The 72,089-nt window shown below is 39.5% G+C and overlaps 1 non-coding gene and 2 pseudogenes across 1 annotated transcript; all 3 read right to left on the bottom strand.

Moving 5' to 3' along the window:
• Positions 1–15,492: 15,492 nt before the first annotated feature.
• On the bottom strand, positions 15,493–15,989 carry LOC101612888 (annotated as a pseudogene).
• A 28,773-nt stretch (positions 15,990–44,762) lies between these two features.
• Positions 44,763–45,476, bottom strand: LOC101612589 (annotated as a pseudogene).
• A 22,066-nt stretch (positions 45,477–67,542) lies between these two features.
• LOC123463747 lies at positions 67,543–67,646 on the bottom strand. Its single transcript, XR_006639134.1, has one exon. It is a non-coding gene; the product is annotated as a U6 spliceosomal RNA (small nuclear RNA).
• Positions 67,647–72,089: the final 4,443 nt, after the last annotated feature.

The raw sequence follows: 72,089 nt of genomic DNA, 5'->3' as shown, positions 1-72,089 counted from the left end.
TTCAATTATCTCAGCAGATCTTTTGTTCATGGTTTACTCTCTGTAGCCTCATGTGCCTTAAATATGTAAAGTCTACTTTTGTTAATATCAGACTTTTTCAGATATCAGAATGTTAGAATATTGTAAGTTGGTTTATACAAAGTCCATGCTGTTTAGCTATCAATAAGCACACATCACCATGCCTGACTAAAACTGTAATTTTAAGATGGTTTTTGTCTTGTTCATGCTGGTTTTGCTAGATTATAACTACTGAGTTTATAATCTAAGTCTTATAAAAAGTGAAATTGTGATTTTGTTCTTAGAAAAACTGAAAAAGCTCCCCATGTCCTAGAAAAATCCACCATATACAAACTATGTTAATATAGTTTGTCTAAGTTTCATGTAACAGTCATAAATATTTCTTTAATTAAGCCTTAAAATTGTTCAATGGTAAAAATATACTTATTTAAGAAATTACTTTGTGTCTGTCATATTATCTCTAATGCATGCTAAAATCAGACTTCTTAACTCAACAATAACCAAGTTTTATTTTATTCTTGAGCTATGTATATTTACTCTCAGTCAAGGTTTCACATAATTAATTGTCTCATTTCTGGTATCTTAAGTTCATTGTTTCTGGAGATATTGATACTTATAACATGTTTCCTGCCCTAGAAAAATAATCTTAAGGGCTGGAGAGATGGCTTAGTGGTTAAGCGCTTGCCTGTGAAGCCTAAGGACCCCGGTTCAAGACTCGATTCCCCAGGATCCACGTTAGCCAGATGCACAAGGTGGTGCATGCATCTGGAGTCCATTTTCCGTGGCTAGAAGCCCTGGCACTCCCATTTTTTTTTTGTCTCTCTTTCTCCCCCTCTTTCTCTGTTTGTCATTCTCAAATAAATAAACAAAAAAAACCCAATAATCTTAAATTGCTGTTATTCTTCCAGTTTGGGCGGGGGGAATTCGGACTTACATTGATATACAGACTAGCCAAAGTTGTTTTCAAACACAGATGCTAAGTTTTTATACTGTCTTGTATTTTTCCTGGCATATAATTTCTAGATTAAATCAATTGCCTTAAAGTTATTGATAAAATACTGTTTTCAGGGCTACTAAAATGACCTGTCTCTGGTTATTACTGACAGATACTTAAAAGATAAAATGTTTATGCTATGTTCCAGATATAACTTACACTGTCACCTGACAACTAAACTTATATATTAATCAGAATGATTTTAAACTATTGTGTCATTCTCTAACCAGATCGGCTTTGCTAACTAGACATGTTTTGCACCCTTTTTACTAATATGTTTTACTAATCAGCTATGTAGAGTGTCTGAGTGAGTAATAACTATATATAGAAGCCAAAATCAATTGGAAACATTGGAGTCAAAAGGATAACCAATAATTTGGTTTCTGCTTCCAGGTCAAAGGCCACAGGAGATGATGGGCACTTGAACTTCTAGCCTCTGATAAGTTACCTGTTTCCTTGATCAGGGAGGATATGGAGACCCAGAAATGAATTCTAGGTCAGTGTATCTGCAACAGAAAAGTCACATTGGAGGAAAAGCAGTCCTTCAGGCTTTCCAAAAGTGGGAGGGCCACCTTGTCAGCACAGGCTTGACTTATCCTAGCATATGACAATGCTGAGAGTCATAGAACTCCTCACAGGTCCCTTAAAGTCTCTCCTAAAGCTGTTATTGACCTCCAAAACATACAGTTAATTCTGGCAGCCTACAGGGTCTTAATTACCCAATGAGAACAATATAACTACAATATAAACAATGAATTGGACTAATATGGTCCCCTGTCTGATGCTGACTTGCAATACTAGACTCTACCATTAGTTCATGCCTTCTCCCTCTGCATATCCCTGATTAACTTCATCTACCCTGACCCCAGCTCCTCCCACTTGCCTGAGCTAGAATAAGAGCTATTCCTTGGGCCCCCTGTTTCCTTAGCCCTTACCCTGTCTCATCCAGTGATAAATACATTGCCACCCCAATGGACACACTCAAATTCTCTTGTGTTCCTTCTCTTCCCCTGATCCCAAAATGCCCCACTGCCTTCTCTCTTGCCCCAAGCCCTTTATCCCTCACCTCTGAATGCTCATCCTCCCTTTACATCTGGCACTTTGATGTCATAGCTGTTAACAAGAGTAATAATCCCCTTTATTCTCCCTTCTATCTTCTCATGGGGTGCACAGAGCCCATCTCGCTCACCTTCTGTATAACAGGTATCTTCCAGTGACTACCCTGAACCAGTTCAATTCAGGGATGGTATGAGAAGTCTTTGCTTCACTCAGGACCAAGTCATAACAACATGCTACACTGGCACTATTGATCTCCCCACTCTGCCACCTCTAACCATCACGAAACTGCCTCTTTGTCACCTACTCTGAAGAGGGACCCATTAACTGCATTATCCAGCTTCTCCCATAAGAACTCATCATTCTTATAGTCAACATAAATAATTAACCTTCATCTCTTATCATTAACACAAGTCTGGAATGTTAGGTCAGGACAAAATAGAGTCACAGCAGGATGGTGGCAGGACATAAGGAAGTGGGTCATCCACATTCCTCATGGAAGCACCCAGCCATTATCCCTTCCTTGCCTAACAATGCCCCCAGATATAGGTTTCCTGGCCCCTTATCTCTGGTCACCTGGTCACTGTTCTGGTCTCACACCTTAGCTATGTGAAATGGCTATGTGAAATGTTTTACTTAATAGATAGATATTCCAGTCAAATTGCATTATAACTAATTATGTCTATGCCTGAACATTAGTGCTGCTATCAGTTTTGGTCAAAGAAGCTTCTTATTGTAGTTACAATGGTAATTCCATATTCATAATTGGTCAAAGTCCTGAGAATAAGTGACTGTTGAATGATAAGCTATAAATGGGACATATATGTTACCTCCTCCAATGTTCAGGGAACAGTGGTGGAAGACAGTTCAGAGGAAGGTGTGAAGTATTGTAGAATGCTGCTTTCTAGGTGCAATATGTCTGTTGCATTCTTAAACTCACAGCAGCTATGATCACCTATACAAGATATACATATTCTCTCATGGAGGTGTGCATGAGACTCCAGTCCACCCTGAAGACATGTAATCAGTTAACACTTGCTGTGGGGGCATGTATTCTTTAGTGCCATAGCCACTAGTAAGGTGCTCATGTTTTTGTAAGTAAGCCCTCACTCATGCTCCTACAAGCCACAGTAATGAAAGTCATTGGAACACACACACACACACACACACACTGTGAAAGTGGAAAGGTGAGTAATAGGGAAAAGGAAGGGTCTCAGTGGCAGGGAGGCAAAACAGGGTAATGAGGTGAATATAATAAAAGGCATTATGTACATGTGTGGAAAACACAAAAATACATAGCAGCTTTAAACAACCACCATTAATTTTGCTGTATAATTGTGTCATACTGGTTCTAGATAGTTGGATTTTTAATGCTATGTTTAACTCATTTTTCTTAAGTCCCCTGTTAACACTGTTGCAGTTGGGTAGTTAGGATGTTTTTAGTGAGATAGCTTTTCTCTGCCATATGTACTATTACCTGACTCAGGTCTGCCCAGGCTTTGTCATATGACCACTGGCTAAAATTTTTTTTTTAAATATATTTTTTTTATTTTTTTAAATTTATTTAATTGAGAATGACAGACAGAGAGAAAGACAGATAGAGGGAGAGAGAGAGAATGGGCATGCCAGGGCTTCCAGCCTCTGCAAATGAACTCCAGACGTATGCGCCCCCCTGTGCATCTGGCTAACGTGGGACCTGGGGAACCGAGCCTTGAACCGGGGTCCTTAGGCTTCACAGGCAAGTGCTTAACTGCTAAGCCATCTCTCCAGCCCAACCACTGGCTAAAATTTTGAGGAGGTATGAAAGCTGATGGATTTCTTAAGGCCTAGTCTTTGTTGACACATTCTACTTCTCAAAGCAAGGCCAAGGACAGCCTTTATTGGAGGGGAGGACAAATAAACCCCACCTCTCTGTAGGAGGACCTTAAAATTACATTGTAATGTTTACAGGTAGCAGGAAGACACAATAAAGGTTAGTTTTTCAAATAGTATTTCACAGATGGTATGTGTGTGTGTGTACACATGTACATGTGTATATTTAAGCCAGAGGAAGACATATAATTAGTTGAGATAGCTTTTAAGTTAATGAAAGCTTAGTATCTGCGAACCCAAATAACACAATAGGATTTAATTCTTTAGAGCTTCAATATACAGGTCTAGATTGGCATGCTCCCAGGGCTGAATGACGTACCTTCTTTATCTCAAAGTACCAATGTAATACCAACACAAGTGCTTTATGGAGCCATGTTCTTATAAACGTATATGTAGTTTCAATATTCTATTAACATTTGTTATCCCCAAAGAGATACTGGGAGGTATTGCCAAAGGATCAACCTTCCCAAACCCCATTAATTATGTAAGTTTGGTTAATGTAGGGTGACTCTTAAGTACTTGCTCTTTACTTGTACTTATTGTGTATGTGGGTTTTTCTGAAGAGTGAATGAAGCTATCTCTTATCAGGGAGGCTTGAGTGAATAAAACATGTTTTGCACTATTCTTTTTGAAATAGCTTGGTTGGGGGTGCTGTTTAGTGCTTTTGTGGAAGCTGGGGGTCCTAATCCAGGGTTCCTTACAGAGAATGCATAAAAAAACTCTTTGCCTGGACAGCACATACATTTGAGTTCAATGCAAATGTCAAGACAAAGCTGAGATTTTAGTGCAGTTAGATTGTTCCCATCTGCTCTCCATCCTTCCATGAATACTGAGAATTGACTGCATAATTCAAGCATGGTGGCTTATTTATAGTTTTTGATGGAGCCTTGTGCATGCTTCATTTTGCCTTATTAAACTCTAATATATTCAGAAAATACATCTTTTCTCATTTTGGAGGCAGTTCATTACAGTACCCAAAATATAGTAAATATTCAAGTGGAAATGTCTTAAAAGCATATAGTGTGGCCTAAGAGCTAATCTATTAAAAAGTGCTTCCTATGGGCCAGACATACCCAGATAATTTCAAATCATGAACACATAAGTAAATAGTTCTCATTGCAACCATTTAAGGTGGGCTTGGTTATCTTTATTTTACATATGAGAAAACTAAGGTTATTGTAATTTATTTGGACGAACACAGAATCACATGGCACTAAACTAAAATGGAAGTCAAAGTTAGTCCAACTCCACAAATAGTTGCTTTCCAACTATAATGATTTTTTTGATTAAACAGTTTTTTATATATTAAGAACATACTTTGTATGGATATATTATCTGTTGGTACTATATTTTCTCTTCTCTCTGACCCCATTCCTCTGGGGACCCTCCTCAGTTGGGTTGCTGGTATTTCCTACTGGGTTGTGGGTTATGCTTTGTGGGGGCAGCAGTCAGTTATTGGAGGGAGGTAATGTCTGTGGGCAAGATGTCTCAATCTGTGGCTCTTCCACTCCCTCTCCTGCAAAATTCCCTGAGACTTGGTGGGTGTGTTTTAAGTCTACTTCAGTGATGAGCTCATATGGAGCCTCCGGATCTCTGCTTTGGTAGTTATTGAGTATCCTCAGCATCTGTCTCCTTAACCATGGTGCTGATTGTCAGGTTCACCATGGAATCACCACTCTTGCTGGTCTTCTCAATTCTGTGGTTTCATTTGGGCCTTGACTGAAATGCAAAGGATGGTTTATCTTTTCAGGTCTCACTATATTCTGAAAACAAAAACAAAAACAGATTCTCAAATGGAGAGTAAAGGCAGCATAGGTAAAATTGGATAATTGTTATTAATTTAGGGAGATTTTGATGGATGTAGACCCTGTTTTAGCCAAAGACTAGTGGGAACTTGACATTGGAGGGGATAATTTTATTTCCATAAGATTCTGACCTAGTTCCCCATTCCAGATATGGGTTCCCTTCCACTGAACAGATCACTTAGCCAATCAGAAAGCCATTGGTTACCCACCAAAGCTGTGTGCCTCCATTGCAGTGGTGTGAACTTCTTGTCTGGCTGGTTGCTCCTGAGTAGTTTTGAGCCCTGCTAGCTCACACCATTTTTTGTCACTTTCTCCCAGTAGCTCATGTAGTGCTTTCTAGCATTAGATGGGCTAACTGTCTGGGGACTGGTTCTATTCTGGATTTCAACCATGTCTCTCTGTATGTTGGTAACTATGGCATCTTCAGCAATAGGATCTTACCTTTTACCTCAAGCAGGTAATCAAGTACTTTGACAGAAGTGTGTCTTGTTTTGGGGACCTTGTGGGCCTCTCCAATCAAAAGGTCAATGAGGGTAGCACCAATTTCTGGTACTGGGAGTTATAGTTCAGTACCATTTTTTTTTAAGGATAGGCTTCATCCCACCTTCTCCAGGGCCCATCTTTATATATGCTTCCTCTATACTCCTATTGAGAGTAAATCTTTCAGTGTACCTTCAAAGGAGAAAGGTTTCTATGGCAACAATTCAGTTTGGGATTAGTTTTGTGTTTATTTCCCCCAATTTTCCCTTTCCCTTCCTCCACGCCCTTCTGTCCCTATTGTTTGGGCCTCAAGTTGTCTATCAGGTATGCCAGCAACTCAAGGAGATTTATGTTAGGAACCAAAGGTGAATGCGAACATGTGGCATTTGTCTTTCTGTGATTGTGTGTGTTCACTGAGTATGATCTGTTCCAAGTCCATCCATTTTCCTACAAAGTTTATTGTATCATTTTTTCTTTCTGCTGAGCAAAATTCTGTTGTGTATATGTACCACAGCAAAGTTTTTGAACTCCCAATCAGTTTCTTCTGTCTTGTCTACCAGCTCAGAGGTTCTGTCTTCCACATGAGTGATTCTGTTATTGAGGGGTTATAAAGAGGTTTTTAAAGCTCTATTTGATTTCTGCCTTCTTTTTTTTTCCATTGTGTCCATCTTTTTTTTGAAGTATGATTTCAGGTCAAGTCTGATTTTCATGATGCTTCCTGGAATTCACTCTTGCATTTGATCATGTCTTCATTAACTTTACTTAGCTGGTAGTTGAGATTCTCTATTTGTTGACTCACCTTCAATTCATTTTTTAAAAATTTTTTTGATCAGTTTTTATTTATTTGTTTGAGAGCGACAGACACAGAGAGAAAGACAGGTAGAGGGAGAGAGAGAGAATGGGCGCGCCAGGGCTTCCAGCCACTGCAAACGAACTCCAGACGCGTGCGCCCCCTTGTGCATCTGACTAACGTGGGACCTGGGGAACTGAGCCTTGAACCGGGGTCCTTAGGCTTCACAGGCAAGCGCTTAACCACTAAGCCATCTCTCCAGCCCCTTCAATTCCTTTTTATCTCTTTTGTGTTCCCTCTGATTTTTGCCAGTTAAGGCTAGTGACAGAAGCTGTATGCTCTAAGAAGAAATTGTGTTCAATTTAATTTCTGCATTTGTGATAATTTGCTTCATCAGGGTCACTTGCTAGTGTTTTTGTTTTGGAATTCAATTTATCTTGTTTAATCTATGTTTTCATTAGACAGACTTACATTGTGGAAGGCATCCTTGGTGGAGATTGCTCAGTTTTCTCAATTTTTTTTTTTTTTTTTTTTTTGGTGTGTGTGCTGTGCTCTGCCTATCTCTGGGTAAAAGTCTTCTTTTATTAAGGAGGGAGCAAGTATTTGTCCTTGGAGGATCTTCAGTGAGTGTTCTGGTTTAACTATAAACTGGATTGGAGTAGGATGGTATGGTGGTATGATTCAGGGGTCCCTCATAAACTCAGGTGCTTTGGATGCTAGGTACCCAGCTGATGGAGATTTGGGAATTAATGCTTCCTGGATGTATTGTTGGGGGCAGGCATATGGGAATTCTAGCCAGTTTCCCCTTGCCAGTGTTTGGCACACTCTCCTGTTCCTCTTGTCCACCTGGTGTTGGCCAGGAGATGATGTCCACCCTCTGCTCTACTTATGCCATTGTTTACCATCATGGAGCTTCCCCCTCAAGTCTGTAAGCCAAAATAAGCCCTTTTTTTTCCTACTAGCTGCTCTTTGTTGGGTGATTTCTGCCAGCAATGTGAACTTGACTGTAACAGATGGGGTTATAACTGCAGATGTTCATGTTGTTGAGGTTGCAAGTGTATTAAAGGTACTTGGGGAATTGGAAGGTAGGGAACTGGGAACTCAGGCCTACTGCCTCCACTTGTGTGCCCTCTTTAGTACAAGGGAACCAGGAGCTGGGAAACTAGGGATTATGGAACTAGGACAGGAAGCTGGGGAGCCAGGAATAAAAGGCCAGCTCCCACAGTGGCCCATGCATTCTTTGTCTCAGGAGAACAGGGAGTTTTGGCCACAGAAACCAGTAAATTAGGAAGCCAGAGTAAAGGGCCTGTTTCCACACAGTGTCTAGGCCACCCCTAGTAAGCAGCAGGGGTAGCAGGGCCAGGGAGCTGGGAGATGGGGAAGGAACCTGGAGCTCTGGACTACTAACTTCATGTAAACACTCACTGACACAGGGCATCTCACAGGCAGGTCAATCAGGAAGCTATAATAGGATTTTTATTTGTTTAAAACTTTTTTTTTACTGTCAATTTCTATAAATATAAACAATACATCATGATCATAATCCCCTCCCATTAATCTTCTTTTTTCCCCTTCAAAATTACTTCTTCTTTGCAACAAGTCCCTCCTATTTTGATGTCATAATTTTTCTTCCTATTATTCAAGTCTTGTGTAGGTAGCATCAGCCATTGTGGGGTCAGGTATATCAAGACCACTTTGTACCTAGAAGACAGCATTATAAACAATCCTCCCCTTCCTTTGGATCTTACATTCTTCCTGCTACCTCTTCTACAGTGGAACCAGAGCCTGGCGGGGGTGCAGGGGCGAGGGGACTCATTTAGTGCTGAACACTGGACTGTCACTTTGCAGAACTCTGTTTTGCATCACCTAAGTCACACTATCTGAAAACAAAGCTTCTATACCAAAAGCAAGAGTAGCACTAGCATATGGGCATAAACATAAGTAATTAGAGGACAGTTTGATGTACATAATATATTCATTTAGCTAAACAACAGTAGTTTCCAACTTAGGGCACATGAGCTTCCAAACCATACACTTTTCATTAGGTTTTCACTACCAGGTACAAGTTCATTCCCATGTTGTTGGCCTCAAATCCAACTGGAGAGCAGTTGGTTTTTCCCAAGAATAGATATGCCACATCATTGCACCAGTTGGTACATTTGGCCTGGCTGTCCATCCATAAAGGTTGCAGTGTCCACTGTTGGTTAACACTGGATGACTTTTCTCCCCTAACAGGCTGAATAGCTCTTTCCAGTATACTGACAGCTAGTCAATATGGAGAAGGTTTCTAGCTCAGTTCCAGCTTTATATCTTAGTGATCTGCAGCCCAAGAATGTGCAATGTTTATCAATAGAGTCTTACCATCTAGTTCCAGTTGGTAACCAAGAGTCTTGGTAATAACCTATAAGGTGTTGGGGAATCAGGGAGGCTCCTGTCCAACAGTTCACTGAAAGGTATTCCACTCCAACACCGAAATTTTTCTAATAACAATCTGGTTTCTGGGTACAATATTATCTACCTTCACAATATACTGATGCCCAAACTCTCTTTTTTGACATATATTATTATCAAACAAAGTAGGTTTCTGTGTTTGTTTGAATGTAAATGGCCGTGAAGCCTCATATAGTTTGATTAAATTTCCTACTTAGTCTCCAGAAGGTGGAGGTTGCTGGAGGAGGGGTGTCACTGAGGAAAGATCTGAGTCCAGCCTCTAAGGTGTATTCAGAGTCAGCTTTTGCTTGTTGATGCTGTTTGTTTTGTCTCTTTGCTATGGATGTATGATGAAGTGAGTCAGCTTCCTTTACCATGATGAAGTTTCTCCTGGAGTTTGTAAGCCTGAAATAAACCTTGTCCTCCCGTAATCTGTTTTTGCTTGGATGTTTGATCAGCACCAAGAAGGTAACTTAAACAGTTTCTATATGGCTTATTCATAATATATATATTCAAGGTAGGGTCTCACTGTAGTCCAGGCTGATATGGAACTCCATCTGTAGTCTCAGGCTTGTCTCAAAATCACAGAGATCTTTCTACCTCTGTGATTAAAGGCATCTGCCACCATGCCTGGCAAATATTGCATTTTGATTAGCCGTCCTCCCACCCCCTACTTCCCTCTATTCCCTCCCATTAGGCCATTTCACCCCCCAGTATTCCACCCTTAAACTTATATTTCTACTATCCTTCCCCTTTCTGGATTCCTGGTCTCTATTATTGACTTTACTGTAACTTACATACAAATCTAAACCTTTGACTCTATGACCCACATATGAGAAAGGACATGTGACATTAGACTTTCTGAGTCTGGGTTACCTCACATGTATTTTATTTATTTATATTATATTTTCCAGATCTATCCATTTCCCTGCAAATTTCATAATTTCATTTTTCTTTACAGCTGAATAAAATTGCATTGTGTAAATACACCACATTGTCATTATTCATGCATCAATTGAAGGGCATCTAAGCTGGTTCCATTTCTTAACTATTGTAAATAGAACAGCAACAAACAGATAAGCAAGTATCTCTGCAGTAATATGTAGCATCCTTAGGATACATGCCAAGGAGAGTTATAGCTAGGTCATATGGTAAATTTATTTTTAGCTGTCTCAGGTACCTCTGCACTGATTTTCACAATGGTTGTACCAGTTTACATTCCCAACAAAACCAGAAAAGGGTTTCTCTTTCCCTATACCCTCCCCAGCATTTATTGCCATTTGATTACCTGCTGATAGCCATTCTGACAGGGGATAGAATCTCAAAGTAGTTTTAATTTGCATTTCTCTGATGACTAAGGATGTATGACACCTTTTAATTTAATTTAATTTTTTTTGGTTTTTCCTAGGTAGGGTCTCAGTTTACCCCAGGCTGACCTGGAATTGACTATGTAGTCTCAGGGTGGCCTCAAACTCACAGCAATCCTCCTACCTACCTCTGCCTCCATAGTTCTGGGATTAAAGGCATGTGCCACCACACCCAGCTTATGACACATTTGAAAATGTTTATTGGCTATTTGTATTACCTCTTTTAAGAATTCTGTATTAAGTTCTATAGCCCACTTTTGATGGCATTGTTTGATATCTTATTTTATTTTTTGTATTCATTGTACACCCTAGATATTAATCCTTTGTCATACGTATACTTGGCAAGGCATCTCTCCCATTCTGTAGGTTGCCTCTTTGCTCTACTCACAGTGTCCTTTTCTGTACAAAAGCTTTTTAATTTTATGAGGTTACAATGGTTGATTAGTTGTCTTACTCCCTGAGAAATTATGAGTCTGTTCAGAAAGTCCTTGCATATGCCTATATGTTGAAGCATTTTACCTACTTTTTTCCTCTAGCAGTTTCAGAATTTCAAATCTGCTGTTAAGGTCTTTGATCCATTTGGATGTGATTCTTGTGAACAAAAAGATAAGCATCTATTTTAATCCTTCTATATATATACATCCAGTTTTCCCAGCATCATTTGTTAAAGAGGCTGCCATTTCTCCAGTGAATGTTTTGACATTTTTTTTTTTTTTTTTTCTGAGGTAGGGTCTCACTTTAGCTCAGGCTGACCTGGAATTCTCTATGTAGTCTCAGGGTGGCCTCGAACTCATAGTGATCCTCATACCTCTGCCTCCTGAGTGCTGGGATTAAAGGCTTTTGCCACCATGCCCGGCTGTTTTGACATTTTTGTCAAAAATCATATGGCTGTAGCTGCTTGGGTTTACATCTGGGTCCTCTAGTCTGTTCCATTGATCTACACATTTATTTTTGTGCCAGTACAGCGCTGATTTTGTTACTATGGCTCTGCAACATTACTTAAACTCAGTTATATTAGTACTGTCAGTCTTATTTTGTTGCTCAGAATTGCTTTGGCTATTTGAGTTTTTTTTTGTTGTTGTTGTTTGTTTGTTTTTTTTTTTGTACTTCCCAATGAATTTAGGATTCTTTTGTATTTTGGTGAAGAATGCTATTGGATTTTCTTATTTTTTTTGAGGTAGGGTCTTGCTCTAACCCAGGCTGACCTGTAAATCACTGTGTAGTCTCAAGCTGGCCTTGAACTTATAGTTATCCTCAGACCTCAGTCTCCTGAATGCTGGGATTAAAAGCATGATGCCTGGCTGGATTTTTTTGTTTTTGGTGACAAAATTTATTTAATAATGATGCTGAAGTGACCAATATTATACATGGAAATTTACATAGTATACACCACATGTAATTTGTCTAATGTCTCATTTAGGACACATGCACACAAACACACACATACACATTCATACACACACTTGGGTTCTAGACAAGATTTTATGGGGGGAATAGGGTAACAGACACAAAAGCTAAACAAAAACTCTTCACCCTCCGCAAAAAAAAATACAAAAAAACTTCACAGTATCTATTTTCTAAAAGGCCAAACTGTTCAATATTACTATTCTTCTCTTTGCTTATTGAAGCTAAATGTCATCCAGATACCAGTGGACTTTTGTTTTTCTATTTTTACATCCTTTTTGTCTTTCCATGAGTTTCAAAAGATTTTTAAAAAAATATTCTATTTATTTATTCATTTGAGAGAGAGTGAAAAAAGAAAGGCCAATTGTGTCAGGGCCTCTAGCTACTGCTAACAAATTCCATACACATGTGTACTACCCTGTGCATCTGGCTTTATGTGAGTACTAGGGAATCAAACCCAGGTCATTTGGTGTCACAGACAAGTGCCTTAACCACTGAGCAGTCTCTCCAGCCCCCAAAGTATTTTTTAGTATGTCTATGGACCAAACATCCTTAGTCCCAGAAGTCTAAGCTCCAAAATCCAAGTGTTTGGGATTTCAGAGTTCTTCCAGACATTTTAGGCACAGAATGAGATAACACTAATTCACTTTTTTTTTTTTTTTTTTTGAGTTGTTTGCTTAGGTTTATTTCATCAGGAAATCTTTGGAGAAGCTGTGAGTTCCCTGTCTTCAAAAAGCTCTACCCAAGGTGCCTAGTTTTCCACATCCCCAGGCTTAGCCTGTGCAAAGATTATCCTTTTACCAATTAGCTTGACTTTTCCTCCCAGCAGTAAATGATGGGAGCTGAGCCAGGTCGCCGCTGCAGATCCTTTCCCATCCATTGAGGGCTGTGCAGCACTTCAGCCTGCGAGCACATGGCTTACTGAACAGGCTCTACTTGGCCAATGGACACACATGATTCCATATCCAACCCCTCAGTGTGGCAGGAGACCAGCATCTCCAAGAGATTCAGCGCATTTGCACTTCTGAACACTTATTTCTAGAAGCAGAATGGCTAGGTGTTTGACTCGTTTGTAGATCCATAGGTCAGGCCGGTGTGCCACACACACAGCAGTGGTTTTGTAATCCTTGGTGGCATGAAGGGATAGTGCCAGGTCACCTCTGGATAGGGAGCAACCCTTTCACTCCTACCAACAATCGCCACGGAAGCTATAAAAGTGTTCACTATTGGTCACTGGGTCCCAGTCACATTGGGCTGTAGGAACTCTCTAAGCTAAGCAACTGTTGCTATGGGCTGACAGTGACCTCCTGCTGCATATCTAAAGCCCACTACCCAAACCTCCTTCTACAGAAGAGGTTTCCCAGGGAGGGCAATGTCAATTCTGGGACTTGTCTAATCACAGCCAGTCACCTCAACACCACAAGGCACCTGCCTGGGTGTTCCTGCATGTCCCTCCATCTCCAGCAAATACCTGAGCTGTGAGGAGACTTCACCTTATGGCTGGGCCACTTCCAGCACCCATTGTTTTCCATGTGGGCCTTGCTTCCATCATTAACTCACATCCTGACAGCCCCTCTTCCTGGCATTTAAAACTTTTTTTTTTTTTTTTTTTTTTTGCTGGGCATGATGGCATACCTTTAATCCCAACACTCAGGAGGCAGAGGTAGGATGATCACTGTGAGTTTGAAGCCAACCTGGGACTACATAGTGAATTCCAAGTCAGCCTGGAGTAGAGGGAGACCCTACCTTGAAACGCCCTCCCCCACCAAAAAAAAAAAAAAAAATTGCGAGCAGAAAGAGAGGGTGCACCAGCACCTCCAGCCACTGCAAAAAATCCAGATGCATGTGCCACTTTGTGCAACTAGCTTTATGGAAGTACTGGGGGGACATTGAATCTGGGCTGACAGGCTGGGCAAGTCTTTAACTGTTGACCCATCTTCCCAGCCCCTATTCCTGGCATTTTTGGGGATGCCTAGCCTGGGTCCTGATGCCCCAATGATTATTAAGCCCTGGGGAAGGCACCCTGCCAGCACACCAGGGTGACTTCTCCCTCCACACCCCAGAGGAAACTGTGGCAGTGTTACCGCAAAGTCTGGAGCAGGGGACTGGCCTTGAGTCACTGCAGCACGCAGCTCAAAGTCAAAGGGTAGGCGGGCACACCCAGCAGCCTTTCAGGGGGCCGGTTTCCTAAGGCTCTGGGGTTAGGATCCACTTTGTTGCCTGACCTGAACCAGGCACTCAGCTCCAAGATCTGCTGTAAGCAACATGGGGAATGAGTGCAGCCAAACTGCTCCCCTTGGGTGCAACTGAATCTTTTTCCCTTAGGGGTTAACTGCCCCCTCACCTCCTAGTAGGGTCCAGCTGCTGTGTCAAGACACTGACTGGACTGGAGCAGGAAAGGATCTACCATTCCTCTTCCTGGTAGAAGACTCCCAAGCGTCTGGAACCAAGCAGTCGGAGACCGCACTCCACAGATGTCCAGCCACAGCCCCCTCTACTGCCCTCCCTCTCCCAGGAAGGTGTTTCCAGATTCTCCCTGTGGCTCCCCAACAGTCATGTGCTGACCAAGCTCCAGTCTCCCAGGGAAAGCAGGGCACGAATGGGAGGAGGGAACCCCGTAACTATCCTAGCAGCCCACTTCCAGATCTTCAGCACCCACAGACCTCCAGGGGCTGAAGGCCAAAGCATTCACACCGCAGACACACAGATCTCCCGGGCTGGCGGTCAGCGCACTCCAAGTCATCACCGGGCTGAGCACGAGGCTTCCCAGCGTCCAGGGAGCTCCTGAGCTCATCTTGCTGTCACCTTCTCCCAGTCAGAGGCAGGCTCAGCCATAGTCAGCAAAACTTTAGAGTGTGTGTGGTGTTTTGTGCGTGTGTTGGGGGCAAGGTACAATGGGGTCTTCTCTGTTCAGGCAGAGTCAGAAGGTGGCTCAGAGCCCACTTAAATAGAAATGCCTCCGTTATATCTCAGAGCTAACTCTCCAGTCAAGACTTGTATTCGCCCGGGGACGGGGCTCTCGCTGAAGTCCCCTCTAGGTATGCCCCAGCTCTGGACATTCTCTTCCTGGCCAGCTTCTAACTTGGGGTTGGGGCAGATCAACCCTCATGATAAGAAGATCCAGACCAGGCCTCAAGACAAGAGGAAGCTTGGGACAGAGGCAGGAAAAGCAGTAAGTTAAATCCAAGAACAACCCAAAACAGCAGGGTGGGTTGAGGCTTTCCAGGAGCCCTTGAGGTCTTGGGCTTGATCCAGAAGGCACTACAGTGAGGTTGCTCAGAAACCTGGATTGTCAATGCCCCTCCGTGTGCGGTCACCATCAGGATCCTGAGGCCTGAGGCTGTAGGGAGGAGGTGGCTCTGTGGGAAGAAGGCCCAGGGCAAGCTTCAGAATAACCTCACTGTAAGGCGGTGGGGCGTCCCAGGTGGTAGTCCAGATCCTCTCTGGGGAAGCAGCAGAGGGCTGGTCTGGGGGCCTCTGGTGCTGGGGAGACAGCATGGGGTCCTGCTCCTGCTTCCTGCAGCTGCGACAGAATCGCTTCACCAGGCCACATATGCACAAAAGGGGCAGGATGACCAGGAATATGATGATGAAAATCCTCAAGGGACCAGAGAATACATCTTCCTCACGACAGCAGCTATCACCACAGCATTTGAATCCTTTGGGACAAGGATTCAAGAGGCTACATTGAGTCACAGTCTCCTAGGTGCTCGCCCGTCGGCCAGCAAGCCGAGTAAGGTGGGCTACAGGCCGGGGAGCCGGGTCTCCACCATCCTACCGTGGGGGCCCACAGAGCTTTGGCAACTTATTTTTATTGTGTATTTTATACATAAATCCAGAAGGTAATTTTATACAATGTTTAAATTCTTTATATAAAACAGAGATTCAGGATGTGGAATTTTCCCCTGCTATTGGCACTAAGCCATTAGAATTTTGATGGGTACTGACATAAGTCTGTAGGTTGTTTATGGTAAGGTTGACATTTTCACAATATTGATTTTTCCAATCCATGATCCTGGGTGTCCCTTTTATTTATTTCTTTTATTGCTGAAACTAAGGCTTCTAGTACTATATTAAACTAAAGTGGAGAAAGTAGGCACCCTTATTTTGTTTCTTATTTTAGTGGACATGCCTCAAGTTTGTTCCCATTTAGTATAATGTTAGTTATAGGTTTGTCATAAATAACCTTCATTGTATTGAGCTATGTTTTTTCTATCCCCAGTTACTTTAGGACTTTTATCTTGAAGGAATGTTAGATTATTTTTCAAATGCTTTTTCTCTGCATTGATTGAAAAGGTCATGTGATTTTATTCTTGAGTCTACTTATATGGTATATGACATTTATTGATTTACATGTGTTGAACCATTCCAGAATCTCTGTAATAAAATCCACTTGATCAGGATGAATAACCTATTTAATGAGTTTCTCTATCCAGCTTGGCAGTATCTTGTTGAGATTTTTACATTTATGTTCATGAAATAGATTGATTTATAATTTTATGTTTTTTCTCTTCATCTGGGTTTGGTATATCAATGTAATGCTGGCTTTGTGAAAGCAGTTTGTAGTGTTCCTTCCCTTCTTATTTCATAGAAAAGTTTGAGAACTATTGGTGTTAGTTCTTCTGTGATGGTTTGATAACATTCACCAGTGAATGCATCTGGGCTTGTACTTTTTTAGTGGAAGATTTTTTCTTATAAGTGCTTTGATATTACTGCTTCTTATAGTTCTGTTTAAGTGGTTTATCTCCTCTTGCTTTTATTTTGGTAGGTAATATATGTCTAGAAATTCATCTATTTTTCTTACATTTTTTTCCAGTTTTGTGGAGTGTATGTCCTTAAGGTATGTCGATAGAATTTTCTGAATTTCACTGGTATCTGTTGTAATGGTGCTCTCATTATCTTTAGTTTTATTGATTTCAGTCTTTTCTCTCTTTTGGTAAGTTTCACTAAGGGCTTATCAATATTGTTTATTTTTATTTTTATATGAGAAAGAGAGAGAGAGATAGGGAGAGAGAGAGAGAGAGAGAGAGGGAGAGAGAGAGAATTGATGTACCAGGGCTTCAGCCATTGCAATTGAACTCCAGATGCTTTTGCCACCTAGTGGGCATGTGTGAACTTGCACTTGCCTCATTTTGGTGCATCTGGCTCATGTGGGATCTGGAGAGTAGAACATGGGTGTTTAGGCTTTGCAGGCAAACACCTTAACCACTAAGCCATATCTTAGCCCAGTATTCTTAAAAAAAAAAAACTAACTCTGTTTTTTTCTTCTGTATTGATTTTCTTTTTTTCTTTTCTTTTTCTTTTTTATTTTATTTTATTTTTTAATTTTTTTAAATTTTTATTAGCATTTTCCATGATTATAAAAAAAATCCCATGTTAATTCCCTCTGTATTGAATTTCTTATTTCTTTCCATCTACTGATTTTTAGTTTGTCTTTTTTTCTTTTTCTAAGTCCTTAATGTGTAGCATTTAGTTATTTATTTATGATATCACTGATTTCTTAGTATTGGCACTTAAAGATATAAGAGGGGCGAGAGAGAGGCAAGAAGAGAAGGAGAGGAGGTGGGAAGTGGCAAGGGGAAAATATGGATACACCAAGGCCTCATGCTACTGCACATAAACTATAGATGCATGTGATACTTTTTACATCTTGATTTACATAGGTGCTAGGAAATTGAACTGGGCCTGGCTGACTTGGCAAGCAAGTACCTTTATCTCCTGCGCTATCTTTCCAGCCCAGAATTTTTAATATAATAATGATGTCTTATGGCTGAGTCATTTCTGCTATTGGTTTTTAGAAATGTGCTCAGTTCTTATTGGCCTTATTGATCCCATTACTTCCCCATGTTTGTAGTTTTATCATATAGTTAAAAGACGGAAATCATTTAACAATACACATGGGGTTGTAATTAAAGACATTAAAGAAACCTCAGGAAAAAGCATGATAAAGTAGGATGCATGAGGCTGGACTCTACTTCTTCATGTATTTTCTCCTATAATTTTGTAAATTGAAGTAAATTGCCTCAAAGATGATCTTATTTTCCTTTTTGATTTCATTAGAATTTAAGCTGTAGGCACTATGAGGGCACAGGATATTGTCTGTTTTGTCTGGTGTTATGTAACCAGTGCCTAGATAATGTCTGGTTAATGTAGTAGGTACTTAATAAACATGTGTTCACTGAGTGCTAAAAAATCAGATTATTAGCTCTACATGAGTAGCTCCACTTTTCTCTGCCATATTTATCCTTTTACAAGTGCCTTTATCCTAGGTCAGAATACTTGGTCCTATTAGTTCAGTTCTAGTTGAACATGAAAGCTTTGCTTAACAACTTTTTGGCTCCAAAATAGCATTTCCTAAGGGTGTTTCTTCCAGAACAGCATGTCTCAAGTCTGGGAAATACTTGGACATTAACATACTCTAGTTTATGAAACGCTGTTAAGATACCTACCTGCTTAATTGTTTGGGTCTGGGCATAAATTAAGAGTTTCATTTGGGACTTACTATGTTTTAGTTGCATAATGTATGTTTGCATGGAGATATTCTGGGAGCAAGTGGATCCCTAAACTTGGCACCCAGAGGAAAAGACTGGAAGTAAATGATGAGGAATTATCAGCATATGGGTGTTTTTTTCATGCAATAGGACTGTCCCTGCTATGCATAGAAATAAAAGGAGAGCCCCACTTGAATATAGGGATAGCTATTAGGAAAAACATGATCCCAAAGTGTAAATGTCAAGCAATATGAAAAGCTTTGAAAAACACACATGAGGCAGATGCATCAGGATTTAAAAATCTTAAAAGTTGACCTACATGCTATTAATTTATATAAAGGTATGCAAATATTTAGTTCTTTAAGATCTAACTTTGAATTTAACAATTTCAAAACAGAGTTTTGCTGAAAACAATATCTTGGATTAGAGGAATCTTTTGTGTGCTTCTCATAGACTTTCTTCAGCAATCTCAAAACTGAACTGGCAAACCTCTGGGATTCACAAATCCTGCTGCTGTGCATTGTGTGGGCTACCATAAGTTTAGGGCTGGGTAGGTTGCTTTGCCTTAAAAGGCTATAAGGAAGATACAGGGATGTAGAACAAGGAAATGAAATGCATTGGTACACAAACCAGGGACAAAGTTACAGTCGCACATTCAAATGGAAAAGAAATAGTGGGAGATAAAATGATTAATACAGGTATTACTGAATGAAATGATATAAAGATACACTCACTGGACCCCCTTTTGATGGAAGATGATTACATTATAATGAATATTATACTTTCCCTGGGATAATATTTTTTACATTGTTCTATGTAATATTGGAAATACTATCTCTTCAAATGGTGAGTAGAGCTTTGTTTTAAACATTTTATCGACAACTTCCACAATTATAGACAATAAACCATGATAATTCCCTCCCCCTCATATATCCCTTCCCAAATACACTTTCCATCATATTCCCTCCCTCTCTCAATTAGTTTCTCTTTTATTTTGATGTCACCATTTTTTCCTCTTATTATAAAGGTCTTGTGAAGGTAGTGCTAGGCATTATGAGGTCATGGATACTGAGACTAACTTCTCTGTGAATGATTGCATTGTAAGCAGTCCTCTCCTTCCTTTGGACATACATTCCCTCCCATGTGGTGGGTCCCCAGTCCAATTAGAGATTAGTTGGTTTCCCCTGTAACAGATATGCCACTATTGTACTCATTGAATCATTTGGCCAGACTGACCCAACTTAAGGCTTGCAGTATCCACTGTTTTCACCTCTGATGACTTCTGTCTCCCATAGGGTTGCATGCAGGGCAGCTTTTTCCAGATTTCTGTCAGCTGGTCTACGAAGAGAAGGTTTTCAACTCAGTTCAACCTTGATTTCTCAGCCCAAGCATGTGGAGACTTCATCAATAGTATCTTGCCATCTATTTCTCATGGGGAAACTAAGAGTCTTGGCAATAGCCCGCAATGTTTTGGGGCATCAGGGACCTTCCTGGCCAACAACTTGCTGTAAGGTATCCTGCCCTTGACACTGAAAGTTTTCTAGAAGCTTATGGCTTCTGGGTGTGCCATTATCCAAAAAAGTAGGTTTCCCTATGATTCATTCATAATATCTTGAATTGTGATTAACCCTCCCCAACTCTTCTTTTACTCAATCTCTTCCTATGGCCACACTTAGGCCATTGCACCCCCAGTAATCTGTTCTTCTACTTACATATATACAATACCATCCTCTTAAGCCTCCCTCCCTGTCTATTCTCTTTCCATTGCCTTTCTAGCATACTGACTTCTGCTACCAGATTTTTACTCTAATTCACATACAAGTCTAGACATTTGTAGCTAAAATCCACATATGGGAGAAAACATGTGACATTTGGCTTTCTGGGTCCTGGGTTGTCTTAGTTAGTCAAATGTTTTCCAGATCTATCCATTTCCCTGAAGACTTCATAATTTCATTACTACCGATTAGAACTCCATTGAGTAAATGTACCACATCTTCATTGTCTGTTCATTAGTTGAGGAACATCTAGACTGGTTCCATTTCCTAGCTATTGTGAATAGCACAGCAGCAATAAACAAGGTTGAGCAAGTATCTCTAAGACAGTGAGAAGAGTCCTTAGGATAAATGCCCAAGAGTGGTATAGCTGGGTTATATGGTAAATTTATTTTTAGCTGACTCAGGAGTCTCTACACTGATTTCCACAATGGCTTTACCAGTTTAAACTCCCACCAACAATGCAGAAGTTTCCTCTTTTATTGTCATTTATTTTCTGGATGATAGTCATTCTGGCAGGAGTGAAATGGAATCTCAAGGTAGTTTTATTTTGCATTTCTCTGATTGCTAAGGATATAGAACATATTTTTAGATGTTTATATGCCATCTGTGTTTCTTCTTTTGAGAACTCTCTATTCCATAGCACATTTTTAATTGGGTTGTTTGTTTTTTTTATTACTTAGTTTTCTGAATTCTTTGTGTATTTTGGATGTTGCCTGTTTGTGCAGTTCACAGTGTCTTTTGCTGCACAAAACCTCTTTAAATTTCATGAGGTCCCAGTCGTTAATTAGTGGTTTTATTTCCAGAGTAACTGGAGTTATATTCAGAAAATCACTGCCTATGCCAATATGTTGAAGTATTTCCTTACATTTTCCTTCAGCAGTTTCAGAGTTTCAGGTCTGTTATTAAGGTCTTTGATGCATTTAAACTAGATTCTTGTGCATGGAGAGAGATAAGGATCTATTTTCATCCTTCTACATATAGATATGCAGTATTCTCAGTACCATTTGGTAAAGAGGCTCTCTTTTCTCCAATGAATACTTATAGCCTTTTTGTCAAAAATCAGATGGCTATAGCTGCCTGGATTTACATCTGGGTCCTCTATTCTGTTTCATTGTTCTACATTTCTGTCTTTGTGCCAGTACCATAGTGCTTTTGTTGCTATGACTCTGTAATATAGCTTAAAACTGGGTATAGTGATACCACTAGCCTTTGTTCTGCTCAACATTGTTTTGGCTAATTGAGGCTTTGGGCTTTGTGTGCTTCCAAATGAATTTTAGGATTTTTTTCTTCTATTTATGTGAAGAATACCATTGGAATTTTGATGGGGATTGCATTGCATGTGCAGATTTCTTTTGGTTCGATTGACATTTTCACAATATTGGTTCTTCCAATCCAAGAACACAGGATGTCTTTTCATTTCCTAGTTTCTTCTGCAATTTCTCGTTTGCATGTTTTAAATGTCTCATCGTAGAGCTCCTCCACTTCCTTGGTTAGATTTATTCCAAGGTACTTTATATACTTATTTTTTGAGGCAATTGTGAATGGAAGTGTTTTCCTGATTTCATCCTCAGCATATTTGTTATTAGTATATAGAAAAGCTACTGATTTATATGTGTTTATTTTGTATCCTGCTATGTTGCTAAATGTGTTTATCAGCTCTAACAGTTTGCTGGTAGTCTTTAGGGTCCTTCATATATAGAATCACATCATCTGCAAATAACGTTAACTTTATCTTTTCCTTTCCAATTTGTATCCCTTTTATGTGTGTCTCTTGCCTTATTGCTATAGCTAAGACTTCTAGTATCATTAAATAAAAGTGGGAACAGTGGACTCCCTTCCTGATTTTAGTGGAAAAGCCTTAAAATTTCCCCCACTTAGTATTATGTTGGCTGTAGGCTTGTCATAAATAGTCTTTATTATGTTGAGATATGTTCCTTCTATTTTCAGTTTCTTTAGTACTTTTACCATGAAGGGATATTGTATATCGTCAAATGCCTTTTCTGTATCTATTGAGATGGTTATGTGATTTTTGTCCTCCAGTCCATTTACATAGTGTATTGCATTTATTGTTTTGCATGTATTGAACCATCTTTGAATCTCTGTGACAAAGTCTACTTGGTTTGGGTGAATGGTTTTTCTGATATATTCTTGTATGCTGCTTGTCATTATTTTGTTGAAAATTTTTGCATCTATCTTCATGAGGATGATTGGTCTGTAATTTTCTTTTCTTTTTGTTTGTTTTTGTCTGGTTTTGGCATCAGGGTGATGCTGGCTTTGTAGAAGGAATTTGGTAGTATTCCTTCCTTTTCTATTTTATGGAAAAGTTTGAGAAACATTGGTGTTAGTTCTTCCATGAATGTATGTTAAAAATCACCATTTGTTGCTGTACTTTTTTAGATGGAAGTTTTAAAAAATATACTTATTTATTTGAGAGAACGAGGGAGAGAGAGAGAGAGAGAGAGAGAGAGAGCAAGAATGGGCATGCCAGGGTCTCCAGCCACTGTAAACAAATGCAAGCACTTCCTTGTGCATATGGTTTATGGGGGTCCTGGAGAGTCAAACTGGGATCCCATGGCTTTACAGGCAAGTGGCAAGTGTCTTAACCACTAAGCAATCTCTCCAACCCCCCTTTAATAACAGCTTAGGTTTCTGTACTTGTTATAGGTTTATTGAAGTGGTTCATCTCATTTTTATTTAATTTTGGTAGGTTATATATATCTAGAAAATCATCCATTTCTTTTAGATTTTCAAACTTAGTGGAGTATATGTTCTTAAAGAATGTCCTTTGATATCTGTTTTAATGATGCCTTTTAAAAAGTTTTATTTATTTATTTGAGTGAGGGAGGGAAAGAGGGAGAGAGAAAGAGATAGAGAGAGAGAATTGGCACACCAGGACCTCTAGCCACTGCAAATGAACTCTAGACTCATGTGTCATCTTGTGAATCTGGCTTATGTGGGTCCGTGAGAATCAAACCAAGGTCCTTTGGCTTTTGCAGGTAAATGCCTTAACTGCTAAGCTATCACTACATCCCACCTTTTTCTTTTCTATTTTAAGATTTTATTTGATTTTTTCATTAGGGTACTGCAGATTTTCACATATAGACCATGTACATTATATTAGATTTATCCTTAAATCCTTCAAGCTCTGACATAATATATATTTTTTACTTTAAAATTTAAATATCAAGAAGTGAGAATTTGAAAAATTGCAAATTTGACATTTTGCATGGTTTTTAAAAACAGTTTTTGGGTTACTTCAAAGTTGAGAAGTAGATTGAGAGCTTTCTCATGTTCCCCTGTCACCACACTTACTAAGCCCCCTGTATTGTCAGCATACTGCTCCAGTGTGGTGTATTTGTTACAAATGAAATAAACTGAAATATCATAATCAAGGTCCATAGTTAAAATTAGAATTATTGATAGGTATTACATACTTTATAGATTTAGGAAAAATGTATAAAAACAGGTATCAATCATTTTAACATCATATAGAGTATTTTAACTACCCCCCAAATTCCTAGTGCTCCATCAGTCCATCCTTCTCTTCCTCCATTTACCTTTTCCACCAAATTCTGAAAAACACTAATATTTTTGGGGTGATCCAGGTTAGGAGCTGCAAATGACTGAGGCCATGCAATGATTATCTTTCTGTGATTGAGTTTGGTAAGTATTATTTGTTCAACATTTGACCATTTTTCTACAAATTTCATTGTGTCATTTTTTTTCTAACTGCAGAGTAGAATTACATTGTGTAGATATGCAACATCTTGGTTTTCCATTTGACTAATGATGGGCATCTGGGTTGACTCCAGATCTTAGCTATTATGAATTGAGAAGTTATAAACATGGTAGAACAAATATCTCTGAACTGAGGCATGGAGCTTTGAGGGTAAATACTAAGTAAAGGAATAAGTGGGTTTGTTGATAACTCTATAGTCAAACTTTTTAGGAGTTTCCATATTGCTGTCCATGGTGGTTGTACCAGCTTACATTCCAACAAACATTGAATGAGGGTTCCTATTTCTCCATGTCCTTGCCAATATTTGTTTTCATTTGACTTTTAAATATTTGATATCCTTACTGGGATAAGGAGGAATCTCATAGTTGTAATAATTTGCATTTCCATAATGGTTAGGGATTTTGAACATTTTCTTAAGTGCATGTTTTCCATTTGTATTTCTTCCTTTGAAGAATTCCCTATTCGGTTCTCTGCCCACTTTGGGAGTGGGTCGTTTGAACTTTTATTGTTTAGGTTTTTGAATTCTTTGTAGATTCTAGAAATTAGGCCTCTGTCAGTTGTATAGCCAGCAAAAACTTTCTCCCATTCTGTGAGTAATCTATTGTCTGTGCTTATTGTATGTTAGTCTGTGAAGAAACTTTTCAACTTCATGAGATTCCAATGGTTGAATGATTGTTTAAGTTTAAGTTCCCGAGCTACTGGGGTTTTGTTAAAGAGTTCTTTTCCCACTCCTATATTGTGGAAAGTTCCTCATATTTTTTGCTTCCAGTAGTAGAAGTTTCAGGTCCTATATTGAGGTCTTTGATCCATTTGGACTTGGTTTTTGTACATGGTGAGTTATGTGTGTTTAGATTCATTTTTCTGCATATGGTTATCCAGTTTGTTCAGTTACATTTGTTGAAGATACTATCTTTTCTACAGTGTACATTATTAGACCTCTGTTGAAGATCAAGTAGATGTAGTTACTTGACCCAAATTTTGGATCTTTAGTTCTGTTCCACTGGTCTATATTCCCATTTTTATGCCAGTACCATGCTGTTTTTGTTACTATGGATTTGTAATATTTCTTTATATCAGGTATGGTGAAGCCTTCAGTGGTGTTTCTTTTGTTAAAGATATGCTTGGAAATCTGAGGCCTGCTGCCATTCCATATTAATTTTGATATCAATTTTTTTCTATCTATGTGTAGAATAATGCTGGGAATTTTTTTTGGTATTGCATTAAATCTGTTTATTACTTTTGGTAGAATTGCCATTTTCACAATGTGAATTCTGTGTCCAGGAGTATGGGAGGTCTTTCTATTTTCTTAAATGCTCCTCAATTTATTTCTTGAGTGTTTCTATGTTTTCATTATATATGTTTTTATTATGTTTATTTTATTTTATTTTTATTTATTTATTTGAGAGCAACAGACAGAGAGAGAAAGAGGGGGAGAGAGAGAGAGAATGGGCATGCCAGGGCCTCCAGCCACTGCAAACGAACTCCAGATGCATGTGCCACATTGTGCATCTGGCTCACATGGGTCCCGGGGAATTGAGCCTTGAACTGGGGTCCTAAGGCTTCACAGGCAAGCACTTAACCGCTAAGTGTTTCATATCCTTGGTCAGTGTTATTCCAAGGTATTTGTATTTTACTTTTTTGTTGCTATTAAAAATGAGACAGTGTCACTAATTTTTCTCTGTATCTTTGTCCTTTGCATAGCAAAAGGCTTCTGATTTTGGTGCATTAATTTTGTATCCTGCTACATTGCTGAAAGAATTAACCACCTTTAAGAGTTTTGAGATGTAGGTTCTTGGGTCTCTTATGTATAGAATCATGTTGTCTTCAAATAGGGATAACTTGACTTCTTCCTTTCTAATTTGTATCCCTTTTATTTCTTTCTCCTGTCTTATTGCTTGCATTAGGACTTCTAGTACTATGCTTAAGAGCAGAGGTGAGAGTGGTACCCCCAGTCTTGCTCTTGATCTCAGTGACAATTCCTTGAGTCTTGCCACATTAAGTATTACTTGGGATTTAGGAGCTTTATATATAGCTTTTATTATGTTGAGATAAAAATCATCCACGTCTATTCTCTCCAATGTTTTGACCATGAAGTGATATTGTATTTTATTGAAGGATTTTTCTGCATCTATCAAATTAGCCATGTGTTTTTGTGATTAAGCTTATTTATTTGGTATATTACATTGACAGATTTCTTTATGTTGAACAAATCCTGTGTTCCTGGGACAAGACTACTTGATCAATGTGGATAATACTTATGACGTGTTGTTGAAATGGGATTTTGTTCAGGATCTTTGCATCTAAGTTCATCAGGGAAATAGTCCTATAGTTTTTTTTTTTTTTCTTGTGGTATCTCTGCATGGTTTTGGTATTAGGGTGATACCAGCTTCATAGGAGGAGTTGGGGAGATTACTCTGGTCTCTGGTTGTATGGTACAGTTTGAGAAAAATTGGTTTCAGTTCTTCGATGAAGGTTTGATAGAATTCAGCTAAGAAGCCTTCTGGTCCTGGACTCTTCTTTTTGGGGAGGCTTTTGATTACCTTTTCAATCTCAATGGGTGTGACAGGTTCGTTTAGGAGATTAATCTGCTCTGAGTTTATCTTTGGTAGGTGGAGTGTGTCCAGGAATTTATCCATTTCTTCCATATTATCCAATTTTGTGGAGTAGAGGTTTTGGAAGTACATCCTGATGATTCTTCCAGTTTCACTTATGTCTGTTGTGATCTCTCCTTTTTCATTTCTAATTTTGTTAATTTGAAGCATCTCTTTTTTTTCACTTGATCAAATTGTCCAGGGGTTTATTAATCTTATTTATTTTTCAAAGAACCAGTTTTTTGTTTCATCAGTTTTCTTAATTTTTTTGTTTTAAATTCATTAATTTCTGCTCTCATCTTGATTATTTTTTTCCATCTGGTGGTTTTTTGTTTCTTCTTGTTTTAACAATGCCTTTAGATGGATGGTTAGGTTATTGTTTTGGGATCTCTCTGTCTTTGTTACAAAGGAAATTAGTACTTTATTTATGAATTTTCTTTAAGGACTGCCTTCACTGTGTCCCGTAAGCCATAGGTTCTTAGACTTCACAGTGTAACATTCCAGGCCCTCTGGCTTTCATATGATTTGTTCCCCTTGTCATTCAACTGTAAAAATTTTGCAATTTTATTTTTTATTTTAATCACTACCCATTTATTGTTTACAAGTGTGGTATTCAGTTTCCAGGAGCTGATGGGATTCCTGGCACATATTTTGTTGTTAATTTCTAGCAATACAGAATTGTGATCTGATATCATTCAGGAAAATTATGTCAATCTTCCTAAATATATGGAGGCAGTCTTAATTGCCCAGTATATGATCTATTTTAGAGAAGGTTCCATGGGCTCTGAGAAGAATATGTAGTCTGTGGATTTTGGGTAGAATGTTCTGTAGATGTCCATTAGGTCTAATTAATATATGGTTTTGTTGAGCTCTCTTACTTCCCTATTGATTTTCTGTTTGTATATCTATCTATTGCTTATAGTAGTGCATTGAAGTCCCCAACTGTGATGGTGTTGGTGGTTATTTCTATGATGTTGTCAAGTAGGTTTTTTTTATGAATTGTGTTACACACCTCTTTGGTGCATAAAGATTGATGATTGTGATATCCTCTTGTTGGATCCTTCCTTTGATATGTAAGAAGTGGCCTTCTTTGTCTTTTTTGATTACTTTTGATTTGAAGTCTATTTTATTGGATAATAGTATAGCTACACCTGCTTGTTTCTTATTTCCATTTTCTTGGAATATCATTTTCTACCCTTTCATGCTGAGGAGGTGTCTGTCTTTATTGGTGAGGTGGGTCTCTTGAAGAAGCAGATTGAAGGGTTTAATTTTCTGATCCACCATGTTTGCTTATTTCTCTTGATGGGTAAATTAATGCCTTTAATATTTAGGGTAATTATGAGGTTTGATGTAAACCCTGCTACATTGTGGTGGTTCTTATGGCTTGGTGTTTTCTTGGACTTTTTAGTTTCTTCTTCCTTCTCTGAATTTGGTTACTGTGATTTCCTTCTTGTAGGCACTTGATGTTGGTTATTTGCTTCTTCTATGTGCAGGATTCCCTATTATTACTCTCTGAAGGTTTAGCTTTGTGTTCATATAGTTGTAAATCTGAGTTTTATCATAGAAAGTTTTCCCTTTGCCATCTATTATGAGGAATACTTTTTCTGGGTAGAGTAGTTTGTGTTTGAAGCCATAGGTTCTAGACTTCACAGTGTAACATTCCAGGCCCTCTGGCTTTCAGGGTTTCCATTGGGAAATCTGAAGCAATTCTGATTGGGTTACCTTTATATGTAATGTGTTGTTTCTCTCTGGCTGCTTTCAAGACTTTCTCTTTGGTATAAATGTTTAGAGTCTTAATGATAATATGTCTTGGAGAATTTCTCTTTTGATCCAGTCTGTTTGGAGTTCTATTAGCTTCTTGTAGCTTGATGGGACTTTCTTTTGAGAGACTGGGATTTTTTTTAAAATAATTTTGTTGAATAAGTTTTCCATGCCTTTGGTCTGAATTTCTTCCCCTTCTAGTATTCCCATGATCTGAATGTTGAGATGTTTGAGGGTGTCCCACAATTCCCTCATGTTCTCTTCACAAAAAAATATGACCTTATCAAAACTTTTGGATTCATGAACTGTTTCTCCTGTTTTGTCTTCCAGTTCTGAGTTTCTATCCTCCAAATGACTGACTGTATTCTTGACAGCTGTTATAGAGTTTTGGGCTCATTCAAGTTGGTTTGTATTTTCTACTGCTTTTTTATGTATAGTTTCCATCTCTCTGTTGAGTTTCCTTTCCAGGTCATTTTCCAGTTCTTAATACTTCTTGGAATTCATCCTTGTATTTTTTTTTTCTCTCCTTCAGATTATTTAACTGTCTTTAGAACACTTTCTGGTTCTTTTCTATTAGGTTTAGTATAGCAAGGACAGCATTCATACATTTATTGACCCTTTGTTGATTTTCTGCAAGTTCTGCCATTAGGTGGTTATAGCTGCATAGATTGTATCTTCATTTTGGTGTTCTGATCCTATAGTCTTTCCTATTTTTTGATTAGAGACATTCATTTTGGGACTGGGCAATCTTGTTTGATTTATGTGAATTTGATTACTTTTGTGCTGTGTTCTGCCCATCACAGTGTAGGAATCTCATATAATTTAGGATAAGCTATAGTGAATGCTTGAAGTGTCTCCAGTTTTTCCCTTTTATATTTGCTTCCACTAGGTTTCTGATGGCAATCAGGTCTGCCTTTTTAGAGGGAAGGAGCCTTTGATGCTCTGGTGGGGACCTGGGACCTGATGAAAGAGCTTGTTGTTCCCTGGTTTGGAGTGTGGTAGTGCTTGGTTAGGTGGCCCAAAGGAACTGGGGGTAGGGGAAACTTGACCAAGAAGATTGGTGTTGGGCTTGGGTTGTGGAGGAGGGCAGGTGGTTCCAAGATGCTGAGGTGTGAGGGGATGGGACAGGGGGCCTCTTGGGACCGTGTACAAGGGGTGGATGGGATTACTGCATCCTGTGACAAGGCCGGGTGGGAATATGGGGTTATCATGTGCATGGATGCCCCTGGGAGAATGCTAGCATACTGGCCTGGGTCTTCACACAGGGTGGAAAGGCTGCAGTGAGTGGGATGTTATGTTATATGCATGTTGGAAAATTATTTGCATATTATTTGGCTGGGCAAAGTTGCAAGTCACCTATTCCTTCCTTATAGTTCCTCAAACTCTATGCCTACTAGTGAATATGAAGGTTGTTTGTTGTTTATGAGATCTTCAGATGATGATGGATAAATACATAATTACATTTAATTTCCTTGGTTAGTATTAATTTGTTTCTCTTTTTAGTTATAACTGAATATAAGAGGTGATCCATAAAGTTGTTCAAAACTATGACTCAGGGACTCAGAACCTTTATCTATGTTAGAATGTGTGAGATTAGATAATTGTCACAGGCTTTCCCATCTCTCATGTTCATTCATGTATATATATATATTTAAGAAAGTAGAGAGAGAGAGAGGTAGGGAGAGGATGGGTATGTCAGGACTACTGCAAATGAACCTCAGACTCATGTGCCACCCTGTGCATCTTGCTTTATGTGGGTAATGGGGAATTGAACCTGGGATGTCAGGCTTTATAAGAAAGTACTTTTAGCCATGTAACAATTTCTTCAGCCCCTCTCAAATTCTTTGAAACCCCTCCACCAGTCCAAAAAAGTACACAATAATTTTAGAAGATGATCATATTTAAAATTGGACTATATTCTAATGAAATGTTGGTAATTTTTTTCCTGTCAGTTGCAGAGAGTGGAATTCTATAGTCTTCATCAATTTGTGAGTGTAACATTTGACAAACTGAAATTAGAAGGAAGCTGCTTTTCAGTAGAGGAAACATAGTTATACACTGGTAGGTACTGGAACTTATTTCTCATATCTAAAATTGAATAAAGTGAAATAAAATTCTCTGTCTTACAAAAATATTCAGGGAAGGTTGTGAAATTTCCAGTTACCATTTGATTTGGCTCATTGCAATATTATTGAATTCATTTTCTCCAATCTATGAACCTGAATAGAATGGAGACAGAGTTAATGACATGGTGGAGCTCCTCTGGGGAGGCATGCTATAGCAGGAAATATACTGTACTTAGAGGCAGAAAGGCTTCCTTTGCTCCTGGGTTATCCCACACTGTTGCATGACCTTAGTTATATTAATTTAATCTCTGTAAGCCTACATTTGCTCAACTGTAAAATGGAAGTAATAAAATAGTCCTCAGAGATTTATTGTCAAAATTAACTTTTAAATTAATTTTAATATTTATTTATTTACTTATTTAATTTTGTTAAGAACATACTGTGGTGGTTTGATTCAGGTGTCCACCATAAACTTAGGTGTTCTGAAGCTAGGTTCCCAGCTGATGGGGATTTAGGAATTAATGCCTCCTTGAGGGAGTGTATTATTGGGGGTGGGCTTATGGGTGTTATAGCCAGTTTCCCCATGCCAGTGTTTGGCACACTCTCCTGTTCCTGTTGTCTACCTCATGTGGGCCAGGGGGTGATGTCCACCCTCTGCTCATGCCATCATTTTCCCCTGCCATCGTGGAGTTTCTCTTCGAGCCTGTACACCAAAATAAACCTCTTTTTCCCAGAAGCTGCTCTTGGTTGGGTGGTTTCTACCAGCAATAAGAACCTGTCTGTAACACATACTTTGTACGTATACATTATGTGTTGGTACCATCATTTTCCTCCTTCCTCTGCTCCTATTCCACAAGGGCGCCTCCTCAATGGTGTTGCTGGTTTTCCCAATGAGGTTGTGGATTATACTTTGTGGGACCAGCAGTCAGTTTTTGGGGGGAGGTAATACCTCTGGGCATGATGTCCTAACATGTGGCCCTTAGAATCTTTATGCCTCCTCTTCTGCAAAATTTTCTGAGCCTTTGTAGATATTTTTTAAGCCTACTTCAGTGATGAGCTCTTACGGGCCTCTGGATTTCTGCTTTTGTATGTGTTGAGTATCTTCAGTGTTTGTCTCCTTCACGCTGGTACAGATTGGCAGGCTCACTACGGAAGTAGCACTCTTGCTTGTCTCCCAATTCCTTTTTTTAGCCTAAGACTAGTGGGAGCTTTACATTGGAATGTATAATCTTTGTCTCAGTGGGATTCAGACCTGGTTCCCAGTTCCAGATATGGGTTCCTTTACACTGAATGGATCTATTAGCCATTGGTTACCCACCAAGTCTGTGTGCTACCATTAAACTTGAGTGTACTTCTTGTCAGCCCTGGTTGCTCACACCATTGTTGGCCACTTTCCCCCAGTAGCTAATATAGTGCTTTCCAGCACTAGTTGGGCTAACTGTCTGGGGACTATGTTGAAAATCTGTGGTGAGAGTGGGAACCCCTGCCTTGTTCCAGACCTTAATTGTAATGCTTCAAGTTTTTCCCCATTTAAAATGATATAGGCTTCAGTTCTGTTGTATATTGTCTTTATTATGTTGATATATGGTCCCTCCATCTGTATATTCTTCAGTGTTTTAAACATGAACAGATGTTGAATTTTGTCAAAGGCCTTTTCTGCATCTATTGAGATGATCATGTGGTTTGTGAGTTTGAGTTTACCTATGTGATGTATTACGTCTATCAATTTCCTTTATGTTGAACTAAACCTGTATCTGTGGGATGAAATCTACTTGATTGAGGTGAATGTTTATAATGTGTTCTTGAATTGAGTTTGCAAGAGTATTTTTCCATAATAATTTTTTATTAGTTATGTACACAGTATGTTGGTTATATTATTAGCTTCCTACCTGCTCTGAAGGGACCCTCCTCATTAGGGACTATGGGTCAAGCATTGTGGGGGTAGCCATCAGTTATGGGGAAGAGGCAATGTCTCTATGCATAATATCCCAACTTGCTGCTCTAACAATCTTTCTGCCCCCTCTTCTATGAATTTCCCTGAGGCATGTTGGATTTGTTTTTAATCTACTTTAGTGATGAGGTCTTGGTAGCCTCTGTGTCTCTGGATATCTGGTTTGGTAGGAGTTGAGTGTTCTCTATGTCTGTCTCTTTCACCCTTGTGCTGGTACCAGGTTCGCCAAGAAAGCAGCAATCTTGCTCATTTCCCCAATTTCTCCAAGGTTTCAGCAGGGGCCATGGTGAGGTGTGATCTGCTGATTCTCTTGTCAGGTTGTGCATCTGTCTGAAAAAGAGAAGCAAATTCTCCAATGGAGAGTGAAGTCAGCACCAGATAAGTGGGGTAACCATTATTATTTTAGAGAAGATTAACAGATATAGGCCCTCTTGTAGCTCATGACTAGTTGGAGCTTGATATTGGAGAGCAGGCTTGTTTTTTGGATATGGTTCTGGCTGGTTTCCCAGAACCAGCTATGGGTTCTGTTCCACTGAGTGGGTCCATTAGTCAAATAAAGAGCAGTTGGTTACTCACCATGGCTGTGCGCCTTTATTGCACTTGTGTGAGCATCACGTCAGGTTGTTTGCTGCTGAGTAGCTTAGACTACAAGTTGCTTGGACATATGTTAGTCATTTCCCCCGTCACTTTTGTTGTACCTCTGGTACTCGACTAACTAACTGGAGACTGACTCTCTTCCGGATTCCCACTAGGTCACTCCATGTTCTGTAACAACAGCATATGGTGTCTTTGGCAGAAGGGTCTTATCATTAACCTCTGGTGAACCATCAAGTACTCTGACAGAAATCTGTCTTCTTTTGGAAAACGTTTTAAGTGTCTCTGATCAACAGCTCATTGTGGATGTTAACTGCAAGCTGGTACTGAGAGTTACAGGCTAGTTCCAAGGAAAAAGAAAGAAGGAAAAGATAGGTAATATAAAAGAGAAAGAGAGAAGAGAAAAAGGCAGAGAGAGAGAGAGAGAGAGAGAAACAGGAGAAGATTAAGGTTAGTTTTCATCTTGTGTCTATGTCTGGTTTTGGTATTAATGTAATGCTTGCTTCATAGAAGGAAACAATAAATTTTCCTTCCTTTTCAATTGTGTGGAATATTTGATAAAAACTGACTTTAGTTCTTCAATGAAGGTTTAATAGGATTCAGCCATGTAAAGTGTGATAAAAATACATCAAACTGATTAAAAGAGGTTGTTTATATTAGCCATAGTGTTATAGTGTTTGTATATGTAAAATATCTGTTATGATTTGTAGAAATGCCAATAAATATGCATAAGTAGGTTTGCAACTTCTATGAATACCCTTTTGTTATGAATCTTTTCAAGAGAGGATATTTTTTTCCCTATATTTATTTAACTGCCTTAACTCAATTTTTGTTCTTTTTACTGCAACAGAACAGAATTTGTTATTTAAAAGTATAGACCAGCTACTTCCTTGATTCTTAGCAAATCCCTTATTCATAAATGTTATTCTTCTTGCATTTTTAGCACTGAGTTTCTGAATGTATTGTGGAGGACTAAGATAGTTGCACATATGCATGTGTAAAGATAGAGCCAGGCTCCGTCCACGTTGCTGAAGAAGCTTGGATCTTTTGCCAAGATTAGAAGCCATTTGCTCCCCTTGTAACAGAGACAAATGATCAATGGCCTACAGTTTCTGTACTCATTCAAAACAAATTCCATGTTTAATTGAGCCTATATCAAATAGATCATCATGTACTGAGGAAAAAAAAAATGTAGGTTAAGACTTCCAAGGGTACTCCATACTCATGGTAAAAAGACCATTACAATTCACAATATGCTATAAAGAAATTATACTGGGAGATCTTGACCACGTGCAGCATTAGCAGGCCTGAGATCCCCATTCCCCTGTCTTCCAGTTCCCTGGTTCTTAGTCACCAGGCAGTTGATGTGGGATGGTTGGGAACCTGTGTCATGTGGTATGAGAAGGTCTGAGCTTCTAGTTTCCCACCTCCTGGTTCCCCAGCTTCCTGTCCCTGTTGGTTTCTATGGAGGGCTGGGATCTTTCAACCTTGCAGAGCAGAATAAGTAGGACTGGGCTCCTGGTTTCTGGCTCCTTGCTCCCCTAGCTCATATGGGGTGGTTATGATCCTGCTTGTGTACAGATTTACTATATGACCCAGAAATAGCACTCTTAGGCTATTCTAAAGAATCTTTTCACTACCTTAGAGATACTTTCACAACCATGTTTATTCCCATTCTAGTCACAGTAGCTAGGAAATGGAACTAGCCTAGATGTCCCTCAACTGATGAATTGATAATAAAGATGTGGTATATTTATACAATGGAGTTCTATTCAGTAGTAAAGAAAAATGAAAGCATGAAATTTGCAGGGAAATGGATGGATTTGGAAAGGATTATACTAAGTGAGGTTATCCAGGCCCAGAAAGCCAAGCACTACATGTTCTCTTTCAAATGTGGATCCTAGCTACAATTGTTTGGAGTTGTCTGTGAGTTGGAGTAAAAAAATCAGTATCAGTGACTACTAAGTTAGAAAAGGGTATAAGGGAGGGAGGAGAGGGGAGGAAGTAAAAGACCTATACAATGATAACATGAAAACATTGAATAAAGAACCAGATGAAGGCATGAGAAGATAGAATGACCTTCTGTGCTCATTGATTGGTACAATTAATATTGTTAAAATGGCCATTCTACCAGAAGACTCAATGCAATTCCAATAAAAATCCTGTCAACATTCTTTACTGAGTTAGAAAAAAAATAAAGCCTGAAAATTCATATGAAAATACAAAAGGCCTCAAATAGCCAAAAATGTACTTAGCGAAAGGAATATCTTTGATGGTAGGTATCCCCATACCTGACTTCAAGCTATACTATAAGGCAACAGTAATAAAAACGGCATGGTACTGGCATAAAAACAGGCAACTTAATCAATAGAATACAATTGAAGATCCTGGTATGAGTTTGAGTAAGTTCAGCTACCTGATCATTGATGAAGCAGCCAAAAGCGCTCACTGGAGCAAAGACAGCATCATCAAATAATGGTGCTAGAGAAACTGGATAGCCATATGTAGAAGATTGAATTTGCACTCTTTCCTCTCACCTGGTACTATAATAAACTCCAAATGGACCAAGGACCTCAATATAAGACCTGAAGCTCTATATTGAGTAGAAGTTGAGGTAGGGATAACATTCTAAGATATAGGCATAGGAAAAAAACTTTCTGAACAAGACTCCAGTGGCCCAGGGAATTAGGAAAACACTCAGCATCTGGGACTTCATGAAAATTTAAAAAAGCTACTGTGTAGACAAGGAAACCATCAACAGAGTTAATAGACAACCTAATGAATGAGAGAAAATCTCCAGCAATACCTCTGACAAAAGCTTAATATGTAGAATTTACAAAGAACTAAAAACCCTAAACAACAAAATATCAATCATCTCATTCAAAAAATGGGGCAGGGAATTGAACAAAGAATTCTCAAAGGAAGAAGTACAAATGGCCATTAGACTATTCAACATCTCTACCCATCAGGGAAATGCAAATTAAAGCTATGAGATTCATCTCACTCCAATCAGAATGACAACCATCAAAAAAACTGAGTGGTGCACATGCTGGTGGGGGTGTGGCAAAGATGAACCTTCATCCACTGCTGGTGGGAGTGCAAACTTGTATAGCATCTATGGAAATCAGCATAGATGCTCCTCAAAAGGTGGAAGATATAACTACCATTAGATCCAGCAATATCTCTTTTGGGCACATACTAAAATGACTTTATTATATACCACAGAGACACTTGCTCAACCATTTTATTGCTGCTCAATTTACAATAGCTAGGAACTGGAGGCAGCCCAGATGCCCATCAGCAAATGAGTGGCTAATGAGGTGTGGTATGTATACACAATAGCATTAAGGAAAAAAATGAAGCAATCAGATTTGCAAGAAAATGGAAGGACTTGGAAAAAAATCATGCTGAGTGAGGTCATATAGGCTCAGGTAAGGCAGACATCACATGATCTCTCTCATATGCAATTCCTAACCTCTTCCAGTGTTAATTTTAAGCCATAATATATATCTACAATAGGGACATGGTATTAGAATGAAGATAGGAAAAGGTGAAACAGTGATGGAAGGGAGTAAGGTCTACTATACAAGTAAATATCAGCAAAAAGAAAGAAATAAAGGTATGTAAAGGCCTAAGGTGCAGGGAAGGGGGAGGCAGTTCTGGGGCTACACAAAACTAATGGCAACATGAATCAATACCATAGAAAACTTCTTCTGGGAAACCACTCTATAAGTTTTTACCTTAAATAAGGAGATGGGAGACCTGCACAGAAGAGTTCCATGAAAGGAGAAAAAAAATTACACTCAAACCATGGGTGCTGGCTGCTAATTTTCAGAGCCAGAATTGGGTTCCCTGTTACAGTGAAATGTTGGTCAAGGAGACATAAGTTCCCAAAATAATACTGGATATTTCCAAAACACTTGGTTACCTGCAAGAGCTAAAAAATAAGTCACTAGTGCTGAAGACACCACAACCTATAGCCACAGGACTCAAGTGACCATGCTGAAACAGAGATAATCCTGTTCCCTCCTGGCTAGCCCTCATATTGCTAGAAAGTGCTATGAAAGAGGCTGGAGAATAACAGTTGCCAACACACTGATTAAGCAGGAGATCCTTCCAGCTCAACAAACTGAGCAGGAAGTATACACTTGTGCAATAATGGCATTCAGCCTATGTAGGTAATCAACTGCTCATGAATTAAGCATGAGACCCACTTAGGGGAGGAGAACTGATATCTGGCTCTGGTAACCAAGCCAGTTTTCTAGAACTGGAAACCAATAGACTCTAGAGAGAATCTCTAGTGCTCTCTAGCTAAGAAGAATGTATGTACACATCAATATATCTTTCTAATGACTAGGCTTATCCCCTTTTGTTCAACTTTTTCTCACTTTTGGTTGGAGAATCTGTTCTATTTTACAGATGAAGGAGAATATGGGTGAGAACAAAGATACATAAATACATCAAGAAGTCAACTGTACCAGGAGATGGGTCACTTCCACCTCATATGCCTGGGACCAGAAGTCATTATTGGGGAAGCTGTCACATGACTACTGCTCTCATGCTAGCATGAAAACCACTTCCAGAGAAATGGCAACAGACACTGTGGTAACTCAAACCTTATGAAACAGAAACCCAGAGTCTACAGAGAAAGCAACACTAAATCAGATCTCTATCTTGCCTGCCAAGACTCAGGGAGTATCATGAAAGAGGGGGTAGAACTTTTGAGCTCATGGAAAAGCTTAGTAATAAATGGAATCTGGCTACCTTTGTTGCCTTCCATAATCATGTTTTTCCTCAATGCTTCAGAGGAGACTTCAAAGGGTCCAAATTATATTATATTCTTTATAATACTGAGAATTATCCAATGGCTTTCTTTTATTCTTGGGAAGAAGACCTGACTTTGAGGCTCTATAATTAAGTGATGACTATGTGCTCCCCACTTTCTTCAACACAGGCATAGTGCTTGCCTTGATTTGCCATTCCCTTCCCTTCTCTCCTCTTTCCTCCCCTTCCTTCCCTTTCTTTCCTTTCACTTTGTCCCCCCCTTCTCTCCTTTCTCCTTTCCTTCCTTCCATCCTTTGTGAAAAATATTGAGGTATGATTCATGTTCACAGAAAATGGGCATCATGTTTTAATACAGTTGTATTTGCATGTTTGTGTTTATTTAATATACCACTAATCTTTATTCTGCTGACTGATTCTTAATTTTAATTTTAATTAATGTAAAATTCATGTACACATGAATAAGGTACAGTGTTATATTTCAGTATGTGGATATTTTTGTGTAATGAACAGATTAGGGTAATTAGAATTTTCACCTTTTAATCATTTCTTTGACTTTTTTTCCTTGAAATAGAATCTCATGTAGCCCCAGATGGCCTTAAAAAGACTATGTAGCCAAGGATGAACTTGCACTCCTTATTCTCCTGCCCCATAGTGCCTAACTGCCACCTTGTTTGGTTCATCATCTCTTGGTGTAGCTGATAGCTTCAGGTTCACTGAGATAAACTTCCAGACCAGGCATAGTTATGGAGGAAGGGATTTATTGAAGCTTACAGATCCAGGGGAAGTTCCATAATGGCAGAAGAAGCTGACCTGCCTTCACAGGCCCAGAGAGAGAAAAGTACAAGACTCAAGGTCAAAAGCTACAGCATACTTCAGGAACTCCTGCTAGGTACACTTTGCATAAAGTTTGAAATCTGAAACCCATCACCACACCTTATGATCCACCCAGTGACACTGCCTCCAGCAAGGTGGTAAACAAATAAAAAACTGCATATATTTGGGGCCATCTATTCAAACCACCACACTTGGTGTTAGTCTATTTCAGTTCTTTACAAGCTCCAAGATCATAGAGTTTATGCTTTACTTACTGCTCTGTTCCCACTGCCTTACATGGTACCATGATTAATAAGTACTTCTTGCATGTATGAATAAAAGAAGGAATGAGTGAAATGTTGCCATTACAGTTTGTCTTGGTGAAATAACTCTCAATTCTGTTATTATCCATCATTACACAAATATATACTGAAATCTTACTCTCTGTCAGACACTGTCAAAAGTGCCTGTAAAACCAAGTATGATAATAATATTCAACTTGTTGAGCCTTAAGAGTGTCTTCCAAGGTTAGATCATATTTGGGTTTGGAGACCTAGATATTCAGAAAATGGTACAGACTTTAACCTTAAAACTCTGCCTTTTTCTGCTTTTAATCTAGATCAAGATCTTCAGGGAAGCAGAAATGCTTTTAATATAGAAGTAAAACATAATGTTTCTTTCCACAAGGAAGACACTGATGTCAGTCACTAATTATGTTTAAAGAATGAGACCACAAGAGGCCTATGTGTCCTGTTACTCTAAGGTTCCTAGGGTAGAAACCCTGTTGATGTCTCACTCACCTGTTTCCTAAACCATTCTACCCTGGGCATAACAGGGATTAGATCATGTGATGCTTCTAAAGTATATTCCAGATCTGAGGGCATTAAGTACCTTTTTGTGTTCTTTTATAAACAAATAAGCAAGTGTTCAAAACTTCTTTAGCAAAGAAATTTTAAAGATTGACTTAGATGGAGAAGAGAGGTAAAGTTAGAAATGATAAACTTATACAAGGAAATTATCACTGAAGAACAATTTAATGTTTCATCTGGACTAGTAGGGTATGTGTTGCATCACATGATCTAATTGGCTTGTGAGAGAAATTTTAATTCTTTTTATAACTTTTTTTTTTAAATTTTTTTTATTTATTTATTTGAGAGCGACAGACACAGAGAGAAAGACAGATACAGGGAGAGAGAGAATGGGCGCGCCAGGGCTTCCAGCCTCTGCAAACGAACTCCAGACGCGTGTGCCCCCTTGTGCATCTGGCTAACGTGGGACCTGGGGAACTGAGCCTCGAACCGGGGTCCTTAGGCTTCACAGGCAAGCGCTTAACCACTAAGCCATCTCTCCAGCCCAAGAAATTTTAATTCTTTTTTTTTTTTTTAAATTTTTTTTTTGTTCATTTTTTTTATTTATTTGAGAGCGACAGACACAGGGAGAAAGACACATAGAGGGGGAGAGAGAGAATAGGCGCGCCAGGGCTTCCAGCCTCTACAAACGAACTCCAGACGCGTGCGCCCCCTTGTGCATCTGGCTAATGTGGGACCTGGGGAACTGAGCCTCGAACCGGGGTCCTTAGGCTTCACAGGCAAGGGCTTAACCGCTAAGCCATCTCTCCAGCCCAATTCTTTTTGCATTAATAGTATGTACATGCAACATACACACACATATATGTAAGTGGTACATATATGTATAAGTATTGTTTGGTTTGATTCTTTGTATAAGGGTAATATGTAGTGGGAGTATGGGTATGTGTGATGTGTATGCAGTTGTTCCTGTCCCATGTACATTTGTGAAGAGACCCAAAGAGTTCTCCTTGATGTCTTCTTCTATTGATCATGCATATTATTTCCTTGATATTGATTCTCTCACAAAATCTGGAACTGCTGCTTTGGGCCACGCTGGTTTGCCAGCAAGTCACAGTGGATTCTCCAGTCTCTGCTCCAAACAGAACTGATGTTACTACAGTCATACGTGGCCATGCCCAGATGTTTATGTCATTGTTGGGGTATCAAACTCAGGGTGGATCAAGTCCTTTCAGGTCTTCATGTTTATGTAGCAAATTCTCTTGCTCACTGAGCCATCTCTCCAGCCTTGATTTGCTTCTTGTTTTTTTCCAAATGATAATTTAAGTAAGATTATGTGGATAGAGTTTTTTTTTTTCTGCTAGTAATGGTATTAAGTTGCCACATGCTTGTTTCATTCAATATTAATAAAAGTTATGCATAAACAACAATTTATTTGGTTCAAATTTCTGCAGGTGAAATTTCAGAGCATGGCATGGCTCTAGCATTTGGGAAGACCTTTATGCTTCATTACAAGATAGCAGAAGGTATCCCATGGTAAGAAAATGGAAGCATGCAAATCTGGGCCCCACCCTTATGACCTTTTGAGAAAAATCAACTGAAGGAAAAAAATGTTTTAGCTCAAAGTTTCAGTCTATTGGCTACTTTCCTTGCTTTTTGGCCTGTGGTAAGTGAGAACATCATGATGGAGTGTGTGACAGATGAGGCTACTTACCTCATGGGGGGTAGGAGGGATTAAATTTCTAACATGTGAATTTTTGTGACACACATTCAAACTATAGCATTTGGTCATTTCCCTAGGGTACTATGTTATCTAGACTTATAACTTTATAAACTTCATTTAGAAGTAGAATTTTGAGTTTTGGGGGAAGAGGATAGGATCTTAATATGTGATTGTGTTTTGTTTTACCTTCAGAAAAGGGAAATTTGCCCCAAATAAGTTTATTATAAAAAAAGAGATGGTTTATTTACTATAAACCATCTCTTTAATTTCTTGGACTGCATGCAGTACTCAGAGTAGCCTTCAGTCTAGTGAATTTTCCAAAACTGAGATTTGTATTCAGAGCTGTAATTTTCTGTACCTTTTAGTCAATCTCAGATGACTTCAAATCATATTCACAGTGAAAAAATAGCTTTTGTTCAAATATTATACTACCTTCATTTGACGTGTCAATAAACATTATCAATCATAGAAATTATAAGGAAGAAAATACCCTTAACTCCCATCTTGTTACATGTTTTTTGGTCAGTGAAGATGTCTCAGGATCTGGTTATGGTATCTATTGTAAAGCTCAGCTTCAAGGAGCCAACATTCTCTTTGAACCATGCACATTCATTTGTCAGAAACTTGTCTGTAAGTTTGTCCATGTTAACTAAATTTGTAACCCAAGAAAGTTTTTCAAAAATTTTGCATAATTGATCACAGCTTTTATAAATGCATAACATACACAAGCTGGTTGAAGTCTCTGAGAAGTGTTTTAGTAAGATGTCATTTTTGGGTGGGGAGGGAGGGAATTACCATGGGATATGGTTTATAATCATGAAAAATGTTAATAAAAATTTAAAAAAAATAAATAAATATAAAAAACAAGCAAAAAAAAGATGTCATTTTTTCTGCCTTAAATTTGGATTCTGACTTTAGGTGTTTTTTGAACCCTTTCAGTAAAACACTACTCAATGAAGTTTCTTTCAACTTTCATAAGTTATCCTGGGAGATAATCATGGGAATGAAGATGTGAATCAGTTTGTGATTCCTCTCACACCACAATAACCACAGTGGTTGATTTGGTGGAACTGATAGCTTAGGTACACAGTCTGTTCTTTGTTTATTTATTTATTTGAGAGAGAGGGAATGGACACATCAGGGTCTCTAGTCACTGCAAATGAATTACAGATGCATGTGCCACCTTGTACATCTGGCTTATGTGGGTCCTGGGAATTGAACATGGGTCTTTTGGCTTTGCAAGTAAGTGCTTTAACCACTAAGCCATTTCTCCAGTCCCACAATCTGTTCTTTTTATAGTATATGCATGTGTGTAGGTATGTATGTTGGCTTGTGTACAGGAGTGTGCTTGTGGAGGCCAGATATTGATATCAAGCATCTCTCCCTGTTGCTCTCTATCTTATTATTTTCACAGAATATTTCACTGGACTCAGTGCAATGATTTGACTAAACAAGCTAGCCAGCAATCCCTAGGGATTTTCCATGTTAATCTCTAATGAGACGACTACAAGCACATGACTGGATTTTATATGGGTTCTCATGCTTATACAAGTACTTTACTAACAAGCCATCCCCCCAGCTAGTTATAACATATTGGGTTTAATAGTTTTTGGTTTTTTAAGACAGGGTTTCACATAATCCAGACTGGTCTTGAACCTACTATTGTAGTGGCAGATGGCCTTGAGCTTCTGATGCTTGATACCTCTGCCTCCACCTTTCAAGTGTTGGATTACAGGCATGTGACTGGTAGGTACAACTTTTTATTCAACTGAAGAGAATAAAAGAAGTTTTCTGGGCTAGGGAGATGGCTCAACAGTAAAATGTTCTTGCTTGAAAAGCTTTATAGCCATGGCTCAATTCCCAGCACCACATAAAGCTAGCTGTAAAGTGGCACAAGAACCTGTGATCTCTGTGTTCCTATGATAAAGGGAGGTCAAGCCAGGAGAACTGGAAGCTTGCAGGCCAGTTACTCTGATGTTAATTCGCAGTCTCCCAGCTTGTTGTTTACAGTGACAAGAGACCCTGTCTTTTTCTTTTTTCTAATAAGGCTAAATTTATTCAATACCCTAGTAAAAGTTTTGATTATAAGTACCCAACAGTATAAAAAGTACATAAACATACCTGTAGGTTTCTAATCTATTAATACAAAGTGCATGACTGCATACAGTACATCCTACAGGCACGGAGGTGGAAGGGGAAGAAGACTGGTTGAGATCCAGTAATAAATAAATTAATACAGAAGTAGAGATGATCCATCATAGTATATTCTACCACCAATACTGCAGCCAAAATGTACAAAAAAATCCCATTTCAAAATAACACAGGAGGATGATGACTGAACTCTTGTGCTCCATCCTCCAGGCCTATGGACAAGCTGACTGACATGTGCACATGGTGGCTTCAACTAGGTAGGCTGTTTCTTAGAGGAAATATAAATGTTTAGACTAAGAACTAGAAAACAATAGGATGCCCATAGAAAGTGGCTCACTCCTTACACAATTTCAACTTTACAAATCCAGTTTTCAAAGTGAGCATGAGTTGTGGTTTCTTAAGACAGGCACATGCTCCTCCCTTGTTGTGAGAAGTGTGAAGAGGTGCTATTGTCCTTCCTGAACTTTTAAGAAAAGAGGTGATCGGAGAACTTTGGGTTGGGTTTGACTGAGCAGTGTTGGTTGAGGATTTAGACATGCAAGACGTCCACATTCAGCATCTCAGTGCTCAGAAAACCCAACTCAAAGAAGCCAAACATAATGCAAGTGACCACCTCTTTCTTCTAATCCACCTTAAATAGATGAGGAAAAAAACAAAACAAAACCATAATAGGTCAAACAGCTTAATAAGTCAACTAACTACTCTATAGATAACACCTCCACAAAGGTCATGCAGTTAAGCTACCTGTGTCTTTAGAAATTACATTCCCCTTCAAGTTCTTTGTACCAGAAAAGCTCATTCTGTCCCAATTAATAATCAGTAGTACAGGATTGAATAATCAGAACCTTGGCAAGACCTTAGTATTTTAAAACTATTAACTACCTCTAGAGGCAGGTCATGCTACTGTTAGGACAAATGATCCATATGAGGAAAAAATGTGGCCAGCCATCCCCAACCACTGCCTCTCCATACAGAAGGACTAAACTACATGTGGTTATCATACAACAAATCCCACCTTAGTCCTCTGAAGTCCCCTAAGTCCATTCACTAGAAGGGGGCTGTTAAAAAGACTTAAAGAGCACTTTACAGCAGTATTCGACTTTCCTATGAAATAGTCAGCATCTTAAATATCATGTACACTTCTTTTTCCTTGCAGTAAGTTAGACACTGGCTTCAGAGTTTGTGGGACTGGGGAAGGGGCACAACCCATTCAAATTTATTCTAGAAAATGTCTTTTGGCAGAATAGCAGGTATCCAAGTGAAAAATAGAAGGGTCAGTTTGTTGCTTTGTGATCTTTATTCAAAATTTAAGTTGCTTCCAGTTCCCGCAGGACCTCAGTCTCCACTCCTGAGTGGAGAGGGGCAGAGGCGCCGCCCTGCTCCTCCGGCTCCTCAGCCACCACTTTCTTGTTGCTGCAGCAGGGCTTGAACAGGCGAGAGTCGATGAGGACTTCCCCAAATCGGCCCTTGTAGATGATCCCACAACATATTTTCTGTCTTTTCCAGTATGTAAGATCTAAAAAGGAAAAAAAAAAACCTTGTGTTCTGTTAGAGCTGGAAGCCATCTCTGTATCTGAGCCATCGTCTGACTGGTTACTGTAACATGGAGACTGGGCTGGAGAGGCTCTGGAGGTGGTACTGTGGGCATCAGAATTGTGACGTATAAATTCCTTCTGCAGTCTACTGATCGGGTTACTTTTGATCCTGTTTCCAGATAAACTTTTCACTTTCTTTGGTTTCAATGTTGTCTTTAGGCTGGGTTCTGCCCTTGCATCTACCACATGATTCCATTTTTTTTTGACCCTGCTGGCAACTTCTTCCATCTTTTCACAAGCAGTACACAGGCATTGCAGAGCTCTCCTGAGCGAGTCTCCTGCAACCCAAAACAGCTCTGGAAGTCCTTTTCATAATGCTTGCTGTCAGTGAAACGAGAACTGGAGGACTTGGCTCTGCAAATACAACAGCCCTCTATACTTTGGTACATCTTTGGCTTGTGAAAACCAAACATCTTTTCTTCTGGGCAATAGTCTTCCAAGAGCACGCTGGTCCATGCTCAGTGTCGTTGCCACTCTGTGGGCTCCACCGGGCTGACACCCACGAGCACTCCGTCTGCCTCAGCCTTGTCTAGGAAGATTGTCTCGAGACCCTATGTTAAGGAAGGTGGAACAGAGACATCTCAAAGTTGTCTTCTGACCTCCACACATGTGCCATTGTGATAAGAGACCTCCCAGAACAAAAGGAGGGCAATTACAGGTCTTCATGTACTTAACAGCCATGTAGTTTGGAATGTGGCAAGTACAGGTCTGTTTGCATGTAGCCACCACATAGTTAAGAATGTGCCCTGGGTGGCTGGAGAGATGACACAGTGGTTAGGGAGCTTGCCTACAAAACCTAATGACCCAGGTTTGATTACCCAGAACCTAAATAAAACCAGATGCAAAAAGTGGAATATACATCTGGAGTTCATTTGCAGCAGCTAGAGGCTTCACATGACAATTGTCTCTGTCTGTCTCCCTTCTCTCTATCTCTGCTTGCAAAAAAAGAAAAATACATTTAAAACAATGAATGTGCCACTATTTCACCCATTGGCTTATTTGGCCTGGCTGGCCAAATTTAAGGCTTGCAGTGTCCACTGTTGAGTATCTTCACTGATGATTTCTCTCTCCCCCATGGAACTGCATGCAGCATGGCGTTTTCCAGCTTTCTGTCAGCTGGTCTACATGGAGGAGGATTTCAGCTCAGTTCCAGCAGGATTTCTCAGTGACCTTGCAGCCCAAGTATGTAGGGGTCTTCAGCAACAGGGTCTTACCATCTATTTCTGGTAGGAATCCAAGGGCCTCGGCAATGGCCTGTAATGTTTTGGGGGCATCAGGGGGCCAACAACTCACTGGAAGGTATCCCATCCCTGACACTGAAAATTTTCTAGCAACAATCTGTGGCTCCTGAGTGTTCCATTGCCCAAAAGCGTACCTTTTCATATGACTTTATGTATATCCTCTTAGAATTTGATTAGCCCTCCCTCCCCCTTTCCTTTACTCAATATCTTCCCCTGAGGACACTTAGACCTTTTCACCCCCACTAATCTGTTCTTCTACTTACATATATAAAATACCATCCTATTAAGTCCCCTCTCCCTTTCTATTCCTTTTATATCTTGTTTCTAGCTTACTGGCTTCTGCTACTGAGTTTTCTTCCTACTCACACAGAAGTCTCATCATTTGTAGCTAGGATCTATATATGAGAGGGAACATGCAACATTAGGCTTTCTGGGCCTAGGTTACCTCACTTAGTATAATCCTTTCCAGATCCATCCATTTTCCTGCAAATTTCATAACTTCATTTTTCTTTATTTCTGAGTAGAAGTCCATTGTGTAAATATGCCATATCTTCATTATCAGTTGAGGAACACCTAGGCTGGTTCAATTTCCCAGCTATTGTGAATTGAGTGGCAATAAACATGGTTGAGCAAGTATCTCTAAGGTAATGAGATGAGTCCATAGGATACACACCTAGGCGTGCTATAGCTGGGTCATATGGTAGATATATTTTTAGCTGTCTTAGGAAACTACACACTGATTTCCACAATGGCTGGACCAGATTGCATTCCCACCAACAATGTAGAAGTGTTCCTCTTTTTCTGTATCCTTGCCTGCATTTATGGTCATTTGTTTTCATGATAGCAGCCAATCTGACAGGAGTGAGATGGAACCTCAACATAGTTTTAATCTACATTTCCCTGATGACTAGGGATGTAGAGTATTTTTTAAATGTCTATATGCCATCTGTGTTTCTTCTTTTGAGAACTCTCTATTTAGTTCCATAGTCCATTTTTTAATTGGATTGTTTGATTTCTTATTATTTCATTTATTGATTTATTTGTATATCCTAGATATTAATCCTCTATCAGATGTATAGCTGACAAATTTTTTCTCCCATTATGTAGATTGCCTCCTTGCTTTATTCATAGTGTCCTTTGCCATACAAAATCCTTGTAATTTCATGAGGTCCCATTGGTTAATATGTGGTTTTATTGCCTGAGCAATTGGGGCTATATTCAGAAAGTCTTTCCCAAGACCAATATGTTGAAAGGTTTCCCCTACTTTTTCTTTCTTTTTTTTTTTTTAAAAATTATTTATTTATTTATTTGAGAGCGACAGACACAGAGAGAAAGACAGATAGAGGGAGAGAGAGGGAATGGGCGCGCCAGGGCTTCCAGCCACTGCAAATGAACTCCAGATGCGTGCGCCCCTTTGTGCATCTGGCTAACGTGGGACCTGGGGAACCGAGCCTCGAACTGGGGTCCTTAGGCTTCACAGGCAAGCGCTTAACCGCTAAGCCATCTCTCCAGCCCTCCCCTACTTTTTCCTCTAGCAGTTTCAGAGTTTTAGGTCTGATATTAAGGTCTTTTATACATTTGGACTTAATTCTTGTGCACAGAGAGAGATAAAGATTTTTATCATTCTACAGATATATATCCAGTTTTCCCAGCACCATATGCTAAAGAGGCTGTCTTTTCTCTAATGAGTATTTTTGTCAAAGAACAGGTGACTATAGCTACCCAGACTTACATCTGGGTCCTCTATTCTGTTTCATTGATCAACATGTCTGTTTCTGTGACAGTACCATTTTTTTTTGTTACTATGGCTTGGTAATATAGGTTAAAATCAGGTATGGTGATACCACCAGCCTTAGTTTTGTTGATCAAAATAGTTTTAGACATTTGAGGGTTTTTTTTTTTTTTTTGTGCTTCCAAATGAATTTTAGGATTTTTTTTTCCTATTTCCATGAAGAATGCCATTGGAATTTTGATGGGGATTGCATTAAATGTGTAGTTTGCTTTCAGTAAGATTGCCATTTTCCCAATATTGATTTTTCTGATCCAAGAACAAGAGATGTCTTTCTATTTCCTAGTGTCTTCTGTAATTTCTTGTTTGAGTGTTTTAAAGTTTAAATTGTAGAGTTCCTTCACTTCCTTGGTTAGGTTTATTCCAGGGTACTTATTTTATTCATGAAATTGTGAATGGGAGTGATTCTCTGATTTCATCCTCTGTGTGTTTGTTGTTAGCATATCGAAATCTATGTGTTTATTTTGTATCCTGCTACATGGATATAGGTGTTTATCAGCTCTAACAGTTTGCTGGTAGAATCTTTAGGGTCCTTTATTTATATAATCATGTCATCTGCAAATAATGATAACTTGATCTCTTCCTTTCCAATTTTTATACCTCTTATGAGTGTCTATTGCCTTATTGTTATGGCTAAGACTTCCAGTACTATATTAAATAAAAGTGGGGACAGTGGACACACTTTCCTTGTTTCTGATTTTAGTGAGAAAGCTTCAAGTTTTTCTCCATTTAGTAATATGTTGCCTGTAGGTTTGTCATAAACAGCCTTTATTATGTTGAGATATGTTACTTCTATTCCCAGTCTCTGTAGGACTTATCATGTGGGGATGTTGGATTTTTGTCAAATGCTTTCTCTGCATCTAATGAGATGACCATGTGATTTTTGTCCTTCAACCCATATGTATAATGTATTACATTTATCAATTTTCATATGTTGAACCATCCCTGCATGTCTGGTATAAAGCCTACTTGATTGGGGTGAATGATCTTTCTGATATATATGAGCCAGTGGGTTCAATAGAGGCACATCTGTTATGGGGGAAATCAACCACTTTCTAATTTGACTGGAGGCCCACTCCATAGGAAGGTATACATCCCTGACACTGAAAACCTACAACAGGGGTAGTCATGAGCCCAAGGGGTATAACATCTGCTGCTGTCTGGCTAAATGTATATACTATGCTCATCAAACTGCCAAGTAAGCACTTATCTTAATGTTCATATCTATATATTAATGCTACTTTCACTTTTGGTTAGACAAGCTTCTCTTTTCAGATGGCAGTGACCTTGGGATCACTCAGAAAGTACCATGGTGCTGAGAAGAAGTGACAGAGGAGTGTTCAGTACTGAAATATCTCTGTCACACTTTCCAATTCTCAGAGTCCATTGAGGAAGAGGTGGCAGAGATAATGTAAGAGCCAAAGGAAGGGTAGGACTCCTTACAATGTGTTCCTTCAGACACAAAATGGCCTGGATATCCATATCCTCACAGTGCCTGATACTCCTGCACAAGATCATCATAATAGGAGGAAAAGATGAGGACATCAAAATGAAATAGAGACTGATTGAAAGGGTGAAGGGATATGATGGAGAGTGGAGGTTCAAAAGGGAAAGTGGAGGGAGGGAATTACCATGGGATATTGTTTACATTTATGAAAGTTGTCAATAAAAATAATGAATGTGCACTGTATATACACCTAGCAACCTGGTAGTATAGGCAATGATAGTTACCATATGGGGGAGACAAAATGGGCTGACATGTACTGACAGAGTATAAAATGCCAAACCTCACTACTTTCAAGGTTCAGCCAAGGATTTGAATCTGCTGGTCACATGCCAGCATGTACTATTAAATACTACTTCCTGACAGTCCCAAGAGTTCTGCTTCTTTGTCAGAAATTGTGTAATACCATGGCTTACACAGTCATAACATTCAAATTAAAATGTTTTTCTCTTTTCCTCCTAAAACACAATCATGTCATTAGTACCACTTTGGAGAAATATAGGAATTTAATTCTGAAATAAATTTCACAGTCTTATTAGGAATGTGGAAGTGGGGGTATCCTTGCCAAACAAGGTCCATTTTCTCAAGGAATAGTATATAATTAGGTGAGACTGCAGAATGGAAGGTAACAAAGTAGGTGTATTCTCAGTGGATTTTGGAGTCCACTTGTGTGTGAGCATTAGAGAAACTCTACAAAATTGGTCTGGGAACATTCCTACACAAGAGCAGCTCTGCTCAACAAAACACAAAAAATCTCAGTGAGCTCATACTATGTACTATTTTATATTAATAAAATTTTCATGGTTTTCTTGAATATTTATTCTCAGACAATATGCATCAATGTCTGACTTTGTATTATAGCCCTATTTCACTCTGCTTTTCTTTCCAATACCCTAAGACATCTTAGGCATAATGATAACTCTAGGGCTGTTTCTATTATTTCATGAAGAATATAGAGTTATAATTTGCTTTTTTTAATACATTTTTTTATTAGTTTTCTATTTAGCAAATACAGGCAGTTTGGTACCATTATTAGGCTCATCCATGACCTACCCCTCATCATTGGCCCCTCCTTGTTGAGGTACATGGGTCATGCCTTGTGGAGTTAGCCCACAGTTATTGGTACAATAGATGTCTCTGCATATCCTGACCCAACATGTGGCTCTGACATTCTTTCTGCCCCCTCTTTTGCAAAATTTCCCTGAGCCATGTTGGGTTCATTTTTGGTCTGCTTCAGTGATGAGGTGTTGGGGGCCTCTGAGGCTCTGGCTCTCTGATTTGGTAGGAGTTGATTTTTCTCTGTATTGGTCTCCTTCCCCCTTGTCTTGGTATCTGGTTCATCAGGAAATCAGCACCCTTGCTTGTTTCACTAATTTTCCTTAGTTTCAGCTGGGGCCCTTTTGAGGTATGATGGGGGGGCTCTCTCCTTAGGATCTGCATTTATCTGAAAAAGAGAAGAAGATTCTCCAATGGAGAGTAAGTTAGTTCCAGGACAAATGAAATAACCCTTACTTTTTTTTTTTAATAGAGAGTTTAATAGGTGTAGGCTGTCTTGTAGCCCATGATTGATGGTAGCTTGATATTGGAGAGAGTGGTTATGTTTGGATATGATTCTGACTTGTTTCCCAGCTCCAGCTATGAGTCCCGTACCACTGAGGGGATCAGTCAGCCAAATCAAGAGCAGTTGGTTCCCCACCATGGCTGTGTGCACTTGTGTGGGCATCACAACTGATTATGTGTTACTAAGTAGGTTAGGCCAAGAGTTGCTTGGAGAGATATTGGTTATTTCCCCCAGTCGCCCATGTAGCACCTTCTGGTACTAGACATGCTGACTGTCTGGGGACTGACTCTCTCCTGGCTTCCAGCCATGCCATTTCATTTTGTGTGTAAGCTGCATATGATGTCTTCAGCAATAGGGTCTTACCACTAATCTTTGGTGGGTCATCAAGTACTCTGACAGAAATCTGTCATTCTTTTAGGAAACCTTGCAGGTTTTCTCTGGTCAAAAGCTCATTGTGGATGATAGCCCCATGCTGGTACTGGGAGTCAAAGGTCAGTGTCCACTAAGAAAATGAGGAAGAATATAACTAATATATAAGAATTAGGGAGGAGAGAGAGAGAGAGAGAGAGGGAGAAGGAGGGAGGGAAGATGTAGAAGGTTTAGGTTAGATTGATGCTACCCTTTTCAGTGTCTTGTGGTTCAGGTGTTTCCTATAAGGGCCTGGTGAGGGTTCAACCATTTGGTCTGCCTTTTAGGAAGTAGAATTTTATGGTACCATTGCCACTGGGGTCTAGATTAGTATTTCCCACCCATTCTATGCCCTCTCCACCCTCCCCATACATCCTAGTGTCTAGTCCATGAGATGCTTGCTGGGTATTTAAGGTATCTTAGGTAGATTCAGGTTTGGTGCTGTAGATGAGTGTGACTATGTGGCGATTTTTTTTTTTTTTAATTTTTCTGTGATTGGGTAAGTTCACTGAGGATGATCTGTTCCAGGTTTACCCATTTTTCCTCAAATTTCTCTGTGTCATTTTTTTCTTACTGCTGTGTAGAATTCCATTGTGTAGATATGCCACATCTTAGTTATCCATTCTTCTAGTGATGGACACCTGGATTGATTCCAGCACTTAGCTATTATGAATTGAGCAGCTACAAACATGGTTGAGCAAATCTCTCTGGACCGTAGTTTGAAGGTTTTAGGGTAGATGTCCAGTAAGGGAGTAGCTGAGTCTGTTGGTAACTCTATAGTCAGCTTTTTCAGGAGTCTCCATATTGCTTTCCAACATGGTTGCAAATACCCACCAACAGTGGATGAGTGTTCCTAATCCTCCACATCCTCACCAGCATTTATTTTTGTTTGATTTTTTGATGTTTTCTATCCTTATTGGGGTAGGGTGGAATCTCATAGTTCTTTTAATTTGCATTTCTCTTATGATTAGGGATGATGAACATTTTCTTAAGTGTGTGTTTGCCATTTGTGTTTCTTCCTCTGTGAACTGCCCGTTCAACTCTTTGCCCCGTTTTGTGAGTGGGGTGTTAGACTTCTTACTGTTTAGATTTTTGAGTTCTTTGTAGATTCTAGAGATTAGGCCTCTATCAGTTGAATAACCCACAAATATTTTCTCCCATTCTATGGATAATCTATTGGCTTTGCTTATTGTGTGCTTGTCTGTAAAGAAACACTTCAGCTTCATATGATCCCATTGGTTGAGTGACTGTTTAAGATTGGGAGCTACTGGGGTTTTGTTCAGGAAGTCTTTTTCCATTCCTATATCATGGAAAGTATTTCCTAAATTTTCTTCCAGTAGTATTTGAGTTTCTGGCCTTATATTGAGATCTTTGAACCATTTGGATTTGAATGAAGTGCATGGTGAAAGGTGTGGATCAAGTTTCAGTTTCCTGCATGTGGTTATCCAGTTTGTCCAGCACCATTTGTTGAAGATGCTGTCTTTTTTTCCAGCCTATATTGTTCAGGCCTTTGCTGAATATCAAGTAGCTATAGTTGCTTGACCCAAATTCTGCATCCTCAAGTCTATTCCATTGGTCTATACTCCTGTTTTTATGCCAGTACCATGCTGTTTTTATTACTATGGCTTTGTAATATAGCTTTAGATCAGGTATGGTGATGCCACCAGAGGTATTTCTTTCGCTGAGGATATGTTTGGATATGCAAGGCATTCTGCCTTTCCAGATGAACTTTGAGATCATTTTTTCTATCTCTGTGAAGAACACAGTAGGGATTTTAATTGGAATTGCATTAAATCTATATATTGCCTTTGGTAGGATTGTCATCTTCACAATGTTAATTCTGCCTATCCAGGAGCATGGGAAGACTTTCCATTTTCTCAAGTCCTCATCAATTTCTTTTTTGAGTGTTTTTATGTTTTCTTTGTATAGATCTTTCACTTCCTTGGTTAACGTTATTCCAATGTATTTTAATTTTTTTTGCTGCTATTGAAAATGGGACTATGTCCCTTATTTCTTTCTCTGTATCTTTGTCATTTGCATATAGAAATGCTACTGCTTTTTGTGCATTGATTTTGAATCCTGTTACTTTGCTATTGGAGTTAATCACCTTCAGGAGTTTGGAGATCAAGTCTTTTGGGTCTCTTACATATACAATCATGTCATCAGTGAATTGAGCTAATTGTATCCCTTTTATTTCCTTCTCCTGTCTTATTGCTTGAGCTAGGACTTCCAGCACTATATTGAAAAGCAGAGGTGAGAGAGGACAACCCTGTCTTGTTCCTGATCTTAATGGGAATTCCTCCAGTCTCTCTCCATTAAGTATTATTTGGGCCTTTGGAGCTTTGTATATTGCCTTTATTATGTTAAGTTATGAACCAAACATGCCAATTCTCTCCAATGCTTTGATCATGAAGTGATGTTGTATCTTTTTTATTTATTTATTTATTTATTTTTTTGAGAGCGACAGACACAGAGAAAAGACAGATAGAGGGAGAGAGAGAGAATGGGCGTGGCAGGCCTTCCAGCCTCTGTAAACGAACTCCAGATGCGTGCGTCCCCTTGTGCATCTGGCTAACGTGGGACATGGGGAACCGAGCCTCGAACCGGGGTCCTTAGGCTTCACAGGCAAGCACTTAACCGCGAAGCCATCTCTCCAGCCCATGTTTAACCTTGTTTATGTGGTGTATTACATTGACAGATTTCCATATGTTGAACCACCCTTGTGTTTCTGGAATAAATCCAACTTGGTCAAGGTGGATAATGCTTTTGATGTGTTGTTGGATTTGGCTTGTGAGGATTTTGTTCACGATCTTTGCATCTAAGTTCATTAGGGAAACAGGTTGGTAGTTTTCTTTTCTTGTGCCATCTCTGCCTGGTTTTGGAATTATGGTGATACTCACTTCATAAATGGAGTTCGGTAGCTTTCCCTGTTCTTCAATTGTGTGGCACAGTTTTAGGAAGATTGGTTTGATTTCTTCCATGAAGGCTTGATAGAATTCAGCTGAGAAGCCATCTTGTCCTGGACTCTTCTTTTTGGGGATGGTTTTTATTACTTTTTCAATCTCCATGAGTGTGATGGGTTCATTGAGGATATTAATCTGCCCTGAGTTTAGCTTTGATAGATGGTATGCATCCAGGAATTTATCCATCTCTACATTATCCAGTTTTGTGGAGTAGATGATTTTGAAATAAGTCCTGATGATTCTCCCAATTTAACTTATGTCTGTTGTGATCTCTCCTTTTTCATTTTGAATTTTGTTAATTTGAAGCTTCTCCTGTTTTTGCTTGATCAAATTGGCCAGGGGTTTGTCAATCTTCTTTATTTTTTCAAAGTACCACTCTTTGTTTTGTCAATCATCTTAATTGTTTCCTTGGTTTCCAATTCATTAATTTCTGCTCTAATTTTAATTATTTCTTTCCTTCTGGAGCTCTTTGAGTTGGATTTTTCTTGTTTTTCCAGCACCTTTAGGTGGATGGTTGGTTAGGTAATTGATTTGGGATCTTTCTGTCTTTTTTATGAAGGCATTGAGTGCTATGAATTTTCCTCTGAGGACCACCTTCATTGTGTCTCATAAGTTTTGGTATGATGTGTTCCCATTGTCATTCAATTCCAGGAATTTTTCAATTTCCTTTTTTATTTCATCCACTATTGATTTATTGTTTAAAAGTGTGCTGTTCAGATTCCAGGTGTTGTTGGGATTCTTGGTGGGTTTTTTGTTGTTGATTTCTAGCAATATAGCATTGTGATCTGATATCATGCAGGGAATTATGTCAATTTTCCTAAATATGTGGAGGCAGTCTTTGTGACCCAGTATATGGTCTATTTTAGAAAATGTTCCATGGGCTGCTGAGAAGAATGTGTAATCTGTGGATTTGGGATGGAAAGTTCTGTAGATGTCCATTAGGTCTACGTACACTATGGTTTTGTTGAGCTCTCTTACTTCCCTGTTGAGTTTCTGTTTGCATGATCTGTCTATTATTGATAATGGTGTGTTGAAGTCCCCAGCTATGATGTTGTTGGTGGTTATTTCTCTTTTATTGTCAAGTAGCTTTTGTTTTAGGAACTGTGGTGCCCCTGTGTTTGGTGCATACATATTTATGATTGTAATACCCTTTGATGGATTGTTCCCTTGATGAGTAGGAAATAGCCTTCTTTGTCTTTTTTGATTATATTTGGTTCGAAGTCTATTTTATCTGATATTAATATAGCTACACCTGCTTGTTTTTTATTCCCATTTGCTTGGAATATTGTCTTTCACCCGTTTACCCTGAGGAGGTGTCTGTCTTTAGTGGTGAGGTGGGTTTCTTGAAGGCAACAGATTGAGGGGTCTAATTTTTTGACCCATTCTGTTAGCTTGTGTCTCTTCATGGGTGAATTAAGGCCATTAATATTTAGGGTAATGACTGTGAGATTTGATTTGATCCCTGCCATATTGTGGTGGTAGATGGGTTTTGGTGTTTTCATGGGCTTTGAAGTTTTTTTTGCCTACTCTGGGTTTGTTTGTTGTGATCTGCTTCTTGTAGGTATTTGAGTTTGTGAGGAATTTCCTGAAATACTCTCTGTAGGTTTGGTTTTGTGTTAATATTATTATAAAGCTGAGTTTTGTCATGGAAAGTTTTTCTTTCATCTATTATGAATGATACTTTTGCTGGGTAGAGTAATTTGGGTTGGAATCCATAGGTTCTTAGACTTTGGAGAGTTTCACTCCAGGCCCTTCTAGCTTTCAGGGTTTCCATTGAGAAGACTGAAGTAATTCTGATGGGGTTGCCTTTGAAAGTGTTGGGCTGTTTTTCCCTAGCTGGTTTTAGGATTTTCTCTTTGGTGTCAATGTTTAGAATCTTAATGATAATATGTCTTGGAGAGTTTCTCCTTTGGTCCAGTCTGTTTGGAGTTCTGTTGGCTTTTTGTATCTTGATGGGCCTTTCTTTTAAGAGACTGGGGAAGTTTTCTTCAATTATTTTGTTAAATAAGTTCTCCATGCCTTTGGTCTGAAATTCTTCTCTTTCTGGTATTCCAGTGATTCTGATATTAGGATGTTTAAGTGTATCCCACAATTCCCTCATGTTCTGTTCTCAGAAACTTTTGAACTTACTGAACTTTTTGAACTCTTGAACTCTTTCTTCCATTTTGTCTTCCAGATCAGAGTTTCTATCCTCCACTTCGCTGACTCTGTTCTTGAGAGCCTCTAGAGAGTTTTGGGCTTGTTCAATTAAGTTTGCATTTTCTACTACTTTTCTCTGTATCATTTCCATTACTCTGTCAATCTCCCTTTTCACATCATTTTCTGATTTTCTTGATGATTCTTGGAATTCATCCCTGCATTTCTTTATGTCTTCATTTAGTATGGCCAGGTGATTTTTATGGTTCTCTTTTTTTTCACTCTCCCTCAAACTCTTACCTCTCTTTGAACTCCTTCCAATCTCTTATCAATTTATTCTATCTTAGTGATGGTAGCATCCACACGATTATCAATCCTTTGTTGCTTTCCTGCAAGTTCTATCAGTAGGTTGGTTAGGGTTGTGTTGCTCATAACTTCAATTTGATGTTTTGATCCTAATAACTCTCCATTGTTTTGGGTAGATGCATTTATTGTAGGACTGGGTGGTCTAACAGGGTTTTCTTGCATTTGATTTTTCATGTTATTTCTTTTGTACTGTGATCTGCCTGTGACAGTGTATGGCCAGGTAGGTGGGTGGATCAGCTAGGGCTCTAGCACAATGGGAATCTGAGGCAGTCTGGCACAGTTGTCAGGCAGCCTGGGCTTTGACTTCCACTTGCCAAAGCTACCTCTCTACTGCCTGGCAGGGGTGCCAAAGTTGCCTGAATTCTGAAGTGGTAATGCACCAAAGCTTCCTGTCTTCGAGCTTACATGGGGACTGAGTTACAAGCCTTGAAACAGCCCAAACTCTGGTTGGGAACCCTGGGTCCTGGCAACAGTCTGTGCTCCCCAGCCACAGGAGACTGTAGGATGGTGGGTGTGGCAGACAGGTAGGAGAGGGCACCTAAGCTGGCACAAGGGAGAGACACTCTGGGCTTGTGTGGCAATTGCTGTGGGACTGGGCTCCCTGAACGGAAGTGTGGGCAAGTGTGCAGAGCGGTCTATCTGTGTGCACGTTCTGGGTGTGGAAGTGGGTGCAGAGGTGGTGGCAGGGTGCGGACTGTGACAGTGGTCACGGGTCTGTGGAGGTCATCTGGGGCTGCAGCAGCGAGTTGCAGGGCAGTGGTGGCGGGGCGTGAAGGCTATTTGTTGTTAGGGGTGGTCTACCTGCCCACGAGGGGATCCACGATTCACTGTCCCCCCCCCCCCCGTGCCCTCCCACTGATAAGAAGTCTCAGAAAACCCTTAATGTCTTGCCTTTCTTTCCCCGGGATTTGCAGGGCAGTTAGTCTGTCGCCATCTTGGCCGGAAGTCCATAATTTGCTTTTATATGAGTCTCCACTTCACAGGTTGAAGACTTTCTCTGAAGGTATATATATATATGTATATGTATATGTATATATATATATATATATATATATATATATATATATATATATATATATATATATATATATATATTGCTTGCATACTGTAACGCAAATGTACACACTGTATTTTTGGGGGGGCTGTAGTCCTGGTTTCTCTATTGGAAAGAAGTGGTCAGCCTTCTGTCTCAATCCTGTCAAATGCTTCTTAGAGCAAAGGATGACATAACTGTGTAAGCAAAACTATAGTAGAAGCTAAACAAACTGGCTTGAGCCATGGGAGGAAGTTGATTGCATTGTCAGGTATGGGAGAAAATGACTTTTATGCAGGAAGGAGCCTAGATGGCACAGGGAAAATAAATAGCCATGAGTGAAAGGGAGATGAAAACTCTCAGTAATTTGAAATTCTTTTGGAGGAACCTCAGAGTTAAGCATTTCCTTTATTCTCTATCTCTTGTCTGCCTCCTATTTCAGCTTTATTGCCCTTCTTTTGCTGCCAATGGTATTGAATTATGATGAGCTCCAGACTTGGTTTAACCTTAGCTATTTTATGACTCACACTTTCTTTAAGGTGGAAAAGTACTCAGATTACTTCTGTCTCTGTAGTCATGACTATTATTAATCTTTTACAATTGGCATATCTAATTTTGTATTATGCTTCTCTTCACCAATGCAATGTACAATGTGTCTGGCAGAAAGAGCACAAGCACCGTGCATAGCTAAAAGTACATCAAAGGCTGGGGCTAAGATACAACATGGGTACTTATTGAGAAGTGTGCTGGATGGATCAGTATAGCCATGGCTTTCTCTGAAGATGTCAGCCTCTGCTGAGATGGTTTTAAATTCTGGCTCAACAGTCTTTTGTGCATGTCACCCAAAGGTAACTGATTAAACTGGCCCTCACTTATTCATCTGTCAATTGAGGGCAGAGAAATCCCTATACCCTAAGGTTATTTTGAGTACAATGTGAAATAACAGAATAGGTTTTATACACTGCTCAGTTAATGCTAGTTCCTCTTTATTTGTTTTATAGTTTCTTTTTTGTTGTTGTTTTTTGAGGTAGGGTCTCACTGTAGTCCAGGCTGAGGGTGGCCTCAAATTCATGGAAATCCTCCTACCTCTGCCTACCAAGTGCTGGGATTAAAGGCATGCACCACCACACATGGCTTTTTTTTTTTTTCTTAAATTAAGAACATCTTTTCTTTTCTTTTCTTTTCTTTTCTTTTCTTTTCTTTTCTTTTCTTTTCTTTTCTTTTTTTCTTTTTGTTTTTTTTTTTTGAGGTAGGGTCTCACTCTGGTCCAGGCTGACCTGGAATTAACTCTGTAGTCTCAGGGTGGCCTTGAACTCACGGCAATCCTCCTACCTCTGCCTCCCGAGTGCTGGGATTAAAGGCGTGTGCCACCACACCCAGCTAAGAACATATATTCTATGGATACATGTGTTGGCACCATCTTTTCTCCCTCTCTGCCCCCATTCCACAAGGGGCCCTGCTCAGTGGGGATGTTGGGATTCCCTATGGGATTTTGGGTTATGCTTTGTAGGAGCAGTAGTCAGTTATTAGGGGGAGGTAATGTGTCTGGGCATAATGTCCCAACCAGTGGCTCTTATAGTCTTTCAGCCCCCTTTTCCATAAAATTCCCTGACCCATGGTGGGTGTGTTTTAAGTCTACTTCAGTGATGAGCTCTTAGGAACCTCTGCATTTCTGCTTTGGTAGGTGTTGAGTATCCTTCATGTCTGTCTCTTTCACCCTGGCATTGCTTGTCAGGCCACTATGGAAGCAGAACTCTTACTTGTGTCCCCACTTCCTCTGTGATTTCATCTGGGCCTTTAGTAAGATGCAATGGGTGGTTTATCTCCTTGGGTCTCTGTATCTTCTGAAAAAGAAAATCAGATTTTTCAATGGAGAGTAAAGTCAGCATAGGTTAAATTGGATAATTATTATCAATTTTGGGAGACTTAGATGGATGTAGCCCCACATTTAGCCAAAGACTAGTGGGAGCTTGGAATTGGAGAGTATAATCTTTGTCTCCATGGGATTCAGGCCTGGTTCCCACTTCCAGATATGGGTTCCGTTCCACTGAGTAGATCTCTTAGCCAACTGGAAAACCATTGGTTACCCACCAAGGCTGTGTGCCTCCATTGCACTGTTGTGTGCTTCTTGTCAGGCTGGTTGCTTCTTAGTAGTTTAGATTCCTGCTTGCTCACACCATGGCTGGCTACTTTCCTCCAGTAATTCATGTAATGCTTTCCAGCACTGGATGGGCTAACTCTCTGGGGACTGGCTCTCTTCTAGCTTCCAGCCAGGTCTTTCTGTGTTCTGTGCCAGCAGCATATGGTGTGCTCTGCAGTATGGTCTTACCTTTTATCTCAGGTGGGTAATCAAGTGATTTGACAGGACTCAGCTTTGTTTTAGGGACCTTGCAGGTCTCTCCAACCAACAGCTCAGTGTGGGCAGCATCTATTTCTGGTACTCTGAGTTACAGTTCAGAGCCAAAGTTTTTGAGGTTAGACTTCATCCCACCCTCTCCAGGGACCTTCTTTTGGGGCCTGCTGAGGGTAATATCTTTTAGTCTATGTCCAAGGAGAAAGGTTTCTATTTTATCAGTTCATTTTGGGTTTAATTTTGCAAACTTCTCCATACGGCAGCTACCAAATTGCCTATATTGCTGGATTGTTAGTTGTACATACAAGGCACATTCATTTAAAAAAATATTTTTATTTACTTGCAGTTCCCCCTCACCCAAACCATTCCATCTTTATTTTCTGGGCCTTAGTAGCCCCTCTTTCTAAAATTCTTCCTTCCTTCTCTTCTTTCTCTTTTTCTCTCTCCTTCCCTTTTTTTGTTTTATCTTTCTCTACCTCACTCTCTTTCTCCCTTCCTTTCATCCTTCTCTTTGTTTCTTTTTCTTTCTCTTTTTCTTCTTTTCTTTCTTTCTGTCCTTCCTCTCTTCTCCTTTCCTTCTTTCTTGATGTTGTTTCTAGTAACAAGAATTTTAAGATTTGGACTTTCTAGCAGAAGCATATAGTGGCATATCAAAATGATTGAATAAAACTTACATGCCATCCAGGCTAAGATACAAACTGAGTCACTTAAGCAATCATCTATGACAGTGTGTAAGTACTGAGACAACAGTGGTCTTTATAATGCTTTGTTCTGGTATTGGTGGTGATTGTTCTGAAGTTTCTAGGGACGTAGAGAGTTGAGATGGGCCTTGAAACTTGAACTGAGCCTGGTTATCAAGATTTCCCAACTAGGAGGGTCCCTGTGGAGGGGGGAGGGCTGGGAGGAGGATAAAAATGCTACCAATTTGACTGTATTCACTGAGTACAAAACTAATAAAATAGATTTAGATGTATTTTATGCCTATCAAATAGGTAAGTTCTGGATGAGCTCACATGGGTAATATGAGTTCTAGGTGAAGTAAAGTTAAAGGCTGGGTTTTATATGTGCATGTGAGTGTGTTGGGAAGATTTGGGGAAATGCTATGTGTATGACTGAGGCATGCAAGAAGTATTCACTTATCCACTCTCTGGAGATATAGCATCATAGCTAAGACTACTAACATAGGCCAATGACCTATCTTTGTTAGAGACCCAAATATGCCACTCATTTTCACAGCAGATGCTTGGTAAGAAACTAATTTAAAAGATGTAAGGGAAAGAATGTTTATTATCTTACACAGCAAGAACACTGAGGTAAGATAAGCTGCATACATAGGATATCAGGGCTCTAGTTCCTCTCTGTAATTCTCTTGGTTCTGCCATTCTCAGGCATATGAATCAATGTACAAGTTGACAAAAATATGGTCACAACATCAGTAAGTACTACAGCCAGGTATGAAGAAATCTAATAGAAGAAGAGGAACTATATTCTTCCTGTGTCTCATCTTTAGGAGTGATGATACCTTACTATCAAAGATTTACAACCAACATCTTCCTGCTTTCATTAACCAAAATACTATTACTTGCTCATTTCTAAGCCAGTCATGACAGGGAGCAAGATTACTGTAATCATCTTTAACACAAAAGATCTACTCTGGAATTTTGGGATAAACATCACATGTGCTATTTTGAGGGTATAGATGCTTCAACAAAACTGATGCTCTGTTAAGATCAAAGAAAGGACAGTTAGCAGTATATACTGTTACTTGATGACTACTTTGAGAGAGGAAAATTGCCCCACATATTCACTCTGTTATCTATAGCAGCTGCCACAGAGCTGGAACCACTCAGGTGCTGGGATGAACCATCAGATTAGATACAGTTTGTGGGAGGAAAAATAGATTTATTTGAAGCCTTCAAATCCAGCAGAAGTTCCATAATGGCAGAAGGTGGCCTGCTTTCACAGGTGTAAACCAAGAGAGAAAAAGCCACCACCAAAAGCCACACCACACAGGACACACAAGCAAGCACACTTCAGGAGCTCCTGGCTAAATTCAAACACTTTGCATATCTTTAGACTGGAATTCCAAATCTACTCCCACACCTTAGGCATGGACCCTGGGATCCACCCACAGTAAGATATCCAGGTGGCTGCAGATATAAATTAAAAACTTTAATAAAATCCTAAGTATATTATGGGCCATCCATTCAAACTACCACATTATGTCTCTGGCCCCCAATAGATTCATAACCATCTCACATGTAAATTGTGTTCAGTTCAACTTCAATGGTCCTCATAGTCTTTACCAACTTAAGATCATTCCAAATCCTAAGTCTCATCTGAGATTAATGATTGTCCCTTAACTGGGAGTCCTGTAAAAATCAAACAAGTTACACACTTTCAGCATATAAAGGCATAGGGTAAGCATTTTCAACTGCTATAAGGTATAGCAAGGAGATACTGGAATAATGCAAACTTAATAACCATCAGGTAAACGTGAATCTTCTGCAATTCAAGTCCAGTATCATAATCAGTGAATGCCAGTCTCTGAATTTTCCAATTCCACCCCTCCAGCTGGGCTGAAGAGCCAAGAAAACCTTCCATCCTGAGCCAACAGGTAGCCCTTGCACAGTGCTGTTATATCTAAACATCCTTGGATCTCCATAGCAAACCATAATCTATCTTCTAATGGCTTCATCACCCTTTTCCTCAGGGTCATCATGACCTGCCTATATGCCACATCTCAGCAGTGGCTCCTGGCATTGTGTGTACTTCATGACCACTCCACACATTTTTCAGGCTTCCAATATAAATACCAGGTGTGCAGGACACAACTATAGATTCATCCCAGGGATGAAATACATCATGATCTTGAAGAGCAGATTCCTTCTCCAGTAATTTCTTTCTAAAAGAGTTTTCATTTATATCATAATCTTTCTGGAGTGGTATCACCTCAGACATTCTCTTTTTTGTTGTAATGAAAAGCAATTTGGGCATCTCCCTTCAGATTGTGCAATGTGTTTTAGAATAGCAGCTTCAGCAATCTGTCTCTGTGCTTGCTTGAATTTTTTCAACTTAAAATCTTAAACCATTCAGTCCCATATCTTTAGCCAAGCACATCACTCCATTATAAATTTAACCTTGGTCAAACTCCCTGAGCCAGGGCAGCAGAAAGTAGCCAACTTTTATGCCAATAGTGCAGTTCCAACAAAGTCCTCTGTCATCTTTCCTTCCCTTTAGAATGTTCATAAGCCAAATCTCCACTGAAGCTGCTGCTGCTGGGTTTGCTGCTGCTGCCGCTGAGGCTGGTGCTACTGGGTTCGCTGCTGCTGGGGCTGCTGTTACCAGTGCCGGAGGCGCTGATATTGCTGCCAGACTCTGCTCCTGCTTGGGTCCCGCTGTTGGCTCAAGTTAGCGTGGCCAGTCCCAGGACCACTGCTCTGTTCACTGGATCTGGGCACAGGTGGTAGGGGAGGGGAGGGAGCCACAGCTGCTCTAGTTCTCTCATTGTTCCACATGTTCTTCTACCTTGTGATCTGCTCCTCTGTTGTTCACTGCCGCTCTCCCTTCATGTGTCTTGAGTTGTGGAGAGCTCCAGTGTGAGGGGAAGCTCCCCTCGCCTGGCTTTTCCTGCGGCTTGAGCTGAGCCTGGTGGCTTTCTGGTGCACTGCCGCCACCACTGCCACCGCAGTCCGCAGACCTGCTGGGGCCGCTTTTGTGCGGGCTCTGAATGCTCTGGATCTCTTCTACTTCTCTGCTGCCGCTTTAATTTCCTATACATCTTGCTTTTTAGTAAAAGTGTGTATTTTGCTGAGTTTTTTTGGTCTTTTACCCTCAGGCTGCTTTGGCATGGTACCTACACTGCCACCTTAACCAGAAGCTTCCAAATCTCCAAATACAATTCTCTCTGCACTTGGCATTTTCAAACTTTCATCAGAATGGCCCATAATACTTGGCTTACCACATTGGAAGGCATCTTAAGTTACAAGTACCAAATCCATGCCCTTTCCTTCAAAACAAACAGTTGTGGCTTGATTTAGGTGTCCGCCATAAACTTAGGTGTTCTCAATGCTAGGTTCCCAGCTGGTGGAGATTTGAGAATTAACACCTCCAGGATGCTGGCCTCAAACTTATAGTGATCCTCCTACTTCTGTCTCCTGAGTGCTTGAATTAAAGGTGCGTGCCACCACTCCCAGATTAAAAGTTTCCTACATCTTATTGGCCATAATTCAGCCATATAGAAGTTCCTACATTGGAGAGATAGTATTTGGCAGAGGGAAAGAAATTTTCACAGTTGTTTCCAAACAATCAGGATTTATCTCTTGGATCTGTGCATAGAATAGGTGTGTGAGTGTGTGTGTGTGTGTGTGTGTTTGTGTTTAAATTAAAAGGGGTTGTAGAATATAAAGTACTAGGAAATTAATAGTGTTGCTTTTAGACAGGAAGTATTCCCTTCACTTAAAACTATATCTGAGAATGATACACAAAAATCTATACTTTAAAAAAATTTTTAAACTTTTTATTGACAACTTCCATACACATGGGCCATGTACCATGATTACAATCCTCTTCCACCAACTACACCCCCTTATTTTCACCTCATCTCCTCACCCCACTTATACCATTCCACTCCTAGTATTCTGCCACTCTACTTACATATATCCTATACTCTTTCTTTAAGTCCTCCTCCCTCCTAACTCTTCCATCATGACCATTTTCTAGCCTCTACTATTTTCTGACCTCTGCTACTGACTTTTATCCAATTGTCTAAAAAATCTCTATTGTGTAAATATAGCACAAAAATCTATAAATTTTGAAACAAATTAAACTTTATTTGACAAATAAATGGAGGCCTGAAGAGCAGAAGTGTGATTTTTTTCCCAGAGGTTAAGAGCTAGTTAGAAGAATTGATATAGTAATTTTGGGGTTCCTTGGTAATGAACCAATAATTTTAGGATGTCCTAGAATGCTTGTCATATGAATTCAGTGAATGCAGTCCACAAACCAGAGGATAAGATTCAGAAAGACTTTATTATAGCTCAGAGCTTAAGGAGGGAGAGCTTTAAGAGAAATGGTGCTTAGGGGAAGGAAAACAGCTCTTGCCCAGAGAAGCAAGAGGAGTTGAGAAGCCCACTAGAAGATTCAGGTTAGGATTTTTCCTAAGCCTCATGGATGGGTGGCTGGTTTACCCAATCTAGTCCTTATGTAAGGTGGCTGGGGTCAGAATTTCTGGAAAAGAGCTTAATTATCTAGGAAAGACCTCAAAAGAGAGTGGAAGGGCTTCCTAAGAGGGCACAGATAAGGAAAGGCCAGACCCTTCTGACATTTCTGACCTGTAGTAAAGTGTAATAACAGATTTTCCACTATAGGCCAACAGGCAATTACTGCATTTACCCAAGAAAGCTATTCACTTTGGAGTCCAATCACCCCTCAGCTTCCTAGCCAATTTCTTTTTTTTATTTAATTTTTTTTATTAATTAGTTTTGTATTCAGCAAATACAGTCAGTTTGGTACCATTCTTAAGCTCATCCGTGACTTACCCCCTCCATTTGGCCCCTCCTTGTTGAGGTATATGGGTCATGCATTGTGGAGTTAGCCCTCAGTCATCAATAGGAAAAATGTCTCTGCATATCATGACCCAACATGTGGCTCTGACATTCTTTCCGCCACCTCTTCTGCAAAATTTCCTTGAGCCATGTTGGGTTCATTTTTGGTCTGCTTCAGTGATGAGGTGTTGAGGGCTTCTGAGTCTCTGGCTCTTTGATTTGGTAGGAGTTGATTTTTCTCTGTGTTGATCTCCTTCCTCCTTGTGCTGGTATCCAGTTCACCATGAAAACAGCACCCTTGCTTGTTTCACCAATTTTTCTTAGTTTCTGCTGGGCCATTTTGAGGTATGATGGGGTGGCTCTCTCCTTAGGATCTGTATCTATCTGAAAAAGAGAAGCAGATTCTCCAATGGACAGTAAGTTAGCACCAGGACAAATGAGATAACCCTTACTTTCTTATAGAGAATTTAATAGGTGTAGGCCCTGTTGTAGCCCATGATTGATGGTAGCTTGATAATGGAGAGTGGGCTTATGTTTGGATATGGTTCTGACTTGTTTCCCAGCTCCAGCTATAGGCCTCCTACTACTGAGGGGATCAGTTAGCCAAATCAAAAGCAGTTGGTTCCCCACCATGGCTGTGTGCCACTATTGCACTTGGGTGGGCATCACACCAGGTTATTTGCTGCTAAGTAGGTTAGATGCTTGAACAGATATTGGTAATTTTACCCCAGTCACCCATGTAGCACCTTCTGGCACTAGACACGCTGACTGTCTGGGGACTGACTGTCTTCCTGCTTTCAATCATGCCATTCCATTATACGTTTCACCCACATACAGTGTCTTCAGCAGTAGGGTCTTACCACTTTGGTGGGTCATTTACCCAAGATGCCTTAAATGCCCAGCAAGCATCTTGTGGACTAGACAACAGGATAGCTGGGGTGGGAGGGGAGGGCAATGGAGTTGGTGGGAAACAAAAATCTAGACCCAAATGGTAATGGTACCATAAAATTCTCCTCCCTAACAGGTAGACCAAATGGCTGAACCTTCACCAGGCCCTTACAGGGAACACCTGAGCCACAAGACACTGGAGAGGATATGATGAAGACCAACCTTAATCTTCTATAGCTTCCCTCCCTTCCTATCCCCCCTCTTTCTCTCTCTCTCTCTCTCTCTCTCTTCTCTCTAATTCTTGTATATTAGTTATCTTTTCCTTCCTTTTCTTAGTGGGCACTGACCTGTAACTCCTAGTAACAGCATCCACAATCATCCACAATGAGCTTTTGATCAGAGAGACGTACAAAGTTTCCTAAAAGAAAGACAGATTTCTGTCAGAGTACTTAATGACCCACCAAAGGTTAGTGGTAAGACCCTAGCCAATTTCTATCTCATGCACATTAAGACTTAAAACTCCTATGTTCTATGAAAATGTTTATGCTTAGAGAGACTGGATCAAATTACACACTATCGACATTTAAAAAAAATTTTTTTTTTTATTAATTAGTTTTGTATTCAGCAAATACAGTCAGTTTGGTACCATTTTTAGGGTTATCTGTGACCTACTCCCTCCCCTTTGCTCCTCCTTGTTAAAAATATGGAATGCTTCATGAATTTGAGTGTCATCCTTGCGCAGGGGCCATGCAAATCTCTGTATTGTTCCAATTTTAGTATATGTGCTGCCGAAATGAGTGCTATAGACATTTTTCTTCAGGCTTAGATAAGGGATAGCACATTTAATGTTTTCTCCTATAAAGCTCAATAAACCATGGTCCTCTTTGAATTAACCTTAGTTATTGAGCAATAACTGACATGTGGAAGGTCTAGGTAGATTCACTTACTTCTTTAGGTGATTCACTATGAAATAAAAACATGCCAGAATGTAAAGGATTAATACTGAGACCCCCCACATGCCAGCCACAGTGCTAATGATTTATTTATTTTCAAGGCACATGCATGTGAGAAAGAGTGAATATGCATGCTATGGCCTCCAGCTGCTGGAAATGAACTCCAGATGCACTTGCCACTTTGTGCATTTGGCTTTAGGTGGGTACTGGGGAATCAAACCCAGGTCTTTAGGCTTTGCAGGCAAGCACCTTAACCACTAAGCCATCTCTCCAGCCCAATGCTAACCATTTAAAATATAACTCCATTACAATTTTCTTCATTTTGTAGGTAAGAAAAACATTGAGCCTTTAAAAGTTGAGACTTTCCCAGGATCATAGAACTACAAAATGGCAGTACTTATACTCAAACTTGGAAAAATTGAACTAAAATACTTGTGTTTTTCTCATTGCCTTAGACTCCTGACTGGAATTGGGGCAGTAAGAAAACTTTAATAAGACTAAGAAGCCCTTAGTAGTTAGACAAGGACATTGTATATGTCTGAATGATGCTTAGCTTCTAAAGTTGTTTGGGGATTAGCATTTTAATATTTTTAATGAAAAAATGTTTATGTACTTTATAGACTGAAAAGTTTTATATAACTATTTATCTGTCATTTTTATATCAAAATTCAGATTGACTTACTTGGAATTTCAATGCATGGCATTAAAAGTCTTTTTATGGCATTTTGAATTTTTTGTATAAGCATAAAGAAGTAAAACATATATTATGAGTTGTTTAAAGATTCCAGCAAGCAGCTATTATGCATCATAATACACACTGAAGTTAATTCTAAAGCATAGCTGTAGTTTATTTTATTTTATACCATGGCATCTTGTTTATAGTATAGTGTATTTATGGGTTAGAATATCTTTAAATATTTTGGTTTTATGTAGCTTTATTACACTTTGGTGATGAAATTTTAAAATGATACTTAACGTTTAAAGAAACATTTAACTTGAGGTATAAAGATCTTTTATTATTATTCTTTTGCTAGTTGGCTTGTTCCACCCTGTCTCCCATAATCATTAGTATCTCACTGACCTGGCTTATATTAAAATTTAATTCTGGTTTTATGGTTTTAGCTTGTAGAGGTTTGTAGTTGGAATAAGCAAAGTACTAAGATAAATTTAGAAGTTTTCAATATATGTTTAACATTAAAATAGTAATAATAAACGAACAATGGTTACCTAACATGAATAAACATTGGTCTGTTATAGTGGCATATTTATTCATATATTGAAGTATTTCTGCTACAAATCAGTTCTCTAAAAGTCCCTTGTAGTTTGAAAAGTCTTATGAGCAAGGCACTGGCTGCCTTTGCCTGGACCATTCCTTCCTTGAAAGGATGCTTATATTGTAGTGTTATCAACCTTGGAAGGCAGATATAGTGTCTCTCTTTGGAGCAAAGGGGAAAGAGATAGTGTCAGGAGAATAGGTCAAGCAATATTACTGTCCATTTGAAAAGATTTAAGTTTCATCAGCTCAATGTTATTCTTCTGTCATATGGACCTCCTATTGCTGTCTCTAGAAATTACTTCTGTGATACATGTTGGGTACTACTATAGTGAGGCAGAGATTGGGAAATAACACTCTTTCCAGCTTGCCTGCTACTCTAGCTACACTGATTGAATGTTAGACATATGGCTGAAGGAGTCATCTCAGACAGTTAGTCATGGCACTTGGAACATGGAGTGAAATCAAAGGAAGAATAATTGTATTGATCCATCAAGTTTAGACAATCAAAACAGCCAATTTTTGTAGGTATTTCCCTTTTCTTTATTTATTAGTTGTGCACACAGTGTGTATACAGCCACATTGGTACCAACTTTAGCCTCCTTCCTGTCCTCCCCCTTCCACGGAGACCCTCCTCCTTGAGGAATGTGGGTTGTGTATTCTGGGGTTAGCCATCAGTTATGGACAAGAGGAAATGTCTTTGTGCATAATGACCCAATGTGTGACTCTAACAATCTTTCCATCCCCATCTTCCACAAATTTCCCTGAGCCATGTTGGATTCATTTTAGGTCTACTTCAGTGATGAGGTCTTGGGAGCCTCTGGGTCTCTGGATATTTTGTTTGGTGGGAGTTGTGTGTTCTCTGTGTGTATATCCTTCACCCTTGAGCTGGTACCAGGTTCACCAAGAAAGCAGCACTCTTGCTCATTTCCACAATTACTCCATGGTTTCAGTTGGGGTCCTATGTGAGTTGTGATGGGCTGATTCTTTCCTCAGGTACTGCATCCATCTGAAAAAGAGAAGCAAATACTCCAATGAAGAGTGAACTCAGCACTAGATAAATGGGATAACCATTGTCATTTTAGAGAGAATTTAATAGGTGTAGGCCCTCTTGTAGCCGACGGTTGGTGGGAGCTTGATAATGGAGAGTGGGCTCATTTTTGGATATGGTTCTGATTTGCTTCCCAGCTCCAGATATGGAATCCATTCCACTGAGCAGATCAGTTAGCCAAATCAAGAGCAGTTGGTTACCTGCCATGGCTATGTGTCCCTATTGCACTTGTGTGAGCATCATATCAGATTGTTTGCTGCTGTGTAGCTTAGATCACAAGTATATTGGACAAATGTTGGTTATTTTCCCCGAGTTGCTAATGTAGCACCTTCTGGCACTAGATGTCCTAACTGTGGGGGGACTGACTCTCTTCCAGATTCCAGCCAGGTCACTCCATGTTCTGTACCAACAGCATATGGTGTCTTTGGCAGTAGGGTCTTACCACTAATCTTTGGTGGGTCACCAAGTACTCTGACAGAAATCTGTCTTCTTTTGGGAAAACTTGTAGGTCTCTCTGATGAACAGCTCCTTGTGGATGTTAGCCACATGCTGGTACTGGGAGTTACAAGCCAGCACCAAGGAAAAGAAGGAAGAAAAAGATAGGTATTATAAAAGAATTAGAGAGAAGAGAGAGAGAGGGAGAATCAGTAGAAGATTATTATTAATGTTCATCATGCCCTCTCCAGGCCTCTGTGATTCAGGTATTCTCTCCAGGACCTGATGGAGGATCAACCATTTAGTCTGTCTTTTAGGATGTAGAAGTTTTTGGTTCCACTGCCATTTGGAGCCAGTTTTGTGTCCTCCACTCCCACTTTTACCCTCTCCTCATGCCCACCCTCCCTAATTTCTGGTCCTTGCTTAGTAGGCATGTCAGCATTTCTGGTAGATTCAGATTAGGAGGCATAGATGAGTGAGACCATGTGACGATTATCTTTCTGTGACTGGATGAGTTTGCTGAGAATTATCTGTCCCAAGTTTAGCTATTTTTCTTCAAGTTTCATTGTGTCATTTTTCCTTACTGCTGTGTAGAATTCCATCATGTAGATATAACACATCTTGGTTATCCATTCGTCTAATGATGGACATCTGGGTTGATTCCAGCTCTTAGCTATTATGAATTAAACAGCTATAAGTATGGCTGAACAAATTTCTCTGAACTGAGCAGTAGAACTTTTAGGATAAGTGTCCAGTAAGGGAATACCTGGGTCTGTTGGTATCTCTATAGTCAACCTATTTAGGAGCCTCCATATTGTTTTCTATAGTGGTTGTCCCATCTTACATTCCCTCCAACAGGGAATGAGGGTTCCTATTTTTCCACATTCTCACCAGCATATGTTTTCATTTCATTTAATTTGATTTTTTAATATTTGCTTTCCTTACTGGGGTTAGATGGAATCTCATAGTTATTTTATTTTATTTTATTTAATAATTAGTTTTGCACTCAGCAAATACAGTCAGTTTCGTACTATTATTAGGCTCATCCATGACATACCCCCTCCTCATTGGCCTCTCCTTGTTGAGGTATATGGGTCATGCATTGTGGATTAGCCCACAGTTATGAGTAAGATAAATGTCTCTGCATATCATGACCCAACATGTGGCTCTGACATTCTTTCCGCCCCCTCTTCTGCAAAATTTCCCTGAGCCATGTTGGGTTCATTTTTGGTCTGTTTCAGTGATGAGGTGTTGGGCGCCTCTGAGGCTCTGTCTCTCTGATTTGGTAGGAGTTGATTTTTCTCTGTGTTGGTCTCCTTCCCCCTATTGCTGGTATACAGTTGATCAGGAAAACAGCACCCTTGCTAGTTTCACCAATTTTTCAGCTGGGGCCCTTTTGAGATATGATGGGGTGGCTCTCTCCTTAGGATCTGCATCTATCTGAAAAAGAGAAGCAGATTCTCCAATGGAGAGTAAGTTAGCACCAGGACAAATGAGATAACCCTTACTTTCTTATAGAGAATTTAATAGGT

Source organism: Jaculus jaculus, chromosome 9 (assembly GCF_020740685.1).
Source record: "Jaculus jaculus isolate mJacJac1 chromosome 9, mJacJac1.mat.Y.cur, whole genome shotgun sequence".
Lineage (NCBI taxonomy): Eukaryota > Metazoa > Chordata > Mammalia > Rodentia > Dipodidae > Jaculus > Jaculus jaculus.
This window is presented reverse-complemented; position numbering and strand designations above follow the sequence as displayed.